The 62,845-nt window shown below is 43.6% G+C and overlaps 1 protein-coding gene across 1 annotated transcript; it reads left to right on the top strand.

The window, feature by feature from the left end:
- The first annotated feature begins 25,279 nt into the window (after positions 1-25,279).
- On the top strand, positions 25,280-48,470 carry LOC140186129 (POU domain, class 5, transcription factor 3-like). The gene is made up of 5 exons (XM_072240035.1): positions 25,280-25,933; positions 26,975-27,086; positions 39,992-40,122; positions 43,564-43,728; positions 48,228-48,470. Exons 1-5 carry the CDS (start codon positions 25,280-25,282, stop codon positions 48,468-48,470), a joined length of 1,305 nt encoding a protein of 434 aa, XP_072096136.1.
- The last annotated feature ends 14,375 nt before the right edge of the window (positions 48,471-62,845 follow it).

The raw sequence follows: 62,845 nt of genomic DNA, 5'->3' as shown, positions 1-62,845 counted from the left end.
GGAAGTAACATATCGATGCAGTTAGAAAGAAGGCAAGACAGCAAGACAATGGCCATTTTTTTTTCGGAGTTTGAGGAGATTAGATATGTGTTCAAGGTGTTGTATTTGAATGTGGACAGTATACGGAATAAGGTAGATGAACTTGCAGCACAGTTGCAGATTGGCAGATATGATGTTGCAGATATTGCTGAATCATGGCTGTAAGAAGATTACAGCTGGGAGCTTAAAGTCCAAGGATACACCTTGTATCGAAAGGACAGGCAGAAAGGTAGAGGGGGTAGGTTGATCTGTTGGTAAAAATTGAAATCAAATCATTAGAAAGATGTGACATAGGGTCAGAAGGTGGTGAATCATTGCGGATTCAGCTAAGGAACTGCAAGGGTAAAAAGACCCTGATGGGAGTTGTATACAGACCCCCAAACAATAGTAAGGATATGGCCTACAAATTACAATGGGAGATAGAAAATGCACGTCAAAAGGAGAATGTTACAGTAGATATCGGGGACTTCAGTATGCAGGTAAATTGGGAAAATTAGGTTGGTGATGGATTCCAGGAGGGAGAGTTTCTAGAGTGTCTATGAGGTGGCTTTATAAAGCACCTTGTGGTTGAGCCCACTGGGCGATCAGCTGTTCTGGATTGGGTGTTGTGCAATGAACCAGAATTGATTAGAGAGCTTAAGGTAAAAGAACCCTTAGGGGAAAACAATCATAATATGATTGAATTCACCCTTGAATTTGAGGAGAAGCTAAAGTCAGATGTATCAGTGTTACAGTGGAGTAAAGGGAAATACTGAGACATGAGAAAGGAGTTGGCCAGAATTGATTGGAAAAGAACACTGGCAGGGATGACAGCAGAGCAGCAATGGCTGGAATTTCTAGTAGCAACTTGGAAGGCATAGGGTATACACATCCCAAAGAGGAAGAAGTATTCTAAAGGCACTATGACACAACCATGGCTAACAAGAGAAGTCAAAGCCAACATAAAAGTGAGAGAGGGCATATATTAGAGCAAAAATTATTGAGAAGTTAGAAGATTGTGAAGCTTTTAAAAACCGACAGAGGGCAACTAAAAAGTTATTAGGAAGGTAAAGATGGAATACAAAAGTAAACTAGCCAATAATATTAAAGAGGATGCATGCCAAAAATTTCTACAGATTATACATAAAGTGTAAAAGAGAGGCAAAAGTAGATATCAGACAGCTGGAAACCTATGCTGGAGAGGTAGGAATGGGGGACAAGGAAATGGTGGACAAACTGAATAAGTATTTTGCATCAGTCTTCACTAGCAGTATGGTGGAAGTTCCAGGTGTCAGGGGTCATGAGGTGTGTGAAGTTACCATAACTAGAGAGAAGGTTCTTGGAAAACTGAAAGGTCTGAAGGTAGATAAGTCACCTGGACCAGATGGTGTACACCGCAGCATTCTGGAAGAGGTGGCTGAGCGGATTGTGACGGCATTAGTAATGATCTTTCAAGAATCACTAGATTCTGGAATGGTTCTGGAAGACTAGAAAATTACAAATGTCACTCCACTCTTCGAGGGAGAGAGGCAGAAGAAAGGAACCGATAGGCCAGATAGTCTGACATCAGTGGTTGGGAATATTGGGGTACTTGGGGGCACATGATAAAATAGGTCGGAGTCAGCATGGAAAGTCAGGCAAGGGAAAATCTTGCCTGACAAATCTTTTGGAATTCTTTGAAGAAATAACAAGCACGATAGACGAAGATAGACAAAGTTGTGTACTTGGATTTTGAGAAGGCCTTTAACAAGGTGCTACACATGAGGTTGCTTAACAAGCTATGAGCCCATGGTATTACTGGACAGATTCTTGCATGGATAAAGCAATGGCTGATTGACAGGAGGCAAAGAGTCGGAATAAAAGGAGCCTTTTCTGGTTGGTTGCCGATGACTAGTGCTGTCCAACAGGGGTCTGTATTGGGACCGATTCTTTTTACGTTATATGTTCCTGATTTGAATGATGGAATTGATGGCTTTATTGCAACATTTACATACAATATGAAGATAGGAAAATGGGCAAAGAAATGGCACATGGAATACAGTGTCAGGAAGTGTATGGTCATGCACTTTGGTAGAAGAAATGAAAGGGTTGACTCTTCTAAGTGAAGAGAAAATACAAAAAAAACTGAGAAGCAAAGGGACTTGGGAGTCCTTGTGCAGGATTCTCTAAAGGTTAATTTGCAGGTTGAGTCTGTGGTGAGGACGGCAAATCTCAATATTCAGCATTCGTTTCAAAAGGATTAGAAGATAAAAGCAAGGATGTAATGTTGAGACTTTAGAAAGCACTGGTGAGGCCTCACTTGGAGTATTGGGAGCAGTTTTGGGCTCCTTATCTTAAAAGGGATGTGCTGGAACTGGAGAAGGTTCAAAGGTGGTTCACAAAAACGATTCCAGGATTGAATGGCTTGTCATATGAAGATTGTTTGATGGCTCTGGGCCTGTATTCACAATAATGAGAGGTGACCTCGTTGAAATGTATTTAATGGGGAAAGCCCTCGATAGCATGGATTTGGAGGATGTTTCCTATGATGGGAATGTCTAAGACCAGCGGACAGAACCTCAGAATAGAGGGGCATCCTTTTAGAACAGAGATGAGGAGGAATTTCTTTAGCCAGAGAGTGGTGAATCTGTGGAATTCTTTGCCACAGGCAGCTGTGGCAGCAGAGTCTTTATGTATATTTAACACAGAGGTTGATAGATTCTTGACTGGTCAGGGCATGGACGGATATGGGGAGAAGGCAGGAGATTGGGGCTGAGAGGAAAATTGGATCAGACATGATTAAATAGCAGAGCAGACTCAATGGGCCAAATGTCCTAATTCTGCTCCTGTATCTTATGGTCTTATAACACCAAAAGCACTCGCAAACTTCTGCAGATGTACCATGGAGAGCATTCTAACTGGCTGCATCACTGCCCGGTATAGGGTGGGTGGCTACTGTACAGGCTTGAAGTAAGTTGCAGAGAGTTGTAAAGTTAGTCAGCCACATCATGGGTGCTAGCCTCCATAGTATCCAGGACATCTTCACGGAGTGGTGCCCCAGAAAGGCAGCTTACATCATTAATGACCACCTTCAACACCCCCAGGACATATCCTCTTTTCACTTCTAGCATCAGGAAGGAGGAACAGGAGCTGAAGGCACACACTAAACCATTCAGGAACTTCTCCTCTGCCACCCAATTTCGGAATGGACATTGAACCCATGAACACTACCCCGCTACCTTTTTATTTTTATTTCTTTGCACTACTGCTTTAATTTAACTACTTAATATATATATTTACCATAATTAAAGTTTTTTTCTCTATTATTATGTTTTGCTACTGCTGCCACCGAGTTAACAAATTTCTCGACATATGCCGGTGATTTTAAACCTGATTCTAATTCTTCGAGTTAGCCAGATTTGCAGTGCAATTGGGATAAGCTTCTGAGCGGCAGAGAGGAGGCAAGTGAGGCAAATCTTGGCAATAACTTTGCCTGTGACCAACAGCAGGGAGAGCCACTGACTGCTGCAGTGGGATTTGTCTCCTTTTCCTGCAGATAATACTGATCTCCAAACGGCCCTGGACATGTTCTCCTCTTTCAGTATACAGGAAGTGAGGTGATCAACTTGAGCCAGGGCATCTAGTCCATAACGTTTTGGCTCTCCAGTATTTTCTACTACTGGGTCAGAGGCCTTACCTGTAATGTTTTGAGGCCTGCCTCTGAGGCCTCATTTGTTTAGCTGGTCCTGCTGATGTCACTGTGGGTGCAGTAGATAGACTGCTTTTAGATCGCGTTAACAACACTCATTTCACTGACAAAGGTATGGATTTGCATAAACATGCCTGTGTTCCTATGCACTGAGCATGCCGACCATTAACATGCTCAACCCTTACCCCTTCCCCAGCCCTCTCTCGCTCAGTACCTCCTTCCTACAAAGCCCCTCCAACTTTTACTTCCCTTCCTAATGTCCTTCTCTCTCTCCCACTCTGCCCCTTTCGTTTCCGCACTCTTTATTGTCCCCACTTTCCAGTTTTTAGTTGCTCACTCTACCAGAAGGGGCAAATCTTCAACCTCCTCATATGCTACTGGTTCCTCTTCACGGAACTCTCAACCGCAGGCAATTGCCTGTCCTGAGATATCCATACTGGAATGTTACTGGAATGATTTTATTTTCACAAATTAGGTTTGGGAGGTGAGAATAAATTATCCATTACCCCTTCATTTGGGAACAGCTTTAAGCAAGGAGTCAATCATGTAAAGACTCAGGCAAAGGACAAAAGGGAAGAGCAAAATGCATTAATGACAAAAGAGACAAAGATTCAAGGCTAAAAGAGGGTGGTAATGGGACAAGTACACAAACAAAGGAGGTGTGAATGGTTTCAAGAGAGCAGTACAGGGAAAAAATGGTGTGGAAAATCTGGCACCGGTGAGAAAACATTTCTGCAGACCCAGGAATGTGGCAGATTGAGGGGGTAGTTTTTTTCCCCCAAAGTGGTTGGTATCTGGAATTTGCTGCCAGAATATGTGGTAACGTTAGATACACTCATTGCATTTAATAGACATTAGGACAAGAATTTAAGTAGGCAAGGCAAGGAGACACAAGAGGCTGAGGCAGAAATCTGGAGCAGAAAACAAACGGCTGAAGGAACTCAGCATGTCGGGCAGTATCTGTACAGGGAAATGGACAGCTGATGTTTTGGGTTGAGACCCTTCATACAGAAGGCACAGAAGGATACCCAGCTCAAGAGGGTAGGTGTGCAAAATAGTCAGGATGGATAAGATGGGCTGAAGGGCCATTGTCTGACTGACTTGGATAGACCCCTCATCAGGGATCACCCCGCTGTGTTCTGCTCCAGTCACCAACTCATTACCGCCAGCATTCCAACAGCTCCCCACTCATTCAGCAATCAAGTTCTTGAAATAAAAATTGTGTTCGTTTGGAACTTGTGCATCTTTAACAATGGTGTGCGACATCAATCACATTAACCCAAGAATGGCACACCTGTTCCTTTCCTGTGGGGAATAATAAATCTCATGTAAAATTACATAGCTCCATGGAATTATATATGGGATATTCTCTCTGAATGACTCATAAGTTTTTCATTGTACGTGTTCAAAGGAAAAAAAAATTCAGGACTGAATGGCTTGTCATATGAAGAGCATTTGATGGCTCTGGGCCTCTATTCATTAGAATTCAGAAGAATTCATTGACCTCATTGAAACCTTCAGGATGGATGTGGAGAGGATGTTTCCAGTCGTGGGAGAATCTAAGACCAGAGGACACACACTCAGAACAGAGGGGCATCTCAGTGGTGAATTCCTCATATTTATTGCAAATAGTGGTTTTATTGTCCTAGTCAGTGGCAGCCCCTGTCAGAGCTTGCCCAGTCAGGAGAGAAATGACAAAGGCAATCACGGCTTGGTCCGTAACATACAGAGATGGCTGGTGCTCGAAGTGCAAGATGCATTGCAAGAGGACACTTTGATATCAGATCAGGGATCCGTTCATTGTTCGGGCACTGGAAGCCGGGGATCCAAGAACGGAGATGAGGAGGAATTTCTTTAGCTAGAGAGGTGAATCTGTGAACAGGCAGCTGTGGCGGTCAAGTTTTTATGTATGTTTGTATATTTAAGGCAGAGGTTAATAGATTCTTGATTGGTCAGGGCATGAAGGAATACAGGGGAGAAGGCAGGAGATTGATGCCGAGAGGAAAATTGGATCAGCCATGATGAAATGGTGGAGCAAACTCGATGGGCCAACTGGCCTAATTCTGCTCCTGCATTTTATGGTCTTATGTGACAGTAATAAACGAGTACCATCTGCTGCAAGAAAAATGCTATATAGGAGTCACGTTACAAACAAAATCTCTGGACAGCCTTAAAAATAACCCCAGGATGCTCCACATGCTTGGGACCTTCTTAACTGCGGATGAATGTGATCCCTACAGGGATCCAGTATAACAAGGCATTAGATCCTGTCATTGTATTGAGGCAGTTCTTAAACTGAAGTACCCCTGCTGTGTTGACTTCTGACTGAATGTTCACATTTATAGGCATGAAAGGTCTGTCTATTGATGGGTACATGTGGCACACGCCAGATGTCCAGACCACAGAAACCCCACAGAAATCTGTGCACAAGATTCTTCCCAAGTGTGCTCAAATATTGACAACAGAGGCAAATAATGGCACACTTATCTTTAACTAAGTCCAAGTTTTGATCCTGCAGAATGAAGCACAGCTCCACCTGATTTACATTGCTGAACCCTAGTTTTGTTTGTTCCTCGTTTACTCCTCAGTGTTTGCCGTGATTCAGATTGTAACTCTTGTCCCTGGCAGAAGGTCATAGGTTTAAGTCCTGTCCTAGTAACCAGAGCACTTACTGATAGAATGTATAACACGAGGAGGTAACTTTGGATCCTGTGGCTATGTGTGATTTTCAAAAGCACCCAGTTTGTTCTATATACCGTACTTCCCCTTCTCCCCACTTTATTTCTTTTCCTCCTTCCCCTCTTAATTAAATTCCTTAAAAAAAAAATCAGTGACTGAATTGGCATCCCTGTCAAAGAGAACTATGTCACATCTGAATTCTTACTGCAAGAGAAAGATTTTCCTTACCTCATCTATCAGAAAAAGCCATCTAGTTCACTAATATTGTTAAGGGAAGGAAACTGCCGTCCCTACTTGTCTGTAATTTCATATCGCCAGTTATATTCCTCAGAAATACTCTAGCAAGCTACTCGACACATAGGCCATTTAGAGATGGTAAATAAATATCTGCAATGCCCACATACTGTGAATAAATTAAAAGAAGGACCTTAATTCTCTCCTTGCTTGTTATGGATGCCCCGACAATGACAGATCTGTTGCCACACTTTAGGAAGAATGTGGTATTAATAGAGAGAGTGCAGAAGAAATTCATATTCCATATAGGTAGCCTCCAAGCTGATGGCATGAATATCGATTTCTCCTTCCATATTTTTTTCCCTTTCCCAATTTTTTTTCCCTTTCCCCTCCCCTCTTCTTCTATTCCCCATTCTGGCCTTAAACCTCTTCTCACATTCCTATCACTACCCCCCTGGGTTCCTTCCTCCTTCCCTTTCGCCAAAGGTCCACTCTCCTCTCCTATCAGATTCCTTCTTCTCTAGCCCTTTATCTTTACCACCCATTTGGCTTCACCCATCACCACCTAGCTAGCCTCCTTCTCCTCCACCCCCACCCCCGCCCCCAACTTTTTTATTCTGGCACTTTCCCCCTTCCATTTCAGTCCTGAAGAAGGGTCTTGGCCCGAAACATCAACTTTTTATTCATTTCCATAGATGCTGCCGGACATGCTGAGTTCCTCCAGCATTTTGTGTGTGTCATCAGCCTATTGCCTAGAATGGAGGGCTGTAGTTAGAAGGAGACATTGAATACGCTGAGATCATTCTCACTTGAATGGAGGAGACTGAAAGACATGGATAGGGTAGATAGAAACTTTTTCTCAGGGCAGCTGAGTCTGGAATTAAAGAGAATCACACAAAATGCTGGAGGAACTCAGCAGGTCGGGCAGCACCTATAGAAATCAATAAACAGTCAGTGTTTCAGGACAAGACCCTTCATCAGGACTGGAAAGGAAGGAGGAAGGAACCAGAATAAGAATGTGGGAGGAGGGGAAAGAGTACAAGATAGATAGTGATAGGTGAAGCCAGGTGGGTGGGGGAGGAAGTAAGAAGCAGGGAGGTGATTGTCAGGCCTGCACAGGTAGGTATCTCTTCACCCAATTAACAGGTGTCACCTGCCACTTCATTCCAACTCATCACCTGCAGCCAATTTAAACCCAGCTCTCATTTGCAGCACTTATTCACCCATCAAACCCGCCAGCCTCAACCAGTTGCTCTTAGCCTTCAGTTAGCTTGTTGCCTTCTTGTGTTAAGTATCTCTTCTGTCTTGCTTTGTGGCCCCTCGTGACTTGTTAATTTGCAATTTGTTATTAAAGTTATCAATCACCACTAAGTTGTCTCCATTGCTTTGTATTTGGGTCAAGCCTTCTCTACATTTCTAGAGAGGATGGGTGAATCGGCAATTGACCCAACAAAGCCTTAAGGAAGTTGTCTGTTGACATGAGCACACAGTCCAGAAGCAGCAGAAAACCATTGACCATCTACGCGCCACTCTCAACTAACTCTCCATTACCATCATGGCCTCTTCGAGCGCTTGAAAGGCGAGTTGTCTGCCCAGGACATACCCATCAGTTTCTTCCTGGGTTACATCCTTTCACATAAGGATAACCATGGGCCCGTAGAAAGTGCGTGACATTGTCGAATGGCATCATTTGCATTCCCTTAAACAGCTACAGTGCTTCTTTGGCTTCTCCAACTTCTACTGACATTGCGTCAGAAAATACAACCAAATCGCCACTCCTCCCACCCCCCTCACCAAGTCACCTACTCACAGATAAACTGGTCTGCGGCCACGGACCACGCCTCTGAGGAGCTCAAGAGATGCTTCACCATTGCTCCCATTCTCCATCATCCAAACCTCTTCTGACATCTGACGTGGGTGCTGGGGCCATTCTCTCCCAGTGAGAACCGGGCAGGAAGACACACCCTTGCACCTCCTTCTCACGCACATTCAGCTCCACACAGCACCATTATGGAGTAGGAGACAGAGAGCTATTCACCATTAAATGGGTCTTGGAAAAATGGAGACATTGGTTGATGGGAAACACCAAGCCCTTCCTGATCTGGACTGACCACCAGAACCTCATATTCATACAGAAGACCCACCCATTCAGCCCAAGTAAGACTTGCTGGGCCCTATTCTTTGAGCGATTCAACTTTACCATTTCCTACTGACCTGGCTCCTAAAGCACTAAGCCAGGTACCCTGTTACAACAATTCAACCCAGCTGAAACAGAGATCGACTCTCAGCCCATCAGTCCATCCTTGTGGATCCAGGCCCCACCATCTGGGATCTTGAGAACAAGATCCGTCAGGCCCTACAGCACAAGCCAGCTCTGGCCAACACACCTGGGAACTGCATGTTCGTGCTGGTGACAATGCGCTGAGGCACTCCAGTGGGCCCACACCTCACCCCCTCTCCAGCCATCCAGGCTCACAATGGACTCTGGATTTTCTGCAACACTGGTTCAGGCGGCCCACCATGATCACACATGTACATCAGTTCGTCGCTGCCTACCCTCAATGTGCCCATTCCACTTCCTCCAAACAGCAGCTCTGTGGGCTCCTACAACCTCTCAGTCCCCCGATGCCATGGACCCAAATCAACATGGACTTCGTCATCGGTTTGCCTCCTTCCAATGGAGCCATGGTGATCATGGCAGTGGGTGGACTGGCTCTCCAAGGCGCCCCTCTTCATTGCCCTCTCCAATCTTCCGTCAGCCGCTGAGACAGTGGACTTTGTTCTCCAGCATGTTGTCCGCTTCCACAGTTTTGTGTTGGACCAGGGCCCACAATCTGTCTCCAGCATCTGGTGAGTCTTCAGCTCCCTCCTCCGCACCTCAGTGAATTTGTCCTCTGGCTATCATCCACAGACCAACAGTCAGTAAGAAAAAGCCAGTCAGCAGGTGGAGAAGTCTCTGCAATACTTCACCACCTCTAACCCTTCCACATGAACAAAGTATCTGCTCTGGGTCAAACTATCCCACAATCTACACACCTCCTCTGCCACGGGTACAGTATGTCACCCTTTGAAGTATTTCATGGCTACCAAACCCTGTTGTTCCCTGCAGAGGTGCCAAAGGTGGAGGCCCCGCCCACCAAGGACCTGGTTCACCAATGCTAGAATGCTTGGACGAAGGCACAGAGGGCCAACATAGCTGCCAACCATGCCTACTGCTGCTATGCTAACTGCCCTTGGCACTCAGACCACTCCAGACTGGGGACTGCGTCTGGCTGTCCAGCCTAGATCTGCACCTGCCAATCGGCTCCCGCGAGCTCTCACCCTGGTTTATTGATCCCTCTAAGATTATCCATCACTTCAACCAGTCACTTGCCATCTCTAACTGCAACCATCCCTCAGGATCACACTTACCTTCCATGTGTCCTGCCTCAAGCCCACTGACCATGGTCCTCTCAGGCCTGCACATACAGGTACCTCTCAATTTCTACCCAGTTAATGGGTGTCACCTGCTACTCATTTGCAAATCACCTGCAGCCTATTTGAACCCAGCTCTCATCCACAGCCCTTGTTCACCCATCGAACCAGGCAGCTTCAAACAATCACTCTTATCCTTCAGTTACCTTGTTGCCTGGTTGTGTTTAGAATCTGTTCTCTCTAGTTTTGTGGCCTGGTCACTTTATTTTGTAGTTTGTTATTAAACTCATCTCCTTCGCCATGTGTTTGGGTCAAGCCTCTTCTACATTTCCTGACAGCGATAGGTAGAAAAGGTAAAGGGCTGGAGAAGAAGAAAGTTGATAGGGGAAGAGGGTAGACAATGAGAGAAAGCAAAGGAGGAGAGACACCAGGATGTGAGAGGCAGGTGAGGAAGAGAGGGGAGCCGGAGTGGGGAATGAAAGAAGAGGGAAGGGGAAGGGGGACGGGGAAAATTCCCGTTTGCATTTTGTGTGTGTTGCCCTAGATTTCCAGCATCTGCAGAATCTCTCAAGTTCTGGAAATAGAGGGCATAGACAAAGTGAAAGGGGAGAAATTTAAAGGTGACTCAAAGGATAGGTTTTCCGCAGAGAGGGATGAATATTTGGAATAGGTTATCAAAGACAGTGGTGGAGTAGACCCAATTCCAATGTTTTAAAAGGTGCTTGGGGAAGTACTTGTATAGGAAGGGTGTAGGGCCATACAGGCTTAATGCAGGCAAAGGAGATTAGAGTGGATAGGCTTCATGATCAGTGTAGACAAGGTGACTGAAAGGGTCTGTGTCTATGACATTGGTTATACTCTGCTCTGCAAAATGTTTTCCATTACATTTCTGGGATGAAGGGGGGTTTTAAACACTGGCATAGTGTTGGTGACTTGTATGTTCAAAACAATTGTTATAAAACTATTGAATAGTTCTCTTATGCAATACTCTTGTACAACCTCACAATCAACCTTGCATCTTATTGTCTGCCTGCACTGCACATTCTCTGTGACTGTAACATTTTATTTTTCACTCTGTTATTGTTTTCCCTTCTACTACCTCAGTGCACTGTTTGAATGAAGTGAACTGTATGGACAGTATGCAAAATAAGTGCTTTACTGTACCTCAGTATATGTGACAGTAATAAACCAGTTTGCCAATTTAACTACCCCCTGACTATCACATCAGTTGCCAGTAACAGTAAGACAGTGATCACACTGGATTTCCCAACAGGCCTACAAACATTTCAACCATACTAAGTTTTATTTTGAAAATATACTTTATTCATAATACATGTTCACACACAGGAAATAAAACACAATCTACATTCAGTGTTTTCTCAACCAATGTCCAGGGCATTGTTTTACAAAACACCACTGCTACTCATGTTTTCTCTTTAAACCATATATCCATGATATGCTTGAGAGGCTTTGACGCAGGACCAGGCCCCTCAGTATTCAGTGGCTGCAGGATCCTGAACTATTGCCCCTCAAGACAGAGTCTTTGCAGTGGCTGCACTGAGGCTCAGTGTGTACTCCTGCGCCCAGCAGAACGGCAGTCAGCACCAATCGCTCACGGGTATCTGTTACACGAAGACAGCGTGTTTCAACAGAATATCTCAGTCATATGGTCCCTCCTGTGGCTCTTCCTGGACTTGGCAAGTTGCCTGGCTTTTGAACAATAGCAAGCACAAAGCAGACTAGATCTCCATCTTGCGGTAGAGGAACTCAGCGGACATTCGACTTTTTAGATCAAGTCCCTTTGTCCAGAGAAGAGTCTTGACCTGAAATGGCGATTGTCCATTTCTCTCCATAGATACAAGAGATTCGGCAGATGCTGAAAGGCCCAAGAAACACATATAAAATGCTGGAGGAACTCAGCATGTCAGGTAGCATCTATGGAGAGGAATAAAGAGCCAATGTTTTGGCTTGAGACCCTTCATCAAGACTTATCCCTCTGATGAAGGGTTTCAGCCCAAAATATCAGCTCTCAGGCATTCCAGCAGCAAGATCTTAATGGGTTATTATGTGAGCCCAGCCTTAGTGTCTCATGGTGGGGATAGATTCACCAAGGTGTTGCAATGACTGCACCAAACTTCAGTGTGCTCTTCACAGGTAGTCCTGAGCCTTGCCCTCTTCCAGCCTCTGTGTGCCAGGAACCAGGAGCTTGAAAACAATGCAGCAAAATAAATGCACCTTATATCAAGTCATAAAATGATGCAGTAAGAAAAACAGACCCTTTGGCCCATCACGTTGCACCTACAAACACCAATCCTACCCTAACCTATTTTCTGCGCTCTCTTGCAGAGGTTGCTACAACAGGTCTCACAATAAAGGAATCTGCAAAGTGCCCTCTTGCATACTGCAGAGATGAAACACAGGTACCAATGAATATGTACTGGTGGATATTTTAAATATGCAAGTGTCACACATAATAGCCTTGTTAGAAGAACAAGCTGTCAGAGTTGGCTGCTGTTCATTGGGAATTAACGTAGGTTAAGTAAACCACACAAAATTGGCTTTCTGGTCACTGGCTCATTCTGTGATGGGACTCAGTGTCATCAGCAGAAGGCTGATCTAATTGTTGCCAACGAAGATGTTGTTTCGTGACTTGCCTTTTTTTATTCCACCTGGACTGTAGATTTGACTCATCTCCTTCAGAATGACTCCAAGCAGCCATCTAATAATTGGTTGAGCCATGCCAGCAGTAAGGTACAAGTTTTGAGCTCTCTCATCCCTGTGTTTGTATCAGGATGGAGAAATAACCTTCAGATTAGCATGTGACCAATAGCACGTTGGTGATGAAGTAAAGTGTGTCCAGTGTCAGCAAAGCTTTTCGGTTTTATGACTGTGTGATATGTTCCCGAAGGTAAATTTCTCAATAAAGTTAGGGACTGATACAGAATAGAATCAGGCCCTTCAGTCCAATGAGACAACTCTAACCATCAAGCTCCCATTTACATTAATCCTATCCCAACCAGTTTTATTCTCTCCACCTTCCCATCACTATCCTCCTGTATTCTATCACTCACCTGGGGGTGGGGTGCAATTTACAGTGACCGGTTAATTTACTGACTTGCATCTGTTCAGGTGTGGGAGGACACCAGAGCACTCAGAGTTCTATCGGTCACAGGGAGAACATGGAAACTCCACGCAGACAGCATTGGAGATCAGGGCTGAATCTGAGTCTCTGGAACTGCGAGGCTGTGGGCTCTGAGAACTGCTGCCATCATGTTGCCCGAACTCTGCAGGGAAAATTGCACAGTGCTGAGCCAGACTCAGAGGGATGAGGAATAACATCAAAACCAGTGAGTGAGCCAGCAACCTTTACACCTTCTAACAATCTCCCATCTGATCTATTGTAGCGGATGAGTGGTTGTTTTAGATGTCATGCCCCTGTTGCTCTGTCTGCATGTAGATTCCAGGTGCTCTGGTCACAGAGACTGAAAGGTCTCAGAACCTTCCTGAATTACCCTCCGTGATGAATAGCCATGGAGAAGGGTTGTCAGGGCACTCCCTCCATCCACTTTCACCACGCTTCTCTCCACATGGTCTCAACGTGACTGTTTTCCTGAGATTCTCACTGTGGCCATCTTCCTGCGCTTTCACTATGATTCTTCACCTGTGACCCTCTTCCTGAGTTCTCACTGCGACCTCTACTGCCGTTTCACCATGACCCTCTGCCTGGATTCTCACAATGTCCCTCTCCCTAAGCTCTCACCGTGACTCTCTAACTGTACTCTCACTGCGACCCTCTCTCTGTGTTTCCTCTGAATACATCTTTCCATGCTGTCACAGTATCTTTCCTCTTATACCATTTCCCTTCTTGTTAGTACCGTACACTTTACTTTTTGGTCACGTGACTGTTAAACCTGCATCCCTCTAAAGCAGTGTAACTGTGCCTCCATTCTGAAGCCTTTGTTGTCCTCCTTGTTGTGTTATCACTGTGCCATCACCCCCCCTTGCCCTCTGTGTCCGTGTGTCTCTGTCCCTGTGTGCCTTGCCCCATTCGTCATGTTCTAGTGTGTCCACGTTGATGTCATAGCCAAAAAGACTCACCAATGCCTCTGCTTCCTTAGGAGGCTAAAGAAATTCGGCATGTTCCTATCCAGTCTTAACAATATTTATTGATGCACCATCAAAAACATTCTGTATGGATGCATAACAGCTTGGTATGGCATCTACTCTGTGTGATCATAAGAAACTATAGAGAGTTGTGGACCCATCTCAGCACATCACAGGAATCATCTTCCTCCCTATGGACTCTGTCTATACTAAAGCAGCCAGCATAATCAAAAACCCCATCCACCCTGGACGTTCCCTCTTCTCCTCTCTCCATTTGGGAAGACGATTCCAAAGCCTGAGTATTCATATCACCAGGCACAAGGATAGCTTCTATCCCACCATTACCAGACTGTTGAACAGACCTCTAGAATGACCTCTAGGAATCCTGGCCTCCGAATCTACTTCGTTATGATTTTATCATTTATCTACTCTGCACTTTTTCAGGAGCACTTTATTCTGCATTGTTGTTGTTTTACTTCATTGCATTGTGTAATGATTTGATCTGTATAAACAGTTTACAAGACAAGCTTTTCACTGTAGCTTGGTACATGACAACAATAAACCAACACCAATTCCAAACATGTTGTGACACCGAGACACTGAAAGAGCCACTACATCACAATGCTAGAGATCTGGGTTCAGTTCTGACCTTGGATGCTGCCTTGGTGGAGTTTGCACGTTCCTCCAGGTATAGCGGACTCTTCTCATATCCCGAACATGTGGGGATTAGTAGGTTAATTCACCCATGTAAGTTGCCCCACCACAGTGTAAGTGAATGGTACGATCTGGGGGAGTTGATGGGAAACCTTGGTCAATTTAGGGTTAATGTAAATGGGTGGTTGATGGTCAGCATGGACTCAGTGGGCCAACAACCCGTCTCTGTGCTGCATCTCTGGTGCCTTCAGTAACCAATACACAGAGATTCTGCAGATTGCTGGAAATCTTGAGCAACACACACAAAATGCTGCAGGAATGAAGCAAGAATTCTGGCCTCTATCCCTTTCCTTTCCAGTCCTGATGAAGGGTCTCGCTCCAAAACAGTGACTGTTAAATTCCTTTTATATATCCTGCCTGATCTGTCGAGTTCCTGTGTTGACCAATACACTGTGGCTTCTGGCTCCACAAGAGTAAGCAAGGTTTCATTACCTAAGCTTCCTCACGCTTCCCTCAGAATCATTGATGATCCACTTCAACTCCAGTTCTGTGGGTTCTCGGGTGGCTGATATGCCGATGTGGGATCTGGAGTCCTGCCATGGAGATGCTTGGTGAGATAGGCTATTGTGTTCTTCCAGTATCCTGTATCTTGTCCATTGGTGAATGCTGCTGACTGGCTCATCCCAGGCTGCGGGGGTACACTCTGAGCGATGAACTGAAGCTCAACGCCAAGGCTCTGTGTGGAAGAACCACAGTCAAGGTCCTGCTGTACTGGACACTCAAGGGTGGGTCGTGAATAACAACTGCTCAAGCATGAGGCATTGTTTTAGGGCATGTGAGTGCTGTTAATTGATTCTACTCTATTGAATTGCTGATACAATGAATGTAGGAAAGACATGTACCATATGTATATTTATAAATAAGACCATAAGACATAGGAGCAGAATTAGGCCATTTAGTCCATCAAGTCTGTTCCACCATTCCATCATGGCTGATTTATTATCCCTCTTAACCCTCTCCTGCTTTCTCCCCATAACCTTTGACACACTTATTAACCCCTTTCTAACAGACGCATTCAGCTCTGCTGTCACAAGGATCGTTACAGAAAATCTTTCCTACCAAAAGCAGTAAGCATATTCAACAGTTCATGTCTGCGCGACAAGACAACACATATCATAAAACAATAGTCTGTTTTATTATTTCATACATTATTGCACGTTATCTCACATTGGTTTATTATTATTGTGCATGTTATTACCCTGTACTTTATCATTAGTCAACTCTGCACACTGCTAAGTGTGTTTTTAAATGTTGCTGCTTTGTCAAAAGAGTTTCCCACTCATAATCAATAAAGTACTTATTATTATGGTAAGTAAGCATATATTAAGTTCTGTTTTAAACATATCCAATGATGTGACCTCCACAGCCATCTTTGGCAATGAATTCCACAGATTTACTATCCTCTGGCTAAAGAAATTCCTCTACATCTGTTCTAAATGGTTGTCCCTCTATTCTGAGGCTGTGCTCTCTGATCGTTGACTTCCCCCAGTACAGGAAATATCCCCTCCATATCCACACTATCCAGACCATTCAGTATTCAATAGATTTCAATGAGATCTCCCCCCCGCCTCCATTTTTCTAAACTCCAGTGAATACAGGCCCAAAGCCGTCAAATGCTTCTCATATGTTAAGATTTTCATTCCCAGATCTTTCTCATGAACCTTGTTTGGACCCTCTCCAATGGCAGCACATCTTTTTTTTAAGATAAGGGGCCCAAAACAGCTCACAACACTCCAAGTTCAACATGTGGCCACTTTATCAGCCATCTCCTTTACCTAATAAAGTGGCCACTGTGGAAGTTTGTGGCCTTTCTCTGCTGTAGCACATCTCACCTCAATGGTGGAGGTGTTATGTATTCTGAGGTGCTCTTCGGCACACCGTTGTTGTAACATGTTATTAATTGAGTTGCTGGTGCCTTCTGGTCGGCTTGAACCAGTCTGGCCATTCTCTTCAGACATCTCTCATTAAAAAAGGCATTTTCACCACAGAACAGTCAAAGTCACTTAGATTAGACCAAACATCAGAATGGGGAAGAAATATAAGCAACTGAACCTCTTGACCATGTCTATGTGTTTTTATGCATTGAGTTGCTGCCATGTGTTTGGCTGATTAAATATCTGCATTAACAAGCAGATGTACGGACGTACCTAATAACGTGGCCATTGAGTACAAAAGTGGAATTAGGCTATTTGCTGCATCAAGTCTATTCTGTCCTTTAACTATGATTGATTTTTTTATCCCTATTCTCCCATGTCCTCCTTGTAACTGTTACTGAGTGAGAACCTATCACTCTTACTCAATGCCTTGGCCTCTGTGACAGTGAATTCCACAGACTGACCAGCCTTAGGCTGAATAAATTCCTCCGTATCTCAGTTCAAAAGGAATATCTAAGGCTGTGCACTTGGATCCTAGATTCTCTTACTGATGGAAACACCCTCTCCATATCCACTCTGTCCAGGCCTTTCATTATCCAGTAGGTTTCAGTGAGCTTACCCTCATTCTTGTGAATTCCATCGAGTACAGAATCAGAGTCCGATTCAGAATCAGGTTTAAAATCACTGACATATGCCGCCGTGAAATTTGATAACTTTACAGCAGCAGTACAACAAAATACATGATAAATAAATATCGAGGAAAATAACCGAATTACAGTAAATATGTATCTATTAAATAGTTGAGTTAAAATAACTGGTGTAAGAAAAACAAATAAAAAAAAGTAGTAAGGTAGTGTTCATGGATTCAATGTCCATTTAGAAATCAGATGGCAGAGGGGAAGAAGCTGTTCCTGAAACGCTGAGTGTGTGCCTTCAGCCTTCTGCACCTCCTTGCTGACAGTAACAATGAGAATTACAGGCCCAGAGCCATCAAATATTCCTCATATATTAAGCTTTTCATTATCAGAATCATTCCCATGAACCTCATCTGGACTGTTGCTAGGGCCAGCACATCTTCCTTGAGAAAAAGGATCTAAAATTGCTCGGTATGCTGTGGCACCTGGATTAAGGAGCAACAGACAAAAAACTGGAGAAATGCAGCAGGTCAGACAGTATCCATGAAGGACTCCATTACTTCACCAATCCATATTGAAGTTTGCAGACGACACCACCGTCGTGGACCGAATCAACAGTGCTGATAAATCAGCATCTAGGAGGGAGACTGAAAGTGGAGTCAAAAGAATAACCTTTCACTCTATGTCAACAAGACCAAGGGACTGATTATATACTTTAAGAGAAGGAAACCAGAGGTCCATAGCCAGTCCTCACCAGAGGATCAGAGGTGGAGAGGATTAGCACTTCAAACTCCTAGGTGCTACTATCTCAGAAGATCTGTTCTGGGCCCAGCGCACAAGTGCAACTATGAAGAAAGAACAGCGCTTCTACTTCCTCAGGAGTTTGCGGAGATTTGGCATGACATCTAAAACTTTCACAAACTTCTATCAATGTGTAGTGAAGAGTATATTGACTGGCTGCATCACAGCCTGGTATGGAAACAACAATGCCATTGAACAGAAAATCGCACAAAAAATAGTGGATATGGCCCAGTCCATCACGAGAAAAGTGCTCCCCACCATTGAGCACATCTACATGAAACACCGTCATAGGAAAGCAGCATTCATCATTAGGGACCCTCACTGCCCAGTCCATGCTCTCTTCTTACTATTGTCACCAGGAAGAAGATATAAGAGCCTCAGGCCTCACACCACCAGGTTCAGGAACAGTTACTAACCCTCAACCATCAGGCTCTTGAACTGAAAGGGATAACTTCACTCAACTTCACTTTCCCCATCACTGGAATATTTCCAAAACCAGTGGACTCACTTTCAAGGACTCATCTCATGTTCTCGATAATTATATGATCATTTCTTCTATTTACATTTGCACAGTTTGTTGTCTTCTGCACACTGGTTGAAAGCTGGGCAGTCTTTCACTGAGTCTATTATAGTTACTATTCCATAGAGTTGTTGAGTATGCCCTTAAGAAAATTAATCTCAGGGTTGTATATGGTGACATATATGTACTTTGATAATAAAATTTACTTTGAACGTTGAAGGGTCTTGACCCAATGTGTCCACTATCCATTGCCCTCCACAGATGCTGCCTAACCTGTTGAGTTCCTCCAGCATTTAGTGTGCTGTTCATGGGAATGCAGTTTGTTTCAAGGTTCGGGAACATACTGAGCTTTCATTGGCTGGCTTCAGTCAACAGTGAAAAAGACTAAGGAGCTGGTGGTAGATCTGAAGAGAGCTAAGGCACCGGTGACCCCTGTTTCCATCCAGGGGGTCAGTGTGGACATGGTGGAGGATTACAAATACCTGGGGATACGAATTGACAATAAACTGGACTGGTCAAAGAACACTGAGGCTGTCTACAAGAAGGGTCAGAGCCGTCTCTATTTCCTGAGGAGACTGAGGTCCTTTAACATCTGCCAGACGATGCTGAGGATGTTCTACGAGTCTGTGGTGGCCAGTGCTATCATGTTTGCCGTTGTGTGCTGGGGCAGCAGGCTGAGGGTGGCAGACACCAACAGAATCAACAAACTCATTCGTAAGGCCAGTGATGTTGTGGGGATGGAACTGGACTCTCTCACAGTGGTGTCTGAAAAGAGGATGCTGTCTAAGTTGCATGCCATCTTGGTCAATGTCTCCCATCCACTACATAACGTACTGGGTGGGCACAGGAGTACATTCAGCCAGAGACTCATTCCACCGAGATGCAGCACTGAGCATCACAGGAAGTCATTCCTGCCTGTGGCCATCAAACTTTACAACTCCTCCCTTGGAGGGTCAGACATCCCTAGCCAATAGGCTGGTCCTGGACTTATTTCATAATTTACTGGCATAATTTACATATTACTATTTAACTATTTACGGTTCTATTACTATTTATCATTTATGGAACAACTGTAAAGAAAACCAATTTCCCCCGGGATTAATAAAGTATGACTATGACTATGAACAGGCACAATTCTGACAAGAGGCCTTTAGTGTTCCCGGGTACGGCCCACAGTGCCCACTCCCCAGTGTCCATTCTGGATGGATCTTCTGACTGGCAGGCATACCCCACCCTCCGTGTCTGCTGGCTCCTGTGGCCAAGATGCAGAAACCCTGTGAAAAAGGCAATCAGATTATTCCTCTCCTGTCTGCCCTTAGGCAGGCTAAACATCCCTGTGGTATAACAATGCCCAATTACTGATGCACCGAGACACTCCACAACCCCTGTAAATGCTGTCCTTGTCTAGTCTGCTTGAACTTTGATGTTGGAATCTCAGCTCTTGTTTGGTTAACTACTTATTTCCATTTCTTCCTTTGCTCAACATTTGTTTCCCTCTCTTCTCCCATCCACACTCCCCAAACAGAACCAGCAATCCCTTGATTGCTTCCGTCTCCATGGTGCAGATGAGGTGGGAGGGGAGGTGGGGGAGGCCTCCTTAACAGAGTTCCTGGACCTGGCCTAACCGGCCATTCAATACAAACAAACTGTTATGGGACTCAGTGGGTACCATCTCCACCATGGACCTTCTGGTTATCCTGACAACAGCCCATGAGCAGTGAACATGTAAGTCCATTGTCATCATTACGTGCTGCGTAGAATGATGATGAATCTTGAGACCATGATTGTTCTTCACAAATTTTTCTACGGAAGTGGTTTGTTCTGGGCAGTGTCTTTACAAGATGGGTGACTCCAGTCATTATCAATACTCTTCAGAGATTATCTGCCTGGTGCCAGTGGTCACATAACCAGGACTTGTGATCTGCACCAGCTGCTCATACGACCATCCAACACCTACTTCCATGGCTTCACATAACCCTGACCCAGGGGGCTAAGCAGATGCTACACTTTGCCCAAGGGTGACCCTGCAGGCTAGCAGAGGGAAGAAGCACCTTACATCTCCTTTGGTAGGGATGCATCTCCACCCCGGTACCGAATGAGTCCATCACATTACCAGAATAAGAAGAAATGTATAGGACGGACTTTGTGTTCACGTGGCACCTCTGTAACATGAAATGCTCCTGTTCTCATCACTAACCCCTATTTGAGGCTGAAGGAAAGGGATGCATTTTTATGTATTATTAAGACATTCCAAACAGTGGGAGCTTGCTCTACACAAAAGTGACTATAAGAATCTTTAACGACAAACCATTTGCTGGAGAAACTCAGTGGGTCGAGCAGCATCTGTGTGGGAGTGAAGGAATTGTCAACATTTGGGGTCGCAAACTTGCATCGAGTCTGAGAATGGGGAGGTGAGGTGGCCATTGTAAAGAAGAGCAGGGAAGTGATGAGAGAGGAGTCTGAGGTGGTTGATGGACTGAGGAGGGGTGTGAGATAACAGGCAGGTGGTTCCAGGTAGGGGAGGGAGTTGGGATGAAGTAGCAAGTGAATGGGAGAGGGGGGAGAGGGGGGAGAGGGGGGAGAGGGGGGAGAGGGGGGAGAGGGGGGAGAGGAATAAATCTGGTCAATATTAAGAATATGTCAAGAATGTTTACATTTGAACTTAAAAAATCTTTAAAAGAATTTTTCAATACTAAAACATGTTTTATAGATATTGCATGATGTAACACATATTTCACGAACAAATGGGCCCATAAGGTAACTCAGCTGAGTTGGTAGTAAGGAAGGCAAATGCAGTTTTAGCATTCATTTCAATTGAACTAGAATATAAAAGCAAGAGCGTAATGCTGAAGCTTTATAAGGCATTGGTCAGACCATATTTGGATAATATGAACAATTTTGGCCTCTATATCTAAGAAAGGATGAGATAATCCAGAGTTGATTTATGAGAGTGATCCCAAGAGCATTCCATGGCTGTGGGCCTAAACTTGCTGGAAAAATGAGTGTGGGTGGTGGGGGGATCTTACTGAAACCTACCAAATATCGAAAGGCCAAGATAGGGTAGACATAGACCACAGGGAACAGCCTCAAAATAGAAGCACATCCCTTTAGAACAGAGATGTGCAGGAATTTCTTTAGCCAGAGGGCAGTAAATCTGTGGAATTGATGGCTTTGGATGCCAAATAATTAGATGTATGTAAAGCAGAGTTTGATAGGTTCTTCATTAGTAAGTGTGTCAAAGTATATGGGGAGAAGGCAGTGAAATGGTGTTGAAAGAGAAAATCCATCTGCCACGATCAAATTGCACTGCATTCTCAGTGGACTGAATGGACTAATTCTGTTCTAAAATCTTATGGTCTCATAGTCTCTCTGATCTATAAGCTGTTCCCAGAGACGCACACCAAGACGGACTTCAAGTGTTGCTGGAAGATCATTAACTCAATGAGAAACACCCTTTGATCTGCTCAAAACCTAATGGTCTCTGAGCACATTGAAATGTTTGTAGAGGAACGCTGCCACTGGCAGAGCCCAGTTTGCAGGTGTAGGTACTGAGGGATGCACGAAACCTTGATGTGGCCAACACGAGCCACGGAAGAAGGACCGCAATCTAGTGCTCTTCATGAACTGGACAAGGAGAGGCTGGGTTGACTGGGAAAGCCCCTTAATCATTGTATTAGTGTATCACCCCAGGGGGCCACATGAGTAGCAATGGTGCTATCAGCTTTAAAAAATGTAACACTACTTAATGTATTGTCTATGAATGTAAAGGCGTGGCATGGTTTATTCTTGTACATATTTTTATTAGGAATAAAGTTTATTTTGTTAAAAAATAGTGTGAGGTGGCACAGGGAACAATACAAGGTCTCAAATAAGGGTTGGGTTGTAAAGTACTGAGGTGATGAGAAATATTTTCACTCAGTGTGTTTTTTGGAATTCTGTACCCTAGTGACCGTGGAAATGGAGTCATTGAGTTTATTGAAAATAGGGACAAATAGGTTTCTGGAAATTAAGTAAATCATAAGATATGGGGACAGTGTGGAAAATGGCATGAGGTAGACCAGACATTATCTTGATGAATGGTGCAAGACAATTGAATGAGCTGCCGCTGTTGCTTCTCGCTGCTGCGTGATCTGCTGAGTTCCTCCAGCATTCTGAATGTGTTCCTATCATTTATGTTCTCATTCACCTTAAGGTGTCCCAAATGTTTCCAGTGATGATAATAATGATGATGATGGTTCTTTGCTTGCGAAGATCAGGAGGGAGGAAGAGTCCTCAGGACTGACACATGATCATTGGTGACTATAGAGGCCAATTCTGGATCTGCAGACTCTGGAGCCCTACTGCTCGCCCCCCCCCCCCCACGCCCCCACCCACCACCGTGACCATAATTTCTATTAATTATACAAGTTGCTACAAAATAACAATTTCAGGACCTATCTCTGTGATAATAAACCTAATTCTGATTCTGAGATCTTTAACACAGCAAAGCACCCGCAGGAGCACTATCCCAAAGGCTGACAAAAATACTGTATATTTCCACAGATGACCAAAAAAAGCTCACAAAAAGACAATTAAATACTTCAGGAGTGTCATCACCACTGAAGCTTAGACAATCAGTGCAACCAATCTTCACACAGCAAGTCCCACAAACAGCAAGTGAGATAATGAGAACAGATAATCAGGTTTAGTTAATGCTCTTGGTTGAAAGATAACTGATCTTTTGAAAACCTGCTCACCTGGGGATCTGCAGGAGAAAATTAACACAATTTTGTTTTAGTGCTTCGGAAATCAAATATCAATAAAATGTAATTTACAGATTTTTTTTCTAAGTTAATATGGCTAGACGCACACAAAATCCCACAACGTCAAAGTGAAAAAGTGAAACTCCATTTATGAGACGAAAGGGCGGTAAATAGGAGACAACAATGTTGACCGAGTCCTCGAGACATGCTGGGGGAAGGGAGAACGAAACCCAGATCTCTCATGTTTCAAGAGCAACAGACACAAAATGCTGGAGGAACTCAGCAGGTCAGGTAACCTATATAGAAATGAATGAACAGTCGTTGTTTCGGGCCGAGACCTGGTGAAGGGTTTCGGCCAGAAACTCGGCTGTTGATTCATTTCTATAGATGCTGCCTGGCCTGCTGAGTTCCTTCAGCTTTTAATGTATGTTACCCTGGATTTCCAACATCTGTAGAATCTCTTGTGTTTATGCTCTCAAATTTCAAGTTGCTCACCGAGTGAAGTTTAGGATCAAAAAAGTGAGATGGGTTATCAGGCTATTTAAATAAACCGCGCCTTGTTTATTGCGTTAACGCCCCTATCTTTCTCCAAATAAGCGGTGCATTTAATGTTTTTTTTATTTATTTTGGATAAAAGATAAAAGAACGCAAAGGGAAAAATCCAAATCATTATTTGTGGTTGATATGGCGAAGATCCTTGAGGCACTTTGTGCATCCACCTCGCAAGACAGTTTTGAAGTTTTTGTTTGGAGTTGTATTGTGGAGACTGATCTGAGGTCCTGCAATGGGGGCCAGTCTCTCTTCGGAAGTGAAACACCGGGAGTTCCCATTCTTTTCTCAGATACAGAACTGCGGATTAACGCCACCTCAGAGATGGAAACGCACACAATGGCCAAGCGGCGCCTTTCATTCATTGTCCTTGAGACGCTGCAGGTTTCTGTCCCACTGTTCCTGCTGACACGCAGCCAATAAATAAATCACCACAATACTATCATCTATTTACTATATCCAGAGAAAGATCTTTGGTCCCCGTGGAGGGTACAAGGAGGAACATCCTGATAAGGTGTAAGGATTTTCAGATCAGACTACTCCAATACTGAATAACATCCCTTACCTAACATCTTGTCGTTTATTTCCATGTTTGAATTTTATCCCATTGTAAAACACTTTGAACTATATCGTTTATCTGAGAAGTGCTCTAAAAATGTTATTATTAAACAAATAAGATCACAAAAGATCTTGCATGCCGCTGGGAAAAAAAGAAGTGATTCCCAAATAATTCCCCAAAAGATCTTACATATCGCTCGAAAAAGTGATTCCCAATTGATTCCATAAAGATCTTGCACTTCGCTGGAAAAAGACGAGTCCCAATGAATTCTATAAAGATCCTGCAGGTCGCTAGGAAAAGCGACGTGTATTATAATTCCTCACCTCTTGCAGCTCACCCAGTGCTTTGGGCGTGTTTATGACGAATTGCCCACGTTAAATTTACAATATTGTTAATGGGCTCAAACTATTTGCTCTTTTTTGAAGCCTTTGGTGGTGGGGGGGGAGTCATTGGTGTCGTTCAAATTTGGATCATTTATTGAATCTCTTCGCATGCGGGAGCTCAGGACCCTGAGCGTTGTTGGGCAGACCGTCAGTCTCAATGCACGCTCAACTCATCAAGTTCATTTACACCTCGGTCTTTTCCACGCACCCTAACCAACCCCAGCACCAATGAAATGGGCTTCACTTAACACACCGACCCAATCAGGTTGCTGACTCAGGTCAATGAGCTGAATGTTGTAGTGCTGGGATGACCACTTTAATGATGGGTCTTGCGGGAGTGCTGTGAGTGATTGTGTGTTGGAAGGATGTCTGGCAGGCCAATTAGTCCTGGGCAAGGTCCCAACGTGAACGGGACGGCTCAGTCCCCGGACAGGGCTGGACTGTTGCCTTTCCCCACTGGGGTTCTGCAGGATATGGGAGGGCAATTTTACAAGTCCGGTTACAACGGCATTTCGGCCCAGTATCTGTTTCCTTTCCCACCTCTGAAGAGTGAATACGGGCACTGTGAGGCGACAGCGTCGGGGGAACAGGCGGCAATGTCGCACTCCAGCTATTGGTACCAGTTACCTCCAGCCGAGGCGTCCGGAGCCGGACACTGGCCGCAGAGGCAGCACCCCACGCCAGCGCCGCTGGCTGGTACCTCGGCCCTCCTCAACCGGTCCGAGATCAAGACGGAGAAGGAGAGCTCTATCTTCCCACAAGAGGCGAGGTACAACTCTCCGAATCCTTCCTACGGCCACAGGTGGAGCGGCGCCGGCTTCTGGCAGCCTGTCGCCGCCTCCAACTCGTCCCCGGCCGGGGGTTCCGGACAGTCTTACCCCGGTTTCGGAAGCTTCGCGTCGCCTCCGCAGATGTACACAAGCCCCACGCTACAGGGAGATACCGGCCAGCCCGCATCTTCAAACACAGGGTCCACCGGCACCACCAGCGAGGAAGGACAGTCTAGCGACAGCGAGGAGGTAGCCTACAATAAACCTTCTAACTAACTTTCTAATTCGGAGGGTTCTTGTTCCTTTCCATTCTTGGCTAAATATTTTATTTTCACACGCATCCAGGTACTGAAAAGCGTTTGTACTGTATGCCACTCAGATCATTCCTATACTTAGGGGAATTATGAAACAAAATGTGGAACCTGATACTGGGTTTATAGAGCTAAGGCAAGGACCCTGATGCGATGGGTTAAGAGATTGAGAGTTCATGTAGCAGAGGTCTACAAGCAGTTTGATCTTACTTTCAGCAGGGGTTTTGAGGAATGCGTTAAACGGTCCGGGGTTCTGACCTTTGTAGGGCGCGTGAAGCTGACCTGCTTTTCGGTCTGTTGCCTTTAGGTTGTATTGTAGAAGGGGAAATATCTTCTCTCTTCTCTTCCTCCTTCCATCCCCCACACCCCAACTCCATGAACTGGTGAATCCTTAGAATCCTCTGCCCCCAGAGACAGTATTTGGAACTGGGTTGGCTTCTTGGATATTGGAAGGAAGGGCCTAGGAGTATGGGTCTGAGTAGAATTAGTTGCCTTTATAAAATGGTGGAATAGGCGGTTTCTGCAGTTATTTGTCGATTTGATTGTGTACTTAATGACCTTTAGTATTTCGTTTAATGGGCAGTGATCAGTGTTGATAGTGCAAAAAGTTTTGCTTTCTGTGGTTCTTGTTGTTAAGGTTGTAAACTAATTTTTAAACAAAATTTTAAACCTTGTCAAATGTTCTACAGCAACTTGATTCTAAGGCAAGATACTATTTTGAATAATGTAGTCTTTTGCTTCCTTCTCTCCACTTGTGTAACTTCAAAATAGTTCTGAGTTTTTAACCTGCTGCTTTATTCTCTAGTACAAAATAATACTGAAGTGGTCAGGCTGCATCTGTGGAGAGCAAACTGAAATGTTAATTTTTCTTTTCGTAGATGCTGCCTAAACTAGATATTTATGGCATTTTCTATTTTTATTTCAACTTTTCAGCATCTGTAGTGTTTTGATTTTCACCACCTATTCTCTGTGCTTTAAGGAATATCCCACCAAAGAGAAAATGGAGCAGTTTGCCAAAGAACTGAAGCACAAGAGGATTACACTTGGCTTTACTCAGGCAGATGTTGGATTAGCTTTGGGGAACCTCTATGGTAGGTGAATAGGCAAGCACCAAATTCTTCCCTTCAGGAAAGAGTTGTGTTCAATTGATGTTTAAGCCATTTAATTCTATAATCCTCTTAATGGTGTACTGTATCTTGCTAATAAAGCCTGTGTGGAACAAGTTGTCAAGCTATCTTGCTGAGCTGATATTTGAAATGTACTCTGCTTTGTATCTCCAGTTTTAATTTGGGATGGTGACTGGAGCTGGGATCATGTGGACTGCTAGATGACAATGCTGTTGCAATTCTCATTTATTTTTGAAGCTATGTTGATAAGGGAAGATCAGTTTAATTAAACTCCGAATGCAGATTGCTGTGGTGTTGTAAACATCAAGGCCTTCGAGCTCATTTACTTCACATTCTGCTATTTATATCCTGCTTTTTCATGTCCCACTTAGCCCAGTTCTTACTATAGCTTCCTAGTCTCCCAAGGTTTCTAACTTGAATCCCTTTGCAAGTTTTCCCTGTCTCTGTAATCACTTCCAAGTCCACATCTTGCACTTGGAACCCCTTCCCTTTCTATATATTGTTGTCTGTGTAATTCCAAAGTAATTGCTGGCCATGAGCTAGCTGGCTGGGTCCAACACTTGGCAATTCCTCATGACCTGCTACCACTTTGTTACTAAACTCCCCTACATCAGATCACCAGTCTCCAGTGCTTCAGTCTATCTGCTTTTGCAATAATAGTGTATTTTCTTCAGGCTTGCCGATTGCAATGCTCTCTATGCCATTGTCCTGTAAATAAGATAATTCAGAATTGGCTGTTTGCATTTTGTTCAAGTTCTTGTTCACTCATTGCCCTTCATTGTAATGACCACTGGTTTAACTATAAAATAGAAAGCACTTCACATTCCTAACTTTCTACTTAAACCCCTACTCCCTTATTTTCATACTGTCCAATGTGGCCAATCATATCCAGAGATGCTGTGGATTCTTTTTCCCCTCAAAAGGTGTGAATATAAATATCCACTTGCTTTAATGCTGCAAATTCGGACCTGTTTTACTATTGGCCTCAATATATGCCTTTCTCTTGACTTGGAGATCTCAGACAAAACAACCCTTAAGTTCCTTAAATGCAAAGCAATTTGTTTAGCAAATTTCATCTTGTAGCAGAAAGGGGCTTTTCATTAAGTGTTCAAGACGTTAAGATTCTAAATTCTCTTTGTTGATTGCATTAATGCTAAAGTATTGAAATTGCTTTTCTTGTGCAGTACAAATCTTTTCAAGTTCTGAGATGGTGCCTTTGGTTGGTGTCCATCAAAGGATGGATTGGGATGGATGAACTGTGACATGCTGGGTGCAATGTGCTGGTCTCATCCTTCAGAAGCAACAAAGGTTTTGATTGGATGGTAGTCTTGTGGGCTTGTCTGCCTTTATATCCAGCCAAGCCAACTAGTCCATGGCCAACAATTACCTGAGTTGCATTGAAAATGATATGCAGCAAGAAAGGGGAACTGAGTGCAAGATGTACACTCGGAGACAATTACAACAATAGGGAAAGCTTGCAAAGGGATTTAAACTGAAGACATTGGGAGATTGCCAATAAATGTAGCATATTAAAAATGGGCTAGCAGAGCACTAATATTTTTCACATGCTAGAATATTATACAAATAAGCCTGACATGTTCTTTATTCATAAGAATGAATTGCATATTGTCTTTAAGCACCCTTCACTGACTCTCTGCAGTTATCTGCTTGGGGATAACAGCACACCAAGCAACATGGAGGAATTTTCCTCCCTCACCTATCTCAATTCTGTACAATTGCAAATCAATTCTGTTACTTTGTGTTGTGGCATTTCTCTTAATCTTTGCATGGAAAAGCTTCAATGATCTTTTTTGGTATATTTGTCAGTGTAGTAGTTCTTGGAGAATGAGTTATTCATGGCTGAGATAAGATTAGGTGCCTGGTGTAACTGGTTAAGTTATCAGACTAGTATATGCGTAGGATAACTATACCATCAAAAAACCCACATGGTAGTTGTAATATCAGTTTAAATCTGAAATACTTAAGAGAAAAGTCTTGATAAGAATGACAAACTACTGGATTGTTTAAAATGGCTTCTAGTTCACCAATGTCCTCCACTGAAGGATCCGCAGTCCTTGTTCGATCTGGCCTAGTGATGACTTCATAGTTCTGCCTTCTGAGATGGCTCAATTCCTCTTGCATCACAACCATTGTGTTCAAACAGAATAGAACCAGGTCTACTACCTGGTTTTGAGTGGGACACTGAATTCAGATGGGAGAGTCAATTTCCTTCAACACCTGGGGATCAGTTTCTATTATAAATTAACTGTCCCATAATGATTCTGCAAATGTCCCTGTTTGCAAGAGTCCTTCAGCATCCCTGAGGACATCCTATTCCACAGTGGGTGCTAAAAATAGCTGGGGGGGATAATCCATTGAATTGTTGACCTTGGATCCAGACCATGAACTTTCATGCTAACAGGGCAGATGTGGGCACATTTGGTTATGACAAACCTCCCTCACCTGGTGAGTTAATGCTCCTCTAACAACACATGGAAGAAACACTGAAAGTGGCAGGAGTGCTTGTTGTGTTCCAGCTGGGGACTTCACTATCCACTTTGTAGCACCACTGTCTGAAGAACATTGATATCACATTTAAACTATTGCCAGTAGTGACTGAATCAGTATGACCTTTTCCTCACCACTCTTTGTACAGTAGATGCATCTGTCCATGACAAATGAACATTGCATTGTCCTTTAGAGACAAATCCTGTCCAGACAGAGGAAACTCTACGAGTGTGGCAGTAGACATGTTAAATGAAGCCTGCCCTCGAGCAGACATAAAAGCTCAAAACTGGACAATGGTGAGGCACTATGGACCATCAGCATCAAAAATGTGTACCACATGGTAACATTGTAGCCTGGCATATATTTGGCCAAACCAACGGGAAGCACAGTTTAGCATGCTGGGAGCAGCACCATTCATAGCACCATAGCTATGAATGTCGTGCCTATCTAGTGAAATGCACTGTGCTAGGCAGCTTGTAATGGACAATGATCTCGCAGTCACTAGATCAGATTGAAGCCTTGCAGTCCGACCACAGATGGACATGACCAATGGTGGTAAATGAAACAACTAACAGGAGGTTCCAAAAGCATTCCCAGCCTCAACAATACCAGGGCCAGGATTATGTCCCAAGATAAAGGATAATGCAATGTGAGTGACTAAGGTGAGGCTAAAATATTTGCACCACTGTTGAAAGTTGTCAAATAATCAACCCCTTTAAACTTCCCTTTGAGATCCCCACTACCTCAGCAGTCAATTTGATTCAACCATGTGATCTCAAGATAACAGCTGAGACCACTGGATATGGCCAAGGGTCTGGGACTGGATGTCCAGTAGGGCTGAAGTCCTGCCTGGAACAAGTCAAGCTGCTCCAAGATGACTCCATTCTAATTTCTACTGTTTGCTGTCGATCATCAATAACATGATAGGTGTTACCAGCAATTCTAAGATCAACGCAACCTAATTTACATTTTTGGATGGACCATTCTAGACCTGATCACCCTTGGTCCAGACATGAACTAAAGGGTGAGTTTCAAGGTGAGTAACTGCTGTGCTATCAAGCAGTGGCATCAAGGAGTCTTGTTGGAACAGTGGCCAATGGTGTGCTAAAGCCATGGCTACCAGCACAGGGCAGAGGCTGTGCATTCTGCAGTGCCTCATGTCCTGACACCATCTACAGGGCACAAGTCGGGAGTGTGACTGAATAACGCACTTGCCTTGGTGAGGACGGATTAATCAATTGTCAAACTTGACACCATTTGGAACAAAGCAGCATATTGTCTACCACCTGAAACATTGATTCCCTTGACTGCTAATGCACAGTCAATGCCTTGCGTGCCATCTATAAAATGCATTGTAGTTACTTGTATGGGCTAGTCTGACATACTTTGATGTCATGCCCTCCCACCAGTTAGAAGACCAAGGGCATCAGGCCTTGAACACCATCACATGCAGGTTCTGATCCAGTTACACACTGTTTTGCCTTGGAAATACTTTGCTGGGACTAAATCCTGGAACACTCTCCCCAACTCTAGGAACACCTTCACTAGAGGACATACAGTAGAGGTGGCTCATGAACTTTGAGTCAATGGACAGTAAATACTGACCTCGATAGTGATGCTCACTCTGACTTGTTTATAAACAATGGGCAGATTTGAGTTCATGGGCAATGGCATTTTTGATACAGTGAGTTGTGTTGGAATGTCCAAAATGTGAACAGAACACTTTGAAAGGAATTTGATACTAACATGGGGGGAAGAACATTTAATGATCAAAGGTAGGTAAACATGTTTAATGGGTAGCTTTGAGTCTTGAGCTGGCCACCAGTGCCTTTCACTATTTGGATATCAGAAGGCTATATCCGTGCAATGGTTGCCACTTTGTCCACTCTCTCAACTCTCTCAAAATTGGTGAGATTACTTGAATAGCTTTCTAATAAAAGTAATTTTTAATAGAGCTGCAAAGAGTCTTGTATCAAATGTTCTAGCTGATTCTGGATACCTTATTTTTCCCTTCTGGCGTGCTTTAGGTGAGGCACTGTTGTGATTCAGAGGGACTGCAGCTGCGATGAGCTGTCTTAATTTGGATATAGTCTGCTTTTAAAAATGTTTATATTTTGGGATTGCTTCAATCCTGGTTTGTCAGCATGAAGCAGAGAAGTAACTAATGTTGACAAGGTTCCCAACTAAGCTAATCCCATTTCTGATATATGGCCCTTGTGCTTTTTACCCCTTTCCCCAGATATTCCTGTTCCCTGTCTCCCAAGAACCTTTTAAATGTTATTATTGTACTGCCTATCTTTTCCTCTGGCAGCTCATCCTCTGTACCGACCACACTCAGCGAAATGGTTGCTGCTTGGGTTCATAGTTTCTCTTCTGTCACCTTAAACCTATGACCTCATGTTCATGATTCCCAAACTCAGGGGGTGGGGTGATGGGAGGGAAGGAAAATCTGAGCAATCTCTCTATTTATGCCTCTCATAATTTTAATACACCTCCATCAGATTACCCCTTGTTCTGCTATGTTCCAACTAATAGTTGCAGCCTGCTCAACCTCGACATGAGTCATGGAAACGTCCTTGTACATCCAAATTCTTTTAACGCTTAATGATGTATATCCGATAGCAGGGTGATTAAATCTAAACAATATTCTAAAGATGTCCTCACAAAGATGGTGCACAACTGCAACCTAATATCACCATTTTTATAGTCAGTGCCCGGACAGATGAACACTAGTGTGCCAAGAGCCACCTGCACCACTGTGATGCCACGTTCGGGGGACCATGTACTTCTGAGTGCCTCTGTTCTACATCATTACCTAGGGTGCTGCCATTCACTGTACCAGTCCTACCCTCGATGTCTTCCCAAAACTGCAACATCTTTCACCTTTGAATTAAACTCCATTTGCTGCCTCTTCGCCCACTTACCCAGCTGATTAAGATCCCTCTCTAAATCCAGACAATCATCTTTACACTTAATTTGGTGTCATCAGCAAACTTGCTATGCCTTGTACATTCTCGTGCATTGGCCCAGTGATGATTGCAATTTTCCCAGCACTGAGCCCTGGAGAAAACCATTAGTCCTGGACCACCAGGTCGAAAACAACCATCCTACTATAAAGCCAGTTCTGTGTCCAATTAGTCAGACCTTCCTGAAGCCCATGTAATCTAATGTTTCATAGCTGCCTACCATGCTTTCTTTTTCAATCTTTTTATTAATTTCAAAATATAGAAACAAAACATAGCAATAATACAGATAATATGAGATGTATTGTTACATTTAAAAAAAGAGTAATTGCAAAACCAAATAGTGGAAATTACCAAAACTCCCATACATGTAGAACTGATCACGGATAATATAAAGCAAAAAAAAAGGAAAAAGACAAAAAAAAAGAAAAAAAAACCATCCCAAAAGGAAAAAAAACAACTGAACTACCATGCTGAGCCTTGTCAAAAGTCTTGCTGGTCCATGTAGACCACATCTACTACCCTACCCTGGTTGACTTTGATTACTTCAGAATGAGAAATGTGAAATGTTCTCACACAATATACGATAAATGTAAAGGTTACAGCATGCTCCCTTCACTCAGACCTGTTCATACAGAATAGTTGAATCAATTGATAAAAGTTTTAGTCATTCGATTGCCTCAAAAAAAAAAAAAGACGTCCATCATTAAGGACCCACATCTGCCAGAACGTGCCATCTTCTCATTGCTATCACAGGAAGGAGGTACAGGAGCCTAAAGGCGCACACTCAGTGTTTCAGGAACAGCATTTTCTCCCCTGCCATTTGATTTCTGAATTGACATTGAACCCATGACCACTACCTCACACTTTTTTTGCACTACCTATTTAATGTGTGTATTACAAATATATTGCATATATAAATCATAGTACATTTATATTCACAGCTTTTATTATTGCATTTTGCATTGTACTGCTGTAAAACCATTTCATGACATGCTAGTGACATTAATCCTGATACTAGTGCCACCAAAACAGATTTGAGTTTGGCTTGTCTGTGCCTGATCTGTTCCTGATTCCTGCATTCCATCTAGCATTCTGTTAAACCTGTTATTCAGAGCCTTCTGCCTATTTGCTCTTTTATCAATCCTCCAGCTTCAACTGAAAGATGGTGGCAACCATCACAGTGGTGAAGTGATTTGTCCCGTGGTCATTCTGTGTAGAATTAAGGCATTTTAGCCTACTGAATCCAAGTTGGCCATCAGGTTCCCATTTATATTAATTCCATTTCAGTCTTCCCATTTTCCCATCAACTACACCCAGGATCAACAACTTGTCTACACAAGTGGTCCTTTTCAATGGCCACTTAGTTTATTAATCTGCACGTATGTGGGCAAAGCCAGAACAATGGGGTAAGAACAATCAGTTACAAGTCTCATATAGCAGTAGTCAGTCTTGAAGCTACATTGCAGGAGGTGAAGTAGCACCTCTACTGGCTGAGCTGTTCCTTCCCTGCTTGCTGTCACTGGCTTTACTCAGACAATTCTTTAAGCCCATTTATGTCACCATCTTTATTGCTTTTCCCTATTAAATGAATGCATAAGCTAAGGATTTCATTCCCACTCCTAACTTGTGTTCTCTGCATTTGCAAACTCAAGTTTTATTTTTGCATTTCTGAAGTAATTTCAGCTTCCTACATTTTCTGCATGGCTCACTTGTGTGCTCTCTTCCTGGATCGAAGGGCTACTTTCTTGTATCAGAAACACAAATGCGGTATCTTTCTACGGAATGCCATATGATGTCATGGTTTAGGTGAGATGTTTAAAGCTAAACCGTTGAGTGAGACGTGGGTGCAATGTAATACTTTGCTGCTTTAGATCCAGAGCTGCTAGTATTCTGGACATTATTAGGTGTTGGTTGGGAAATGAATGACCTGTACTTTGGACATTTTTTAAAAAGTACCATCAAGCTGCTCATCTACCATGACATTCCAAGGGATTGTTTATGCTGTCTTCAATTCTGTTCCAGTTCCCCATTACCTTCAATTCCTCCATCTTTCAAACATTGTCTGTGTCCACACCTAATGGTCTAGCTTCCATCACCCTCAGTGGTGCAGAGCTCCAAACTGCGCACGATGTTTCAGAAGCATTTACTTGGTCATGGAACACTCTGGTGAAAAGTGTTGAAATTTTAAATGATGGAGGGAGAGGTATGCAGCAAAATTGAAGATGAGAATCATTTAGAATTCTTCAGACAAAGCAGTTGGATGTATATCCAATTGATTAGTGACAAAGAGGACTTGCTCCATTGTATCAGTTTTTGGTATCTGCCCTGCATTGTTCCTCACTGATATTTGCATTTGCCCGTTCCATTGCTAACTCTTACAATGCAGCAGGTACCAATTCTCCATACTTGCTAAATTGCCCTTCCCATATTTTCTTCCTTCACTTCAAAGCTGTATGGTTCCTATTCTAAAGCTTGGTTAATCTGCTTAATAACACCTTTTTGAAATGTTTATTCATGGAGGGGGAGTATACTAGTGTGGCATTTTACCACTGTTGTGTGATTTATGGCAGGATTTTGTATTTCAGATTTCAGTAGCTCTTTCATAGCACTTGAATGAGATCATATTGACAAATACCCCCTTTGTTCCTTGACCTGCACATAGTGTCTATTCTAGAATCTTCAGACGAACAAGTTTCACTGAAACTTCCTTTCCTTCAGGGTTCAACAGGGAAGATGTTTCCCTGGACTGAGTGTGGAGCTAGAGGCCATGATCTCAGCAGAAAGGTCAGGCTGTTTAGGATTATGATGAAATCTCTTCACCCAGAATGATGAATCTTTGGCATTCTCTTCCCCTGAGGTCTGGTCACTGAATTAATTTAACAGACTGCTAAATGTTGAGGGATATGGGGATAGATCAGGAAAGGAGGTAGTGGAAGTGGGCAGTCAGCCTAAACATTTGAGGAATAATGAGAAGTCCTAAATTCTCAAACAGCAGAAATTCTGCAGATGCCGGAAATCCAGAGTAACGCTTTCAAAATGCTGCAGGAATTCAGCAGGTCAGGCAGCATCTATGGGGCCAGATGAAAGGCCCTGGAGTGGCTAAGCAGCCAAAAGTAGTGCTCTATACCAGTGACGTCTCAGGAAAAAGGAATGGAATTGGTAGGTAGATTCATAGAATTGGATGAAAGTTTAAAAACAAGGATTTAGTACTCTGGAAGTGATTGATATACCCATGATTCGCAAGTGGAAAGCAAACCACAGATTTACTTGCACTAACAGGTGGTGTAGGAGCAATGAGCCTAGTCCTTTAAAGTAAGGAGTCTTGTAAATGAAGGCACTGAACTATGGGAGTAAAACATCATGACTATCATAGGTTATACTGGAATGGAATCTTAACATTGAAGGACTTTTGTGCAAATGATAGATAGGTGCAGCAGCAGCTTAAAAAAAGAATTAGAGTTGTGGAGGGTGGTGATGTGCTGGGGAAAATAGACAAATCAGGCTGAGTTGAACAGAGGTATAAAAATGGGGTGTGCGCTAAAGACCAACGGTCGGGGTTGTAGAGTCGGCAGCAGGTGGTACTACTGACTCCTCGACTCCAATGACCCAGGTTCCATCCTGACCTCTGCTGTTTGTCTGGGGTTTGCTTTCTTTCTCGTGATCGTGTGGGTTTACGTCCAGTTGCTCTGGTTTCTTCCCACATCTCAAAGCTGTGCAGGTTGGCGGGTTAATTGGTTACTATAAGGTCATCCGTGGTAGCAAGAATGTTGGAAGGCAGGTGATGGACATAAGAATGGACTGTAAGTGGGAGTATGGTAATGAAGGATCTTACTGAGAGGAGTGGTAAATGGTCTACTCTATGTCATGAGGTAGAAAGTCAAATAACCAGAAACTTTTTTTGTTGGGCTATTTTTGAAGAAGCCTAACATAAATTGAGGTGACAGGGAATGAGTATAGAAAGTGCAGAGTTCTTAATAGGATAACATGTTGATCAGTGCCTTGCATGCGCAGAAAAGTGGTACTGGACAGGTTTTGGGGAATTAATCTGGGTATGAAAGATTTTGGTTAGATTAGCAGATGCCTAGCAAAAGATAGACTATCAGGAAATGTTTTAAAGAGTAGTGCCAGATTTCCTTGGCTGAAACAATTTGGTTTACATGGACTTTAGCAAAGTTCTGACAAAGTCCAGTAAAGGAGGTTGTTTTGGAAGGTGAGGGCGTAAGGTATCCATGGTGTGTCGTCAAACTGGATCCAAAGTTGGCTTGGCATTAGCAGGTGTAGATGGAGGCAGTGGTCAATGGGGTTTTATGACTAAATTTTTAAGAGCTGGGATCACTTTATCATATGACTTGGATGAGAAAGTAAGTGGACTGATTTTTACCTTTCTATCACTGAAAGGATAGAGACCTATCAACTGGAAAGTTGGACGCAGTGGTGGCAGATAGAATTTAGTCCAGCCAAGTGTGAGAAATGCACTTTGGGGTATCAAATGCCTTCAGAATATGTACAGTAAATGACAGGGACCTCAATGTTCATGTCTAGAGGGACCTCATTTCAGACTTTAATTTTCTGAACATGGTGATACAGGTGGACAGACTTGTGGAGACGGCATTGAGTGGATGAAGCAGTGAGTTCAAGAGTTGGGATGTCATGATTTAGCTGTGCAAAACATTGGTCTGGCAGTGCCCTGGAGTACTTTGTGCAGTTCTCTCTGCCATATGGAAGGATGTAGTAGCAATGGAAAGAGGGCAGAAGAGATTTGCCAGGATATTGTCTGGAATAGGGTTCTGAGAAACTTTGTTTGTCCTCCCTGGAATTAGGAGGCTGATGAGTGACCTTTCTGAGGTTTATAAAACTGAGAGGCATGGATTGTCTTTGTGGGGGGTGGAAAGACCACTGCTAGACAGCACAGTTTTCGGGTCAGAGGGAAGCAATTTCAAGGATATCTGAAGGTGATTATACAGAATGAACTGCCTGAGGATGTGGTAGGAGCAGATGGAATTAAAGGCATTTAGGAAAGTACTTGGATAGGAAAGGCTTAGAGGCTTGCAGACAAATGGAAGTGTTGTAAATGAGCATCCTGGATGAGTTGGGTTTAAATGGCTGCTTTGTTGTACAGCCCTGACTGGAAGCGGGTATGTGATGTGAAGCGGCTAGATGTCAGAGTAGTGAGAGAGGGTCACGAAAAAGACAAAAGTATTTGAATCAGTGTATTGCCAAAGACAGACCAATCTGCAAAATCTTGGATCTAAGGAGTCTTAAGTATTTAAGAAGAAAATGGGTTGGATAATCTTTAAAGGAAATCTGTGACAGAATGGCAAGAGATCAACACTGGAGAAAGCAGAGGTGCATAGTATAAGTATTACTAGCTAAAGTTCAGGCAAATCTTAGTTTTCTCCATGAATGTGAAAGGTTGCAGCCCATTTGAAACCAAAACAACAACTTGTGTGGTGGCTGTGTTTTTTATTCTGATGAACATCACCACTTCCTAAAAGATGGAAGCAGTGATGTAAACTATTGAGTAAGAAGGTGAGGTGTCAAAAATAAGCCTCATGGAAGAATATTAGTAGCTTAACATCTTTTAAAAGTGGATGGATTGCTGGGTCTAGATCGAAGCTGGGTAAATTTCTCCCAATGAAAAGCTCAAACCCTGTGTTTCCTCCTGATCATATTTTTAAGCTTTTACAGCTATTGGTGTGGATCAATAACCCGAGGATGTTAGTATTCTTCCATTGTTTAAACGCACTAAATGACTACAGAATAAATTAGTGGCTGATGAATAGTGTAAAAATGTTTCAAGGATAACATAAAATTGAAGTTTGAATTGGCACTATTTAATTGAGGGCAGTTGATAATTTCAGAAGGTTAATTTACCCAACCTAATTGTTTTATTTTGAGGTATCAACCAATATTAATGAGGCGTGTTTTTGCGTAGTCTGGGTGAACTGCAGCAAGGCATTTGACAGCCAAGGGAAAATTTATCCTGAAAATAAGTTCACAAGGTCCAAGAAAAATGTCAAAGCAGATTAAAAGTTCTATGGGAACAAAAGTGTGGTGGGGGGGGGGGGGTTGGTGGCAATGATCAAAAGGAGTTTCATTAAAGTGATTGTGTGCAGTGGGGTTTTCGTTAGGGGCTTGCTCTATGCAATTCATTAGTGATGTAAAGATCATGGTCAAGATTTTTCTCTGTAATGTGAATTAGCAGCATGATTGATAATGAGGGAAGTTCTGGGCTTCTGGACCATTGCAGATCAAGTGCATATGCTGACCCAAGTCCCAATTCACAATATTATGATTATGAAGACATGTAGTCCTATTTTATTGTCATTTAGTAATGCATGCATTAAGAAATGATACATTATTTCCTCCAGTGTGATATCACAAAACACAGGACAGACCAAGACTGAAAAAACTGACAAAACCACATAATTATAACATAGTTACAAACAGTATAACAATACCATAACTTGAAGTCCATGAGCACAGTAAAGTTCACAGTTTCTCAAATGTTCCACATCTCACGCAGACGGGAGAAGGAAGAAAAACTCTCCCTGCCATGCCGACCACAAGCCGACTCTGAGTCATCTGAAAACTTTGAGCTCTGATCAGCTCTCCGACACCGAGTACTGAGCGCCACCTCTGTCTGAACGATTCGACCTCCTTCTCGGTCACCAAAGGCAGGCAAGGCCGGGGATTTTGAAGCCTACCCTCCGAAAGATTCCCGACCACACAGTAACGACAGCAGCGAACGGGCATTTCAGAAATTTCTCCAGATGTTCCTCTGTGCTTTCACGTCCATTCTCCATCAAATCAGAATTGTCCACAGCCACTATTTAACAGATACGATATCATTTTTCACTGGTGGGCTGCGCACACGCAGGCGCGCCGCCATCTTCTCCTGCCTTATTATTATATTATGAAAAGGTCATGGTGCATCTGAGCAACTAGACTCAAAGGGTTTCCCAACCTTTTTATGCCATGGATCCCTATCATTACCTGAGGGGTCCATGGACCCTAGGTTGGGAATCCATGATAGGGGTAATTGTAGTGTAGATTTTGGGGTGTGGGGGACAGTTGTGGGCCATCTCAGGGAAGAGGTACAGGAGCCTGAAGATGCGCACTAAGTTTTAAGAATATCTTCTTCCCTTCTGCATTCAAGATTTGTGGTCCATAAGTACTACCTCACTAAACAAGACACACAAAATTCAGGAGGTCCTGCTGAATGGTCTCTGCCTGAAATGTTGACTGTACTCTTTTCCATGGCATGGCCTGCTGAGTTCCTCCAGCATTTTGTGTGTGTTGCTTGTATTTCTAGCATCTGCAGATTTTCTGTTTGTGATTACGCTCTCACCATTTACCTGTTTTGTTTTTTAACTTGTTTTAACTCTGTTGTAGGCAAGATGTTCAGTCAGACCACTATCTGCAGATTTGAAGCATTGCAGCTGAGCTTCAAAAACATGTGCAAGCTGAAGCCGATACTTCAGCGCTGGCTGAATGACGCCGAGAACAACGGCAACCTGCACGAGGTAGGTGCATCTTGCTGGAAGTAAAGCCCGTAATGTCACTGGATGGGCAGCTGCACAGCTCCTTCCTGTTTCTGGTGAACCTGGGCAAATCGCTCAAGTTTTAATAGTTTTGGCTGGGCATCTGATTGGGTATCAGGGTAGAGGTGGTGAGGATTGTAGTGTGGCATGGAATTGCAATGTGGTCCTTGATGGTCATGCAGTTATTCAAGTCCCAAGCTTCCCTGAAAGCTTGACGGATCATGCACGTGGAAAGGAGCCTTTTGGCCCATCTAGTCCATACGGACCATCAGACAATCATTGAGAGTAATTACAATCTCCCCAGATATTATTACTCAACTGGACACCAGGGGCATCTTAATGACTAATTAACCTCCCAACCAGTATGTCTATGGGATATGAGAGAAGAGCCTGAGCAGCTGGGGGAAATCCACGTGGTCATGGTGCTATGTGTATTGAGCAGCAACAGGGTCTGGATTGAACGCAGATTAGATTAGATTATGAGGACACTCAGTCCTCGTTTATTGTCATTTAGAAATGGTCACCGAAGCATTGAGGTAGACACCTGGATGTGAACATAACTGTGCCTCACTTCCCAAGATCAAGTTGGTGTAGTGCCCCAAACCCTTTTAATCCATGTCTCAGTTGAATGGCACACTTAATCCTTCTAAATTGAATGGTTTGAGTGTTCCTTGTGCTAAATATCTAAACTGATATGATCACAGCAGCTACATTGAATTATGGTCAAGCAGGATCTGAACAGGACCTTCACTCTCTGCTATGATGCCCATTCTAATCAAGCACCATCTTTTGATGTTTGGTTATTCTCTTCTAAACTTCCTATCCATGTACCTGTCCAAGTACCTTTTTAAACCTTGTTAGGGTGCCTGCCTCAACCACTTCCTCTGGCAGCACATTCCTTATACAGACTGCTGCTCTGCTCCATATTGAATCTCGCCCCTTGAACTTGTAACCTCTCATTCTTGATTTATCATCCCTGGGGGAATTAAAAAAAAACTGTACACGTGCCTTCCCTTTCTCTTGTGATTTTATTTGGTCTTTAATATTGAGCACAGGAATAGGAACTTTACTTCAGTTTAGTCAGTGCCTTGAAAAAGTATTCAGCCCCCACAATTAATTTATCATTTTACTGCCTCAGTTATCTATTTAGATACCATAAAGTGAAGTAGGAGCTTTTGAGCTAATCTGCAAAACATTGTGCAACATGTCAAATCAAAAGAACCTTCAAAACTTTACTAAAACTGAGTCTGAAGAAGTATTCATCCCCTTTGTAATTACTACGCCAGCTTTCTCAGATGTGTACTGTATATTACTTTTAACAACTCACCCATTTTGTTGATGTATTAAATTGGAGGATCACTTGTTTTCAATGACTTAAGAATAAATGCTACCTCTCTCTGTAAGGTCCAACAGTATGATAGATTTTCAACAGACCAAACCAAAATGAAGGCAAGAGCATTCAAGACAAGTCAGGGAAATGACAATAGAAGTGCAAATCTGAGGAAAGGTACAAGATCATCTCAAAAACACTGAACATATCTTGGAGCTTATTTCAGTCCGTTGTGGAAAAAGTTGCTTTTAAAATATGAAACCACAGCCTCCCTGCCTAGGTCAGGCTGTCCCTCTGAACTTGGTCGCCAGGCAAGAACTGCACTTGTAAGAGAGGCTACGGTGATGCCAACAGTCACTGAGTGAGCTGCAGATGTCAGTGGCTGCAACTAAAGATGGTCTATTTCTGCACAATTTCTAAGGCCTTGCACAAAAAGGGTATTTATGGAAGAGCGGCAGGAGTGGCCCTGGCTGAATAAGCATAACCTTGCCCCTAAAGGCTTTCTAAAGTGACATTTAGAAGATACTGTAAAGATGTGGAAGAAGGCCTTGTGGTTGTATAAGGCTGAAGTGGAACTTTTTGGCCTCAATACTAAGCGGTACATGTGATATAAATCTAACAGTAGGCATCAGCCAGGTAACACCATCCCTACTGTAAAGTATGGTGGAGGTAGCATCATCTTGTGAGGATGCTTTTCAGCAGCAAGGACTGGAAATCTGGTCAGGACTGAGGGGAAGATGAATGCTGCTGAATGGAGATTCCAGATTAAAAACCTACTAGCCTCTGCGAGAAAGCTTAAACTAGGGTGGAAGTTCATCTTTCAAGAGGACTATGACCTAAAGCACACTGCCAGAGCATCTTGATTGCTATCTGCTGCTGCTCCCCAACTAACCTGGCACAGTTTCAGCAATTTTGCAAGGAGGAATGGGCAATTCTTGCTCCATGTAACACCTTTGTAGTGCTTGTCTTATCTCGTGAGTGGTTGCAGCGCTGAGAAAATCAAATTGCATTTACTGCACACTAGGTGCTAGTAGGCCATCAGAAGCTCTAGGTATCAGAAGGAGGCAGTGAATCGAAAACGTGCACTTCTGGAGGTAAGTTGTTATTATAAAAAGGGCAATATACACAATATTTATGAGCAAGAACAATTTGAAATTCCAACATTCTGTCTAGGTTCCAAATCACTCTCAAATAAAACCAAATTCCCTTTTAATTAGAATCAGTGAGATTTATTAGAATAACCTTTTACTCCCAATTTCTCTAATTAAATCTAGTATTATTCCCCATTAAAGGTTTACAGACTAACATTTGCCTTTTTATTTATCCTTGGGGAAACTAATTGAATTCCTAATCTTAAGTATTAAAGTTAACCTTAGTTTCAGTTCTGGTCAGTCAAATACAACAAAAATTATGATATGTGTAACAATAAATAAAATGTATATAACAATATAACTGATTAAAAAAAAAGCCATGCCTTGTTCTCATAGCTTTTATCCCCCCTCCAAGTGCTCTTTTTAAAATAAATAAATAAATAAATAAAATAATTCAGTAAACCTCGTTTTCATTCCTCCACAGGTGGAGCTTTCTAACATTGCGTCTTTGTAACATTACAACCCTAACCTGGGTTACAATCACATGTAAAGTCAATTGAGACTTGTCCAAAAAGACTACCGGCTGTGATAGCTGCGAGAGGTGACTCAACTACGTACTGAGGGATGAATACTTTAGAACTACTGCCATTTCGGTTTTTTGAAATTTTAGTTTTCCATGCTTTACAAATTTCCCTGTTTTTTGGGCTCTACTGTGGAGGTGGAATAAAACAGCATGTGATTCACAAATAAAAATTCTCAGTTAAGTTGATGAAATTCCTGGTTCAATACTCATTTATGTTAACAAGGGGTTGGGGGCTGAATACTGTTGCAAGGTGCTGTAGGTCCAGTTTATTTTAGTATTGCCCCAAGAGATGTTTTTAAGCAACTTTAAGCGGTGAATGAATTCCTGCCAGAAGAATTTAAAATATTCTTTCTGTACTTTGATTGTTGAATTCCTCATGGAATTGGTTTTGAACCTTTCCTTCCCCCTGACCTGCCAAGATTTGTAACGTGGAACAAGTTCTTGACCAGTCAAGAAAACGTAAGCGGAGAACCAGCATTGAGAATGGAGTGAAGAAAAACCTGGAGACCTACTTCATGAAGTGCCCCAAGCCTACCAGTGATGAAATCTCCCAGATCGCAGAAGACCTTCGATTAGATAAAGAGGTGCCTGGTTTTGCTTTTATCATTTGACTGCTGGCATTGTTGTAATGTTAACATAGTTAATTAGTCTTGAAAGAATTTGATACCATGCTGCAAGTTTGGAGAGGGAATTGCAGCGTAGCACCTCATTGAAAGGACTCACTAATAGGTTGAAAACAAAGGATGAATTAATGGAGGGATCCGCAAGCAAAGGTGGTACATTCAGAAAAAAAACCCACGTACTGAAGGGTAATGGCTGAACTTAAGGAAGTCACAAGCTCAGGCGATTAGTTTATGAATCTCAAATGTATTGACGGTACTCATTGGCAAAGCAGTTCAATCCAGGGCTTCCGGCACCAGATTACCTGAGGAAGAGGAGGAATTTCAGGCAGCATTGTGGAGACTGTTGAACAGTGATGATGGGCAGGTTGAGGTAAGTGGCAAGATTTTGAAAGCATTATTTAAATACATGGTGTTGAAGACTTGGGAACCAGTTTGTAGTTGGGTCTGAAGACTTTATTTCTATTGTTTGTCCAAACCTGAACAGTTTTTTTAAAAAAAACATAATAGGAGTTCATTGAGTTTCCCTGATGTTCAAGCAGATATTTCCTCAAAACTGACCTAGCTTTAACATAGCTGAACCTGTGAGAATTCAGTGATTCCTCCATCTTCTCAGGGCAGCAGTATTCCATGGAAATATTTTGAAGTTGTGATAGGTGCTGTGTGAAGACATTGCTTGATAAATGTTTCTGCAGTAATGTGTTGAACTGGATCATCGGCATTGGGGGGAAAAATGAGGAAACATGGAGGACAACTTATCAGTCAAATAGGGTGGTGATTGTAATGGGCTTTGCCGTTTCCATGTTTGAAAATCATAACACTGAAAAAACAGAGGTAAAAGTTCAGGAATGATAATGCCTTCATGTTAGTGAACATCAGAGCAAGGGATGGTTGTATGTAATGGATGGTAATGATAACAATGTTAGATTTTTGTTTCACTTGTTTTCATTTAGGGAAGAAATTTGTCTATAGCTGGATGTTTCTCAAAGGTTCAAAGTGTAATTGTGTTTGTTAAACTACTCCAAATGTGGTATAAATTATCTGGATTTCTAGACATTTGAAAAGATGCAAATTGAAAGTTTTTGTGGATAATTTAAAAAAATTCATGGTTTGAGATAATGTGCGTGGACAACTTTCTGATTAATAGAAAACCATGGACCTGTTGAGGATTTGGGTGTGTATTGTCCATGTGTGGTGGGAAAGGGTGGTTGCTTCTTGGAAAGTAAATTGTAAAGAGGACATGCTACAAAGATGGTAGGTCAAGTGAGCAGCCACATATCTGGAAAGTAGAGCACATTTTGGAGAGTGGATTGCAGAGTATGGACCCTACTATGGGTAAAATCTGAAACCTAATTTTAAGAGAATGTAAAAACGTAACCTAAATGGTGACGAATTGTATAATTCAGAGGGATGTGAGTACCCTATTTCATCATCTGGAAATGGATGATGTACTATTCATCAGGAAAAGAAGCTTGTTTTAAGAAAATTGGGGAGGATGCACTTCAGTTGTATAGACCACTAGTGAGATTACAACACATGTACTGTTTAAAGTATTGATCTTATTTGGGGAAGGATGTAAATGCATTGGAAGTAGCAAGGATGTTTGCTAGCCTAATAACTGAAATTGATGAGTTTCCTTGAGGGGAAAGTTCAGCAGGTCTGGATTGCGAGCGATTTGTTTGGAGCATTCAACAGTCCTCAGTGGGCTTGACATGGTGGATATGGAGTGGATGTCTCCTCTTGCGGGAGAATCTAGAAATGGGAGCTACAGCCTTTCCAAAAAAATCAGCTTAATTTGGAGTTGAGCTAATATTTCTTCTCCTGATTGTTCTTGGAAGTCTCTATGTCCGCTGCTGTTTTGAAGAATGAATGTTTTTAGCTATACTTAAGCAAAGTAGAGGAAGGTTACTGGGAATTGGTTTAGACAGATCAACTGTGATCTTTATATCTGGTAGATCAGATATCAGTTGTCTGAGTTCATCTTGTTTTAGTATTATTTGTACGTTAATAATTGGATACGGGTGAAATTGATGGTCTTAACCCATGGAGAAGGTTTGGAGTTGGCAATATTGTCCTTCTGAATGGCTTATACCACAGCTAGGGTGGTGGTGTGCAATTTTGCACATAATTAGTCTCTAGTTCTTGCTTTTGTTCATTATTGCATTGAGCATACATTATTGCTCGAGTACAGAGGACCATTGTTTTGTATTAGAAACAAAGTCTTAACTGTCTAGGTTGGAATTGGTTTATTGTCACATGTACTGAGATACAGTGAAGAGCTTGTATACTATTCATACAGATCAAATCAATCAAATGCATTGAGGTAGAACAAAGTAAAACAATAAGATTTCAATGGTACATTTAATGTCAAATGTATACAATATACATCCTGAAATTCTTTTTCTTCAGAACCGTTAATGAAAACAGGAGTGCCCTAAGAATGAATAACAGTTAAATGTTAAACCCTAAAGCCCCCCCGATCCCCCGCCATGCAAAAGCAGCAGCAGCAAAACAATGACTCCCCCCCCCCCCACTAGCAAAAAAAAAAGCATCAGCGCCCTCCACTGAGCACTCAAACATGCAGCAAAACATCAGTAAGGGTGATTGCAGTACCCCAAAGACTACTCGTTCCCCTGGTAATCCAACATACCACAGGCTATCCCTTTCTCTAATAAGGGAAAAAGGGGTGTCCCCGTTTCACAGTGAGAGGGTATTCATAAAAAAACAACTTGCTGATTTATGATGTTAAAATTCTGTTGCGTCGCTTTTCCGAGCTCTGTGCCCAAAGAGCTCGGGTCCCTTGGCCACAGCCGGTAACCAGCTTGCTGCTTTCAATCTTCCATCTCCCACGATAAACCAATTTCCTGCTGAGGCACCAACCTAGAGTCCGCCTGCCTCCAGAGTCACACAATTCCAGAACCCTGAAGGCAAGCTAGTCTCCTCGGCCATGTCCTTGGTATATCGAATAGCAGCCCATCATGAGACCCTGAGAGCGGGTCCCATTCCCACGAAGGACCATAATCAGTGTGTAACTCTGGGTCAGGGTCTTTGAAAGAACCCTGAAAGGGGGGAAAATATAGATATTGAAGATAGAAATAGAACTGTTTCTGAAGATGCAAGCAAAGGATTCACTGTTAGGTGCCATCGTCCTCCAAACTCCACCTATACCCATGTAGAATAACCTGCAACGACAGTGCAGGTAAACAATAAGTTGCAAGATCATGAGGTAGATGATGAGGTCAGAGTCCAACCTATCATACAATTCTTTAATAGTCTTACAGCAGCAGGTAGAAAGTGTTTTTGAGCCTTGTAGGATCACTGGGGACCCAAGCCATCCCAATCACAATCTATCCCAGCTGCTACCATCTGGGAAGCAGGACTGCAGCAGAAAAGCCAGGGCCAACAGGCTCCGGGACAGCTTCTTCCACCAGGCCATCAGACTGATGAATTCAAGCTGACTTGAGTACTCTGTATTACATTGACTGTAATATTTATTATAAATTACTGATTGCACATGGCACATTTAGATGGAGATGCAACGTAAAGTTTTTTACTCGTGTATGTGAAGGATGTAAGAAATAGTCCATTCAATCCAATTCTCTCAGACTTTTGTATCCTCTGCCTAGTGGGAAAGGGGAGAAGATCGAATGCCCAGGGTGGGTGGGGATTTTGATAAAGCTGGCTACTTTGCTGAGGCAGCAAGAAGTATAGTCGGTGTCCACGAGGGGATGCTGTCTTCCATGATGTGAAGTGTTCACAAATAGGTCTTTTTGCAGTCATATGCAGAACAGTTGCCATACCGAACCATGCTCTTCCTCCATCTCTTGGTGTCTTGTTATCTGATTTTCCTTCAAAACTGCATAATTCTGCCTTTTGCATTTTAATATTAGTGAAACATTTGAAGAGAACATAAAACATAGAACAGTACAGGCCCTTCGTCCCACAATATTGTACTGACTGTTTAACCTACTCCAAGACCCTTCTGTCCCACACAGCTTTGTTTTCCTTTCATCCATGTGCCTATCTGCGTCTCTTGAATATCCCAGATGTACCTGCCTCCACCACCACCTCTGGCAGTGTTCCATGGACTACCACTCTGCTTGTTTTTTAATAATTGCCCCTGATGCCCCTCATACTTTCTACCAACCACACTAAAATTATGCCCACTCATATTGGCCATTGCCACCTTGAAGACACTGGCTGTCCACTCTGTCTATGCCTCTTGTCTTCCAATTACCAGATTTGTGCAAATACAAAAGTTTGCCCTCCTGCAATGCCATTGCAACCAACTCTTGGCTAATATTTTCTAGTTGGTCACTTCTTTAATTGATTCTGCTGGGGTGGACGTGCATTGAGATGATGGGAGAGAATGTTAAACTCCATGAGTATTTGGACTTTGGGTTGAAGTTTCAAGTTGGCGGTGACTGGTGACTGACTGGAATTAAACTTTTATCTTTTGCTAGGTGATCAGAGTTTGGTTTTGTAACAGAAGACAGAAGGGAAAGAGGATGACCCTCCCTTGTATGGAAGAGAATGATGTAGAGGTTCATGAAGGAAGCCCGATTCGCCTGCCCCCTGGTACTCTGATGCCTGATCCCACTGTAACCCAGGGATATGGTGCAGCACTGGTACCCCCTCCTTTGTATATGTCTCCCTTTCCCCAGCCTCTGCACCCTGCTGTCTCCATGGCCAATCACAACAGTTAAAATGATCACTTGTAGGATGCTTTTGATCTGCTTGTAAGGACATTTGATTCTAATGATACCCTTCAGTAAAAAAACTGCCTGAGTTGTTCAAACTTTTTAGGGTCTAAGAAACATCAAAGGGGGATTTGTCTGCTGCTGACTTTTAACATTGTCTCATTTTTTAAATTTGTTTAAAAAATTCTTTTCCCTAATGGGGTCTGAACTTTATCAGGTTTCATTTTATATAAAAATATATTTAATGGAAATCGTCTAACTTATTGTACTGAGATTTTTACCTTTGTCCCCCTCCAAATTTTGTGAAAAGTACAAGTGAATGTTTTGACGTTGGTTACAATATTTCTTAATTGGCAAGTGGGATGGAACTACTAAATACTGCAGGCAAAGGAATTGTAGCTCCTACCTCAACTCGAGGGATCAGAGGAAGAAAGTAATTGAAAACATTTAAAGTTGCTGAGGAAATACTATGTCCATCTTAATGCCTTTTCAGTCCATTGATCTTTCAGGTGTTAATACCACCTGTCCCTTGAATTGTGGAGCATCTCTTTTATCACAAGGTGTCTTGACGCTGTTGTTTAGCAAGTTATGGGAGGAAGTTGTTGTGGAATAGAAGCTTTGAAAACCTTTCCATTTTGAAGGATTATACAAGTCAGTGGAGTCTGCTGGAAGTTCTCCAGTAGTCGAATGTAGTCCCTCAATGGCACATGATAGGGGATTATAGGAGATGAGGAAGGGTGGATGAGCCTTGTAATGGTGATCAGAGTAGCGTTCAGATTTTTGGGCAGGTGGAACTCAAACCTTGGGGATCTATTAGAATCGTTCTTTCAAATGCAACATATGGACTGATTTGAAGACAATGGGGAAATATGTTCTAAAACTTTTAGTACAGTGCTCCTAATGAGTAGAGGGTCTGAGTGGTGCTAGACATGTACAGACGTTGGTTAGTGAAGTCACGCAGAAGATCTTTCCGATAATGTGAACGTTTTGCGGGGTGATGTTGGGGTGGGTTTCTTTCTTTATAGTAGTGTTGGGGCGAGTGGGTTCCTTTGTGGTGGTGGTGTTGGGGCGAGCGGGTTCCTTTGTGGTGTTGGGGCGAGCGGGTTCCTTGGTGGTGGCGGTATTGGGGTGGGTGGGTTCCTTTGTGGTGGTGGTGGGGCGGGTTCCCTGGTGGTGGTGGGGCGGGTTCCTTTGTGGTGGTGGTGTCGGGGCGGGCGGGTTCCTTTGTGGTGGTGGTGTCGGGGCGGGCGGGTTCCTTTGTGGTGGTGGTGTCGGGGCGAGCGGGTTCCTTTGTGGTGGTGGTGTCGGGGCGAGCGGGTTCCTTGGTGGTGGCGGTATTGGGGCGGGTGGGTTCCTTTGTGGTGGTGGTGGGGCGGGTTCCCTGGTGGTGGTGGGGCGGGTTCCTTTGTGGTGGTGGTGTCGGGGCGGGCGGGTTCCTTTGTGGTGGTGGTGTCGGGGCGGGCGGGTTCCTTTGTGGTGGTGGTGTCGGGGCGGGCGGGTTCCTTTGTGGTGGTGGTGTCGGGGTGGGTGGGTTCCTTTGTGGTGGTGGTGTCGGGGGTCGTGATGGATCAGGTTCCTGGGGTGGAGGTGGTGCATCACTGATAAATGGGCTGCCAGTGGAAATTGGTGTTGAGAAGGGTGGGTGGGGGAGGGTGAATGGTGGTGGGGAGTGGGTCACCATTAAACAAAATGGTGGGAAATGGTCATTTTCAGGCTTTGAATCTGTAACTAAGGAAGGAGATGTTTGCCACGGTGAGGAGGTAGACGTGCCTGGCGTTGGGTAAGGAGAATGAGGCTAAGCTTACTAGTAAAGATGAAATTGTGAGCAGCAAGTCTTGAATCTGTTGGCAATCTACCTGAAACATTGACTCTTTTTTTTCCCCTCCATGGATGCACACTAACTTCCTGACTACTTCCAGCGATTGTGTTGAAGGTTTCCAGCAATAGACAATAGGTGCAGGAGTAGGCCATTCGACCCTTTGAGCCAGCACCACCATTCACTGTTATCATGGCTGATCATCCACAATCAGTATCCAGTTCCTGCCTTATCCCCATAACCTTTGATTCCACTATTTTTAAGAGCTCTATCCATCTCTTTCTTGAAAGCATCCAGAGACTTGGCCTCCACAGCCTTCTGGGGCAGAGCATTCCATATATCCACCACTCTCTGGGTGAAAAAGTTTGTCCTCAACTCCGTTCTAAGTGGCCTACCCCTAATTCTTAAACTGTGGCCTCTGGTTCTGGACTCGCCCATCAGCAGGAACATGCTTCCTGCCTCCAACGTGTCTAATCCCTTAATAATCTTATGTTTCAATAAGATCCCTTCTCAGCCTTCTAAATTCCAGAGGAAACCAGTCCAATCGCTCCAATCTTTCGACATATGACAGTCCCGCCATCCCGGGAATTAACCTTGTGAACCTACGCTGCACTCCCTCAATAGCAAGAATGTCCTTCCTCACATTTGGATACCAAAACTGCACACAGTACTCCAGTTGTGGTCTTGCCAGGGCCCTGTACAGCTGCAGAAGGACCTCTTTGCTCTTATACTCAATTCCCCTTGTTATGAAGGCCAGCATGCCATTAGCTTTCTTCACTGCCTGCTGTACTTGCATGCTTGCTTTCAGTGACTGATGTACAAGAACACCTAGACCTCGTTGTGCTTCCTCTTTTCCTAACTTGACTCCATTTAGATAATCTGCCTTCCTGTTCTTACCACCAAAGTGTATAACCTCACATTTATCCACATTAAACTGCATCTGCCATGCATCTGCCCACTCATCCAGCCCGTCCAAGTCACCCTGCATTCTCATAACATCTTCCTCACATTTCACACTGCCACCCAGCTTTGTGTCATCGGCAAATTTGCTAATGTTACTTTTAATTCCCTCATCTAAATCATTAATAATGTAAACAGCTGCGGTCCCAGCACTGAACTCTGCGGTACCCCACTGGTCACCGCCTGCCATTCCGAAAGGGACCTGTTAATCACTACTCTTTGTTTCCTGTCAGCCAGCCAATTTTCAATCCATGTCAGTACTCTGCCCCCAATACCAAGTGCCCTAATTTTGCCCACTAATCTCCTATGTGGGACTTTATCAAAGGCTTTCTGAAAGTCCAGGTACACTACATCCACTGGCTCTCCCTTATCAATTTTCATAGCAGAATCTTTATGCCTGAGCTGGGTTCAGTGGGGGAGGGGGGGTTAATGGCTTCTGCTATGAAGTATTTTGAGTGTAAATCTACCTGTTGGATGAATGGCCATTGATTGTAACACTACTTTTTTCTTAGATCTAGCATTACACTGATGAGCATTTATATGTTGATTCATGCCCATTTTGAGACAGCTGAGCTGAAGGTCATGTGGATATTGGTGGTCAGGTGTGACGTAGGTGAAACTGATAAAATGTGTCAATGGGAAATAGGGGAGTTAGTTGGATGAGGCTGTGCTCAGCTAAATCTGCTGGGTATAACTTGTGACCTTGGTGAGGATGTTCTGGTTTTTGTAATACTTGGGATACTGTGTACCCATGATGATGTACTTGGCGTGTGAAATACTGCGAAGGTGTTCACCCTGAATGGTTGGTGAGTTGAACATGGTCAATGTGCTATCACAAGGCAGTGGCAGAGTTGCATGATCATTTGGTCAGTAGCTTACCTGGGCAGAAACAAAGGAAATGTATTTGCTTTCTGCTCACTCCATCCCAACTAGTATGCCATTTATTCTTTTTATACCATTGACCTGTTCACTGTTTTCCTTAAGCATGACTTTTACAGCACTCAATTCTTTTGCAGAATTTATCCCAGACCCACTTGCCTATATTACCCAATCTTGTTTCTGATCATTCCAACCCTAATCTGATTCTCTCCCTCTAAATCAGGGGTTCCCAGCCTGGGGTTCACGGACCCCTTGTTTATTGCTAGGAGTCTATGGTATAAAGGTTGTGAACGCCTGCTCTAAATGATAAAGAACTAAGCATTTTGGATAATCTTGCATCTCTTGCAAATATAACCATTTAAATTGGTTTTGGTAAATCTGCATTTTAAAAGCAGGTGGAAGGCTCCAGATGTAATTTTACCAAGGTTCTGTGACTTCAGAGAGGCCAACTCTAAGCACTAGCATGTTTTATTTTGAGTTTTTTGCATCTGTGTCAATGTGAAGGAAAAATGGAATTTATTGCAAAGTCACTCACCTTCCCACCCGAATTGCTCCATTTACATTCCCTTCGTTTTTGCATTGCAGCCTCTTGCCCTTGTCTTTACAACTAGCCTTTCTACAAGTTGGGACTCCTTCTTTGGCTAATTAATGTATGCTGTAGAAAAGGTTTGGGGCCTCATTGCAGGAGAACAACATTATTATCTGCTTTGACAGTTAACTTTGCTTTCCAAATAATAACCAGACCAGGTCCCTGTTTGCCTCTGGCAAATACTTTCTGATTCTCATTGACATCAGTTTCCACACCTTGTTAGTAACCTAAACACAAGTATCAACTTGGTGAATTGCAACTTTATCTCCAACTAAGCCTATTGCATTTAATATCAGTGTAGAATACATTGGGTCTTTGATCCTGTGTGCTTCACTGACAGATAAACAGATTTTGCCCTCTGCATTCACTGACCTGTGAAAGAAAACCGTAGGTGCGCCATCTAGTGGCTAACTGTCCAATAGCAGCTCTGGGGCCAGACTTCAGTGTGATGGTGACAATCAAAATGCTGGATAAAGCCTGTCTGCAACTGAAATAAATCATTATTGTAAGTATACTATTGTATCATACTGTATGTAAAAGAAACTTGAAATGGAAACTGCATTTATCAATTATTTACTTTGTGCAATACATCAACTGATCTTTCCCTGTGCCTGTCTTTTAAACTTTGGATATCTGTCATATCTGGCAAATAAAACATTTAAGCCAATGAGGCTGGTTCAGTTTGAAGGCTTCTAGTCTCCATGTGGATGCCAGTTATCTGTTAATTATGCTGTGCGCCTGTTGTCATGGTTGCATTAGGTAAGAATGATCAGTTGATGGTGCTGTCTCTGGGTTGTTTTCTGCACGGTCTGGATGTGAAGATGTGCAAACTCTTCCGCCAGCATGCGACCAACCCAGAGATGGGTGGTCTGCTGAGGCTACAGCCTGACAGCGTTTGAAACCTGGTTCCTGTCAGAAGCTTATTCCCATAAGCCAGAAACAATCTAACTCTTCAAATTTTTTTAAAAAAAACACCACTTGGTACTTGGACATTTTGTAGGCAGAATGATTTAGTTTGGATAAGAGTGCAATTAATTCGACATGACATTGTTGGGCCAAAGGTTCTGTTGCTATACTGCTCTATGTCCTATATGGAAGGCACAGAACAAGTAGCAATGCCAGAAAGTTGCAGGTCAGATGGCATTTGGAGGGAGAAATGATTATCATTTTGAGTCATAACATTGTATAAAAATTAATGGACTAAGACCAACTCTACAAATGTTTGTAAAAACAAAATTGTCAATTGGTTTGAAATGTTGCACGTGTTGGAAAATGAAATTCAAGCAAAGATTTCAGAGAGGTGACTAATTGTCGTCTGTTGGTGCTTACAGACTGAGGAATTGCTGCGGCTGGGTTTCACTGCTTCAGAAGTCTGGGTAATGAAAGCTTTTTTCAACTCTGGTCTTCTGTCTGGACTGAGGACAACTTGCTTCTGAGGTGGCTGGGCAAGTCAATATGGGAACTGCAGATTCTACCACAAGTGGGGTGAGAGGTGGATTGTTTGGGAGAAGTTGGGTTCTTGTTCATATTCAGCTTCTGAAGGAAAGGCTCAAGCTTCTAGGTCTCTTGTGTTCTGGACAGACCTAGTCTGGGGATTCCCAGAAGTCAGTGAGAGCAATTATAATAGAGCACGATAACACAGAATAGGTTCTCTGACTCATGACGTGCCAGCCTTTTAACCTAGAATCAATCAAGCCTTCCCTTCTACATAGTTCGCACTTTTCTATTATCTTTCTGAGAGTGGTGTGGTTTTGGCCCAGGAGAGGACACTGAGTTTGTTTCTGCCAGTGGACATAAAGGATTTTGCAGAGATACTGGTGACATCTCTAATGTTTATGGAAGTTCTTTCCCCATGTTCCAAGGCTCAAATGTATAGGAGTGCAGTCATTATTGGCTGGTAGTCAAATTTTATGCATGGTTTGATCTCCAAGAACTGAAGACAGCAGTGATATTTATCTGTCCATATTTTTGAGGGACCTGTGAATCTTCCATTGCCAGAAGGTAATGCTGTAGACAGGACAGGCTTGAGTGAGGATATTTAGTATCAGTTGTGTTAAGTAAGGCCTGTTTTGTATGTTGCCCCCCTGGCCAGCCTCGGGGTCGCTCAGCTCACTGTCGTCCAGGGAAACAGCCCTCGGCCCCGCCAAACTGGGGAATCAGCTTATGTGGATGCTGTGTGATGTACCCCACCCCGCCCAAATAACAGATACGATTAAATGATTTACGGTTTATAGATATTACTGGAACTATATAATCAATAGAGAATAAAATATAAAAGGAAAATAAAAGGTGCCACTCTTATCAAAGTTCAGTCTCTTTGTGCACAAACAGTTGGAGCTTAGGACCCTTCTTCACCCTGCGACCCCTCGGACCACCTCGACCGGCTGCCTGGGACCAACAACGGTGGTCGACCAGACGCTCCACACAAGTCCGTCTCCGTCTCCTCACCGAACGCCTGGCTCGGGGTCCGACCCCGTTAGCGGACTCACAGCACCTGGTCCATCCTCTGTATCTCTCTCTCCCGCCTTCTGCCCCTAAACCCCGCGCATACAATATCTTACAGATATACCAAAAACATAACAACTATCGCAATTGGTTCATAACATCTTATCAGTAACGTGATTCAAACAAACTGCTAGCGGGAAGGGCTTTCTCAGCAGTTAACATAACAAAGAAGCCATTTTAATTAGACTATACAGTGACATTAAAAAAAAAGAAACCCCTACACTCTTCCCCCCCACCAAATAAAGTCATGTCCTCATGACTTCAAAAATAACTCGCCAACCAGTCCTACAGACACAGAAACCCATCCAGATACACACAGTGACATTGTTCCCCAAACAGTGGACCTTCCGCCCGTCCACGGGCGCTACATAGGCCAACCTATCTGAGAGCTCCCTAATCCTCCAAGACCTCCATACCCCCTCACCTAAACCCTAAAGGCTCAGACACTAGTAGGGATACCTTGGGCCTGCTTGCTGACTCCTCTCACTCAGGCCACCATTACAGCTCGGAACCCCCTGTCCCGTGTCCGGGGCCTCGCTTCTTTTCCTTCCTGGTCCTGCTGTAACTCAGACTGCCCACAGCTAGCCCTCCCCACTACATCTGACTCAGTGGGAGAAGGGCCAAAGGTCTCTTCCTCAATCACGGGGATGTTAGCAAAAGGCAGCATGTGGCATGTGTCCAGCACATCATCCTTCGAATCCGTATTCTTCCTCATTCCCTCGATCAGTAGCTGCTCTTTAAGTTTCTCCAAACTGAAACAGTTAGCCAGGGCTACCCCTTCAGCCTCCTGTTTTTTCTTCCTGATGACATCTTCCAAGTCAACTTTCAGTTTTTCCACTTCATTTAAACTGTCGATAGTCATCCTCAGGTTCCTTTCAAGCGTCCACCTCCCTTTTCCGAGATCTGTCCTCCATTACTTCACCTCCTCGGGAGTGTAGTCAAACTCCCCTCCCCGGGCTCTTGGTTTCTGTTGGCTTTAGTCAGATCACTTCCTTGATCTTCCCCTACTTGTAAGTCTTCCAATCTTTTCTGAATCGACGTCTTGAGTTTCTGCTGATCCCTTCGAAGGTGGGTCATTGTTTCTTCTTGCTGGATTAATTCATCAGTACATGACCGCACTGTTGGCTCGGAATTCCGTTGCTCCTTCTCTAGGTTGACGAGTGTGAATTCCAAGTCTGCAATGGTCGTCCCACAAGTGCAGCACTCAGTCTCTGGCCGGCATTTCTGAGCACTCAGTTCAGCGGTGCAAATCCCCCCTCTCCCCTGTGTCTCATTCAGATTGGCGACATGGGTTTCCATCCCCAGGTCCACCACCGTCTGTTCCAACACCAGGAAGTTCAACTGGTATGTCGGGTCATTTTTCTCACATTGCACCAAACTCCTCCGGCCAAAAACTCCTCCACATTTGACACTCCGCTTCTGTCGCCCGGGCTCAGCCACTCGCCTCGCTTCATAGTCCCTCCAGGCGACTCCAAGCTCGAGGTGGTCATCCGCATACGCCAAAACTCCACACATCTTCACTTCCCCCATGGTCTTCCTCATGCCCCGCGGGAAGGATGCAGGGGCTCCGGATATGCCTTTGGGCATCTTTTCGGATTGGAAGAATCCTAGGGAACTAATAATGGCCATCTTTGGCTCGACAGCTGCACTCCTTGGGACCTGGCAACATCCACTCCTCAGATCCAGCACATTAAACTGCGTCGCATAATCCACACACACGCTGCCTCCATCTTCCATGGCGCCAGGGTCCAGTTGCTGCGACCTCTCTCTCACTGAGGTGTCTTCAGCAGTCAACTCCCCTCCCTCGTGGTAGTTTGGAACATCTACTAAGAGGGTCTTACCCTCAGCTACTTTCCCCAGGCCTTACCACCGCTGGGTCTCGCTTAAATTCGGTACCGGCTCAAGGCTGCTACACACGTCCTCAGAAGCAACTCGACACACTGGGTGCCCAGACAATGCCCCCATGAACTCCAGGGTCATTAACCAATCATCGTCTTCTGGATAACTACTGGCACTGGTACCCAAAATCTCCGGTGCCCTTGCAGTTGTCAAGGGTAAATGCGTCAGGCACTGGTTGTAAAATGAACTGTACAACAACTTGACCTGCGCCCCGGGGTCAAGGATGGCTTTAGCATTGCTTCCCTCTATTGATAACGACACCCTGGGGCGTGGTCCCTCTAAGCCTTCAGGAATAAGGTCTCTTTCTTTCGGAAGTTCATTGGTGCATTGCTGGGAGCGTGCTTCCCCAGAGACTCCAAGCTGTTCCCCCACTGGCCCTCCACTAGGTTTCCTGACACCTCTCTGATCAGCTGAACAACTAAAGGAGGGGCTGATCCCCTGAAATGATCCCCCTGGCACTGCAAGCAATTTAGCCACCCTAAATTGCAGCCTGCCAGAGCTAGAACATTTATTCGCAGACACTACCTCCAAATCAGACCACTCTTTCCTCTCTCTCCCAACCGCATGGACAGCCCCGAGTGCCACCTGCAACTCGTCAAGGCTAGTCTGAACTCGAAAAAAGACCTCACCCACCACGCATACAGCAATAACCAGCAAATAACCCACAGAGACACACATTACTGATTTAAACAGGGCAACCACACAGCATACCAGTGGATCCAATCCCGGACAAAAGCCCACACAATGTAGCCCCCTGGCCACCCTCAGGGTCGCTCAGCTCGCTGTTGTCTAGGGAAACAGCCCTCGGCCCTGCCAAACTGGGGAATCAGTTTGTATGGATGCTGTGTGATGTACCCCACCCCACCCAAATAACAGACAATACATCAGATACGGTTAAATGATTTACTGTTTATAGATATTACTGGAACTATATAATCAATAGAGAATAAAATATAAAAGGAAAATCAGAAGTGCCACACTTACCAAGTTCAATATCTTCGTGCACAAACAGTTGGAGCTCAGGACCCTTCTTCACCCTGCGACCCCTTGGACCACCTCGACCGGCTGCTTTTTTTAAAATTAATTTATTGTGTCCCTGTCGCCTCACTCCCTTCCCTTCCCTCTCTTGTCTTTTTGCATCCCCTCCCCTCCCGGCTGGGCCGGCTCAAGATCGTAATCTCAATTAGTATCTGGTACTGTCTGCTGGTAGAAGGAATGCAGTGTATGGCTGGAGAAATTGTGCAAGTAGGGAGGGCTTTTGGTTCCTGGGACTTGGGAACATTCTGAGGCAGGTAGAATCTTAACAGGTTGGGTAGGTGGCATCTCAGGTCCAGGAGCAATATTGTGACAGTGAAATATACATGTGCATCTAGTGAAAGCTCAGACCAGCCTAAGCTCATTTAAAGGAAGATGCACTGACAAAGGTGATTCCTGGGGTGTGTTAGTTGTCCTTGGAGTAGCAGCAGAACTTTTACATTCTGATAGTTTGTATATGGCAGATAGTGAGAGGTTGGAGCACTGTACTCTAAAGGGCTTTGTTGAGAGATAGCGCTGTTATTTTTTCCACTTGGCATTGAGAACTTTTGTTCTTTTTTTCACCCCTCCCCCCTGTATTATGGACATTAAGACGGTGAAGATTGAAATCCACATGCTTTTACTTGGTTAAGTAGATTGGGAAAAGTAATGAGGTAGGAACTGTCCATGAGATTGAGTAGTGGAACAGACTTGGTGTTTATGTGTCTTTTGCAATTGTTTGGGTGCCCACCAGGTGGCACCACTTTAACAGTCCTGTAAGTAGAGGGAGGAACTGTTCTGTCCTGCTGGTTCAAGAGGAACTAATAGGCTCACAACTAATTACCTACAAAATCCTCCTGATAAAGGGACTGAGCCCAGATCCAAGCTAATCCTCTAGCTTTCCACCTTGAAAGAAATGCTACTGTATTTTGCTTATCTTATGGCATTTGAGTGATTTTATAAAATTCTAAATCGCCTCCAGGGGTGTGTTCAGCTTTCTCAGCCATTCAGATTGAACCCCAAATCAGCCAAAAGTCTATATCTTCCTGTGTCTGATCAATTATCCTGTTTCCTCTTCAATTCCCTGACCTTTCATTTCTTTCTCTTGCGTATCTGATATACATTGAAATATCAACTTGGACGACTTTGAGTGGCCTATGTGGATTCTCATGGTCCGTGACTGTTCTTTGGGCTTCTTATATAAAAAAAAAAATTGTTTATCTGGATAACCCTACCAAAATCGAAATTCAAAGTAATTTATTATTATAGTGTGTATTTGTCACCATATACAACCATTGATTGGCATTGATTTTCGCAGGCATTCACAGAAATAAGAAATACAATTGAATCAATGAAAAACTACACACAAACAACCAACGTGCAAAAAAAAAATACTAAGAACAAGAGTTGTCGAGTTCTTGAAAGTTGAGGTGAATCTCAACTCCTGTTGAAGGGTCTCTGTCCGAAGTGTCAACTATTTATTCCTATCCATAGAGGCTGCCCAACCTGCTGAGCTCCTCCAGCACATTGTGTGTATTGCTCTAGATTTCCAGCATCTGCAGTACCTCTTGTGGCTGTGAGGTGAATCGGTTCGGTGTTGAGGTGAGTGAGGTTATCCACGCTGCTGCAGGAGCCTGATGGTTGAAAGGTAATCAGAGTTAAAATTTAATATCAATGTGTGTATACAATGTACCGCTTTGTGGTTCATCTTTTTTGTAGGCACCCATGAAACAACGCAATAGAATCCACAAAAAAAACATGTAGCAAGGACTACCAATCATCTAATGTAAAAGGACAAATACTTGTATATAAACAAGTAACATATTGAACATTAGTCACCAAAATTAAGTCTTCAGCTGCAGAGTCAGTTCAACACGGAGTCAAATGAATCCGGCACAGGAGCCCGATGGCTCCAGAGCAACTTCACCCGATCCTGGCGGCTTGGGACCCAACACTCTTGCACCCGGCGGTAGCAGCAACAATAGAAGGGAGGTGGTCAAAAGCAGGCAGATGTCACTGAACTCTGGTTTGGGGGGCCTTAACGATTTTAATCGGCTTGGGGTAATGGTGCTCAGCATGGGTTTGTTTTCCGCAGTTGGGCCTCAATGTGGTGTCTGTCCCAGCTGAACCTGTAGTCACATTCGTCGAATCCTTCAGGAGATCGCAAAATTGCTAGTCCATCTAAATGGTTCAAAAGTACACTTTTTTAAAAAGGGGAAATTACAGGCTGTGGATTGCAATGATCATAGCTCAATGTCTAGCAGTTTTGTGAGCTGCTGCAAAATGTCACAGTATATTGCCAATGTAAGCTTGGATTCTTAAATGCCAATAATCACAAGTTTTATTGTATTTGCCCCATTCTAACCATTAGCTTCATTTGTCACATGTACATTGAAGCGCATAGTGAACGGCAAGAGATTCTACAGATAATGGAAATTCAGAGAAACACAATGCTGGAGAAAATCAGCAATGCCTATGAAGAGGGGGAGAAAAAAGTTGACATTTTGGGCTGAGACCCTCCACCAAGCCTGAAAGGAAGGGGGAAGAATCCAGAAAAAGGTGGAAGAGGGGTGGCGAAGGAGAACAAGCTGGCAGGTGATGGATGGGTGAAGCCAGCTGAGGGGGATGGTGGTTCAGTGGATGGGAGGATGAAGTGAAGCTGGGAGGTGGTGTGGGAAACGTTAAGGGGCTGAAAAGAATCTGATCGGAGTGTGGACCATGGGAGAAAGCAAAGGAGGACTGGCACCAGAGGGAGGTTAGAAACATGGAAAACCTACAGCACAATACAGGCCCTTTGGTCCACAAAGTTGTGCTGAACATGTCTTGCCTTAGAAATTACTGAGGGTTACACATAGCCCTCTCTTTTTCTGAACAGCATGTACCCGTATGGGGGTCTCTTGAAAGATCCTATTGTATCTGCCTCCACCACTGTCGCTGGTAGCCCATTCCACGCACTCACCACTCTCTGCATTTATTTTAAAAAAACAACTACTTGCCCCTGACATCTCCTCTGTACTTACTTCCAAGCACCTTAAAACTGCTGCCCTCTTTTGCTAACTATTTCAGCCCTGGGAGAAAGACCTCTGACTATTCACATGATCAATGCTTCTCATTTTGTACAACCCTATCACGTCACCTCTCATCCTCTGTTGCTCCAAGGAAACGAGGCCAAGTTCACTCAACCTATTCTCATAAGGCATGCTCCCCAATCCAGGCAACGTCCTTGTAAATCTCCTCTGCACCCTTTCTATGGTTTCCACATCCTTCATATAGTGAGGAGACCAGAAATGAGCACAGTACTCCAAGTGGGGTCTGACCAGGGTCCTATATAGCTGCAACATTACCCCTTGGCTCTTAAACTCAATCCCACGATTGAAGGCGGATGTACTGTATGCCGCCTTAACCACAGAGTCGACCTGCACAGCAGCTTTGAGTGTCCTGTGAACTCGGACTCCAAGATCCCTCTGATCCGCCACACTGCCAATAGTCTTACCATTAATGTTGTATTCTGCCATCATATTTGACCTACCAGAATGAATCACCTCACACTTACCTGGGTTGAACTCCATCTGCCAGTTCTCAGCCCAGATTTGCAACCTACAATGTCCTGCTGTAGCCTGACAGCCCTCCATACTATCCACAACACCCAACATTTGCGTCATCAGCAAATTTACTAACACCTCCCTCCACTTCCTCATCTAGGTCACTTATAAAAATCATGAAGAGTCGGGGTCCCAGAGCAGATCCTTGAGGCACACCACTGGTCACCAACCTCCATGCAGAATATGACCCATCTACAACCACTTCTTGCCTTCTGCAGGCAAGCCAGTTCTGGATCCACAAAGCAATGTTCCCTTGGATCCGACGCCTCCTTACTTTCTCAATAAGCCCTGCATGAGGTACCTTATCAAATGCCTTGCTGAAATCCCTGTACACTACATCTACTGCTCTACCTTCATCAATGTGTTTAGTCACATCCTCAAAAAATTCAATCAGGATTGTAAGGCATGACCTGCCTTTGACAAAGCCATGCTGACTATTCCTAATCATATTATACCTCTCCAAATGTTCATAAATCCTACCTCTCAGGATCTTCTCCATCAAGTTACCAACCATTGAAGTAAAGCTCACTGGTCTACAATTTCCTGGGCTATCTCTACTCCCTTTATTGAATAAGGGAACAACATCTGCAACCCTCCAATTCTCAGGAACCTCTCCTGTCCTCATTGATGCAATGATCATCACCAGAGGCTCAGCAATTTCCTCCCTCGCCTCCCATAGTAGCCTGGGGTACATCTCGTCCGGTCCCGGTGACTTATCCAACTTGATGCTTTCCAAAAGCTCCAGCACATCCTCTTCCTTAATATCTACATGCTCAAGCTTTTCAGTCCACTGCAAGTCATCCCTACAATTGCCAAGATCCTTTTCCATAGTGAATACTGAAGCAAAGTATTCATTAAGTATCTCTGTTTTCTTCTCTGGTTCCATACACACTTTTCGACTGTCACACTTGATTGGTCCTATTCTCTCATGCCTTATCCTCTTGCTCTTCACATACTTGTAGAATGCCTTGGGGATTTTTTTTTAATCCTGGCCACCAAGGCCTTCTCATGGCCCCTTCTGGCTTTCCTAATTTCATTCTTAAACTCCTTTCTGCTAGCCTTATAATCTAGATTCATATCGTTACCTAGTTGTTTTTTTTTTTTGAACCTTTCGTAA

Source organism: Mobula birostris, chromosome 22 (assembly GCF_030028105.1).
Source record: "Mobula birostris isolate sMobBir1 chromosome 22, sMobBir1.hap1, whole genome shotgun sequence".
In the NCBI taxonomy this organism is placed as follows: domain Eukaryota; kingdom Metazoa; phylum Chordata; class Chondrichthyes; order Myliobatiformes; family Myliobatidae; genus Mobula; species Mobula birostris.
Note: the sequence above shows the minus strand (reverse complement) of the source record. Positions and strands in the feature narration are given on the sequence as shown.

Bases quoted from the DNA above. Each gene is read 5' to 3' on its own strand.
- LOC140186129 (XM_072240035.1), top strand. From the start codon at position 25,280: ATGTCTGGCAGGCCAATTAGTCCTGGGCAAGGTCCCAACGTGAACGGG. The intron at 40,123-43,563 runs GTAGGTGCATCT...TGACCTGCCAAG, and splicing joins ACAACGGCAACCTGCACGAG to ATTTGTAACGTGGAACAAGT. The intron at 43,729-48,227 runs GTGCCTGGTTTT...ATCTTTTGCTAG, and splicing joins ACCTTCGATTAGATAAAGAG to GTGATCAGAGTTTGGTTTTG.